The sequence below is a fragment of the Ranitomeya imitator genome, chromosome 4 (genome assembly GCF_032444005.1).
Source record: "Ranitomeya imitator isolate aRanImi1 chromosome 4, aRanImi1.pri, whole genome shotgun sequence".
In the NCBI taxonomy this organism is placed as follows: Eukaryota; Metazoa; Chordata; class Amphibia; order Anura; family Dendrobatidae; genus Ranitomeya; species Ranitomeya imitator.
The window spans coordinates 563,489,287-563,561,375 of record NC_091285.1 but is presented as its reverse complement, the minus strand read 5'-3'; positions in this window follow the sequence as shown (position 1 = coordinate 563,561,375).

Below are 72,089 nucleotides of genomic sequence, written 5' to 3'. Positions count from 1 at the left end.
GAGGCACTGCACATTTTATTTGTCTTTTTTGTTTCTTTTGTGGCTCAATTGTCTCTTTTTTCTCACTTTGCTCTTCCTTTCCTTCTCAGTAGATGCCAATAGGCAGCAATAATCGAAGCCATCAATGGTCCATAAGTGTGAAAAAGCTTATTTCTCCGATAAAGATATATTAAGTTTTTATTTCTCCTTTTACTGTTGATATTTACAAAGTTTATTGAATCAACTTGTGAAAAGATGCCATGTTTTTTGTTTGTGATTTTATCATCGTTTCTTAGGTTGAAAATTATAAAACACATAATAAAAGAACCAACTAGAAAAACATTCTATCATCACAGACCTTGGGACATTCTTTCCTCCATGTGGTATAAAGTCTTACTGCTCAAAATGATCAATGCTGAGTGTAGAGATGAACGTTCCATAATTAGATTTAATTAGTTCTAAATCAAATTAGTTATGAACTTTAATGAATTGAAAAGGTCCATTGACAACAAATGACCTTTATTTCACCTTCTGGTGTACATTCTGCTCCTGTTTTACTTTTTAAGTTCTGACTGCCACATAGTGTTATATGCAGAGAACATAATCTTTGCTGTGTTAATTGAATCCTCATCTTCCCAATTGACAAGTTCCGAGGGAAAATTTGAAGACAATGACATTGTTAATAAAGTTATTGTTCTTTAAGGTTGGGACTAGATATTAGCCCATCTGAAAATTAGATGGTATTTGTCATTAATATTTGAGACCTCTTGGTGGCTGCTCATTAAAAAGAGTGGGATGTGACAGTTGTATTTGCTGTAAGTCCACTATAGTGGCTGACAATAATGCCAAAATTACATTCCAGCCAAAGAATAGACACAGTGTTAAACACCATTATTTGCCTTTCTTTGATGTCTGAGAGTCATTATTGGAGCAATTACAGCAGTTTCTCTATCTGTACGTCTACTGGGTATTTATCTTGCTCTGTCTGATTCCACAGCCATGTGGGGAATATGTGCAGTGCATTAGAGCCATGGGAATTTAGACTCAATTATCAGCCTTGGAACAGAATATGTAAAAGACTGAAAATCCAGTTTTTTCAAGAAAAACAAATGTGTATTTTTTTTTCTTTGTTGCTCTTTAAACAAATGTACATTTTGAACAACTGATTGCAATTGTTCCTGCACTATATCATTAACGTCCTTGTATTGTAATAGACAAGTGCATAATGTGTAAAATCATCAGAATATTATATATAATGAAGAGTTGTGCTGAGACAATGGCAATCAATGTATAAACACCATATTGTAAGGTTTAGTAGGTCATACACCTATGGTATTCCCAATTGCTCAATATAAAGCAGTGTCACATGCTATTTCATGTCCTCATGATTTACCTTTGCTACTAACGAAACAGTAGAAAATAAATAGAAATATATATATATATATCTATATATATATATAGATATATATATATATATATTTGGTTGGTGCGTGGTGCGAGACATGATGTCCCAGATGTGTTCAATTGGATTCAGGTCTGGGGAACGGGTGGGCCAGTCTATAGCTTCAATGCCTTCATCTTGCAGAAACTGCTGACACACTCCAGCCACATGAGGTCTAGTATTGTTCTGCGTTAGGAGAAACCCAAGGCCAACTGCACCAGCAAATGGTCTCAAAAGGGGTCTGAGGATCTCATCTCGGTAACTAATGGCAGTCAGGCTACATCTGGCAAGCACATGGAGGGCTGTGCGGCCCTCCAAAGAAATGCAACCTCATACCATTACTGATCCACTGCCAAACCGGTCATGCTGAAGGATGTTGCAGGCAGCAGATCGCTCTCCACAGCATCCCCAGACTCTGTCATGTCTGTCACATGTGCTCAGTGTGAACCTGCTTTCATCTGTGAAGAGCGCAGGGCACCAGTGAAGAATTTGCCAATCCCAGTGTTCTGTGGCAAATGCCAAGTGTCCTGCACGGTGTTGGGCTGTGAGCATAACCCCCATCTGTGGACGTCAGGCACTCAGACCATCCTCATGGAGTTGGTTTCTAACCGTTTGTGCAGACATATGCACATTTGTGGCCTGCTGGAGGTCATTTTGCAGGGCTCTAGCAGTGCTCCTCCTTGCACAAAGGCTGAGGTAGCAGTTCTGCTGCTGGATTGTTGCCCTCTTATGGTTCCTCCACGTCTCCTGGTGTACTGGCCTGTCTCCTGGTAGCACCTCCAGCCTCTGGACACTACGCTGACAGACAGAGCAAACCTTCTTGCCACAGCTCACATTGATGTGCCATCTTGGATGAGTTGCGCTACCTGAGCCACAAGTGTGGGTTGTAGAGTCCGTCTCATGCTACCATGTGTGAAAGCACAACCGACATTCAAAAGTGATCAAAACATCAACCAGAAAGCATTCATACTGAGATGTGGTCTGTGGTCCCCACCTGCAGAACCACTCCTTTATTGAGTGTATCTGGATAATTGCCAATAATTTCCATCTGTTGTCTATTCCATTTGCACAACAGCATGTGAAATTGATTGTCAAACAGTGTTGCGTCCTAAGTGGACAGTTTGATTTCACAGAAGTTTGATTTACTTGGAGTTTTATTCTGTTGCTTAAGTGTTCCCATTACTTTTTTTAGCTGACCTTGGTGGCCATTCAACTGACCTACGATGACCAATCCACTTTCCAGTGGTGCACCACCACATTATGAAGCTGCTCCTCCTATACATAAAACAACTCGGCACAGACGGCAACAACCGTGGCACACGCTGCAAACATGTTTCCTGCAGCGGTGCTCCAGGTGCGCAGAACTTCTGTGGAGAAAATCTAATCTACCCGAAGATTTCATCCATTATAAGTTCATGCTAAAGACATACAATTCTGCCCTTCACCTCTCCAAACAAACCTACTTCAACACCCTCATCACCTCCCTGTCCAATAACCCTAAACGTCTCTTTGACACGTTCCAGTCCCTACTCAACCCAAGAGAGCAGGCCCCAACCACGGATCTCCATGCTGACGATCTGGCCAATTACTTCAAAGAAAAAATTGACCACATTCGACAGGAAATCATCTCCCAATCTCTTCATACCATGCACTGTCCTCCCTCCCCCACTGCATCTAGTTCACTCTCTGACTTTGAAGCAGTTACAGAAGAAGAAGTAAGCAGGCTCCTTGCATCTTCTCGCCCGACCACTTGCACCAGTGACCCCATTCCGTCACATCTCCTCCAGTCCCTTTCCCCGGCTGTCACCTCTCACCTAACAAAAATATTCAACCTTTCCCTCACTTCCGATATTTTTCCCTCCTCATTTAAGCATGCCATCATACATCCATTACTTAAAAAACCATCCCTCGATCAAAACTGTGCCGCTAATTATAGACCTGTCTCTAATCTTCCCTTCATCTCTAAACTCCTCGAACGCCTGGTCCACTCCCGTCTTACCCGCTATCTCTCAGATAACTCTCTTCTCGACCCTCTTCAATCTGGCTTCCGCTCTTTACACTCTACTGAAACTGCCCTCACTAAAGTCTCTAATGACCTACTAACAGCTAAATCTAATGGTCACTACTACATGCTAATTCTCTTGGATCTCTCTGCAGCATTCGATACTGTGGATCATCAGCTCCTCCTCACTATGCTCCGCTCCATCGGCCTCAAGGACACCGTTCTCTCCTGGTTCTCCTCCTATCTCTCTGACCGATCCTTCACTGTATGTTTTGCTGGTTCCTCCTCCTCTCACCTTCCCCTTACTGTTGGGGTTCCTCAAGGATCAGTCCTAGGCCCCCTCCTCTTCTCGTTGTATACTGCCCCTATTGGACAAACAATCAGTAGATTTGGTTTCCAGTACCATCTATATGCTGACGACACCCAATTATACACCTCTTCTCCTGTTGTCACGCCGACCTTTTTAGAAAACACCAGTGATTGTCTTACCGCTGTCTCTAACATCATGTCCTCCCTCTATCTGAAACTAAACCTGTCAAAAACTGAACTCCTCGTGTTCTCTTCCTCTACTAACCTACCTTTGCCTGACATTGCCATCTCCGTGTGCGGTTCCACCATTACTCCAAAGCAACATGCCCGCTGCCTTGGGGTCATCCTTGATTCTGACCTTTCATTCACCCCCCACATTCGATCACTGGCTCGCTCTTCTTACCTGCATCTCAAAAACATTTCTAGAATTCGCCCTTTTCTTACTTTCGACTCTGCAAAAACTCTTACTGTTTCACTTATTCATTCTCGTCTGGACTATTGTAACTCTCTACTAATCGGCCTCCCTTTTACCAAACTTTCCCCACTCCAATCTGTCCTGAATGCTGCTGCCAGGATCATATTCCTCACCAACCGTTACACCGATGCCTCTACCTTGTGCCAGTCATTACACTGGCTACCCATCCACTCCAGAATCCAGTACAAAACTACTACCCTCATCCACAAAGCACTCCATGGCTCTGCACCACCCTACAGCTCCTCTCTGGTCTCAGTCTACCACCCTACCCGTGCCCTCCGCTCCGCTAATGACCTCAGGTTAGCATCATCAATAATCAGAACCTCCCACTCCCGTCTCCAAGACTTTAGACGTGCTGCGCCGATTCTTTGGAATGCACTACCTAGGTTAATACGATTAATGCCCACAGTTTTAAGCATACCCTAAAAACTCACTTGTTCAGACTGGCCTACCGCCTCAATGCATTAACCTAACGATCCCTTTGTGGCCTATTTATATATATATATATATATAAAAAAAAAAAAAACAGGTTCCTCGCATCATGTTCTCATTCACTTTATGCAGTTAATAGCCCTCTGTGTCTGTACTGCTACATACTTAGGCAGTTAACTGGTTCATGCAGCTTTACATGAACACCCGAGCCTTACACTATGGCCGGTCCGAATAACTAAAGCAATTGTTACCATCCACCTCTCGTGTCTCCCCTTTTCCTCATAGTTTGTAAGCTTGCGAGCAGGACCCTTATTCCTCCTGGTATCTGTTTTGAACTGTATTTCTGTTATGCTGTAATGTCTATTGTCTGTACAAGTCCCCTCTACAATTTGTAAAGCGCTGCGGAATATGTTGGCGCTATATAAATAAAAATTATTATTATTATTATTATTATTATGGGTGCCAGGTCCCATCATTCCTACTTGAACAGTTTCCTGGAAAATGGATTGGTCTTCGTGGGCCAGTTGAATAGCCACAATGGTCTCCCAATCTAAGCCCCTTAGACTTTTATCTTTGTCATCTGAAGGCAATTGTCTATGCTGTGAAGATACAAGATGTGCAGCATCTGAAACAACGGACACTGTAAGCCTGAGCTAGCAGTTCTTCTGCGGTGTTGCTATCAGTGTGTAAAGAGTGGGAGAAGAGGGTTGCATTGACAATCCAACACAATGGGCAGCACTTTGAACACATTTTATAAGTGGTCATAAACTTGTAAATAACTCATGAAACAATAAAGAAATGTTAAAACCAAGCACACCATTGTTTTTCTTGTAAAATTCTCAATAAGTTTGATGTGTCACATGACCCTTTTCCCATTGGAAATGAATAGTTGGGTCTAAAATGCCCAACTTCAAAATGGCCACCATGGCCACCACCTCCCGTATAGTAATGTTCCACAAACAGGAAGTTGATAAGTTGATATCACCAACCATTCCCATTTTATTTAGGTGTATCAATAAAAATGGCCCACCCTGTATGTACAGTGTGTATGTGTGTGTGTGTGTGTGTGTGTGTGTGTGTGTATATATATATATATATATATATATGTATATATATATATATACATATATATATATATATATATATACACAATACAGACCAAAAGTTTGGACACACGATCTCATTTAAAGATTTTTCTGCATTTTCATGACTATGAGAATTGTACATTCGCTCCGAAGGCATCAAATCTATGAATTAACACATGAGGAATTATCTACTAAACAAAAAAGTGTGAAGCACCTGAAATTATGTCTTATATTCTAGGTTCTTCAAAGTAGCCACCTTTTGCTTTGATGACTGCTTTGCACACTCTTGGCATTCTCTTGAATGAAGAAAAGGTGAACGGATGGACTCTACATGCCTGGTTCCCACCGTGAAGCATGGAGGAGGAGGTGTGATGGTGTGGGGGTGCTTTGCTGGTTATACTGTTGGGGATTTATTCAAAATTGAAGGCATACTGAACCAGCATGGCTACCACAGCATCTTGCAGCGGCATGCTATTCCATCCGGTTTGCATTTAGTTGGACCATCATTTATTTTTCAACAGGACAATGACCCCAAACACACCTCCAGGCTGTGTAAGGGCTATTTGACCAAGAAGGAGAGTGATGGGGTGCTACGCCAGATGACCTGGCCTCCACAGTCACCAGACCTGAACCCAATTGAGATGGTTTGGGGTGAGCTGGACCGCAGAGTGAAGGCAAAAGAGCAAACAAGTGCTAAGCATCTCTGGGAACACCTTCAAGATTGTTGGAAGACCATTCCCGGTGACTACCTCTTGAAGCTCAGCAAGAGAATGCCAAGAGTGTGCAAAGTAATCATCAAAGCAAAAGGAGGCTATTTTGAAGAACCTAGAATATAATACATATTTTCAGTTGTTTCACACTTTTTTGTTAAGTATATAATTCCAAATGTGTTAATTCATAGTTTTGATGCCTTTAGTGTGAATGTACAATTTTCATAGTCATGAAAATACAGAAAAATCTTTAAATGAGAAGGTGTGTTCAAACTTTTGGTCTGTACTGTGTACATGTGTATATATATATATATATATATATATATATATATATATACTAGATTGTGGCCCGATTCTAACGCATCGGGTATTCTAGAATGTGCATGTCCCCGTAGTATATGGACAATGATGATTCCAGAATTCTCGGCAGATTGTGCCCGTCGCTGATTGGTCGAGGCAACCTTTATCACATCATCGTCGCCATGGCAACCATTATGAAATCTACGTCGATACTGTGCCCGTCGCTGAATCAAAAACGTGGGATTTCTACGTCCTTTGTGACATCATCGTCGCGTTGCCCGTTGCTGATTGGTCGAGGCAACCTTTATGACATCATCGTCGCCATGGCAACCATTATGAAATCTACGTCGATACTGTGCCCGTCGCTGAATCAGAAACGTGGGATTTCTACGTCCTTTGTGACATCATCGTCGCGTTGCCCGTTGCTGATTGGTCGAGGCCGCCAGGCCTCGACCAATCAGAGACGCGGGATTTCTACGTCGATACTGTGCCCGTCGCTGATTGGTCGACGCCGGATTTCCAGGACAGACAGACAGACAGACAGAAAGACAGACAGATGGAAAAACCCTTAGACAATTATATATATACACAGCTCTGGCAAAACTTAAGAGACTACCACACCAAAACCCTGTCATGGGCAACCCAATCTTCAGACCCGAACCCCATTGAAAACCTCTGGATTGTAATCAAGTGGATGATGGATAGTCACAAGCCATCAAACAGGAGCAGTGTGAAATACTAGTGGAAAGCATGCCAAGATGCATGAAAGCTGTGATTAAAAATCATGGTTATTCCACAAAATATTGATTTCTGAACTCTTCCTGAGTTCAAACATTAGCATTGTTCTTTCTAAATGCTTATGAACTTGTTTTCTTTGCATTATTTGAGGTCTGAAAGTACTGTTTTTTTAATTTTGACCATTTTTTTGTTTCAGAAAAAAAATTGAAAAATTATTGCTTGGAACTTCGGAGACGTGTTGTCAGAAGTTTATAGAATACTAGATGGCAGCCCGATTCTAAAGAATCGGGAGTCTAGAATCCATATATACTTTATTTATTCAAATGTAAAAATAATACAATTAATAAATAATAGTAAGAAAGAACAAAAAATGGCTGCACTCACCAGCTCTTGACAATTCTTGTTATTTAAGGTACAGTTACACAGGATCCATGAACATGCTTATGAGGGGAGGGATGAAAGACATCAGACGACAACTTTGCGTGTTGTGGCAAATGCCACAACAACGGTTCTTTGCTTAAGAACAATGTCAGGTAGTAGGAAAATACCCAGTTAATAATAGGCAATAGTTCTTTGCAGGAATGCAGATATTAATAAATAGGCAGTTTATATTGCAGAGAAATTGCTGGGCAATAATGGACAATGTCCTTATGTGGCAAATAATAGAGCAATATACCCAATGTGGCAAAGAAGAGGTTAATAAACGGCAGTCTCTCAGTATTACAGTCAGTGAATAATAGGCAGTATATGGAGAAAACACCAAACAAAAGTTCAAAATTGGTGTGAAAATGTCACTGAACCACTTCACAACTAAATATATATAGTTTTGATAAAAAATGGTATTATCATTTTTTTGACGAAATTCGGCAGGAGCTTGAAGAGCAACGTCACTGGGCCCGCCTCCACGCAGTAGAAACTTGCTGTGAGGTAAAAATTCAAAAATCACACCAAAATGGCGGGCGGAGTGTGTCACAGTACGGCATGTTTCTGATTGGTCGCTCGCAGCAGGCGGCAACCAATCAGACACTGGACACTGTTGACGTCACTTATCTCCGGACATTAGCTCCGGACATTATCTCCGGACATTAGCTCCGGACAGGAAGTTGGCACAAATTGCAGGAAGTAGTATTCTAGGCAATTATATATTAGAAAAGAACAATTTACATTTTACTCAAAAATATACCTATATGAAGAGACAAACTGAACATTTTGCAGTGGTCTCTTAATTTTTGCCAGAGCTGTATTTATATATATATATATACACACACAGTCACACAGTACAGAGCAAAAGTTTGGACACACCTTCTCATTTAAAGATTTTTCTGTATTTTCATGACTATGAAAATTGTAAATTCACACTGAAGGCATCAAAACTATGAATTCACACATGTGGAATTATATACTTAACAGAAAATTGTGAAACAACTGAAAATATGTCTTATATTCTAGGTTCTTCAAAGTATCCACCTTTTGCTTTGATAACTGCTTTGCACACTCTTGGCATTCTCTTGAAACACGTGTCGGGGTGACGTGGGTGGTACAGACAGGCTCCCCTTTACCTCTTTGGTGGTCCTTGGTTATCCTTTGGCTAAGACATGTGGATACATTCTTTATGATTGCTGCTGCATTTTCTAATATAGGTTTTTTTTACCTTCAGTATTATTGTTGCTCTTTCCATGCGACCTGAAGGCCATATATATTGATGGTATAAATACTACTACGTTGGACTGCCACAATATCGTATAAAGGGGCATTAATAGTAATACTATAATGGTCCATATTTTGGACAAAATGTATATTTAAGTGAATTATTCGTCCTATTTTTTGCCTGTCCTCCCATGTCCCATCTTCCTGTTTGAATTGCACATATGCTTTGTGGGAGTACCCACTGGCACACCTATTATTTATATTTGTATTGAATAAAGCTTTTTCTAATTTTTAATATATTTTTGGCCTCTTTGATCGTTGGTTTCTTTGTGGTTCACTTGGAAAATGTGCAGAGTCATAATGTAATCATATACACTAGTTGTAAATAGGCTAAACACAATTGCCACTAACTGTACTAGCTCGTCAATTGGCCCAAAAGCTCAATACTATATTGACATTCTAACATTCCTTCTTTAAATACATGCACTCTGCTCTATTCTTCTACTGCCCATTTTTCCTCATATAAGGACATTTTACACACAACGTGACAATGGAAAATTGATAGCTACAGCCATCTTGTTGTGAACTCCGAAAGGGCAAGCAAGTCTCCCGAAAAGAGTCATCTGGCACTGATAATTTCTGAGGAGAAGAACTGTGATGTCAAAATCTAATTGTTAGATGCTTGTATGCATTACTAGACAGTGTATCATTAGCCCTAACAAGCAGAGGCAGACACAGTATGCCCCAATGAACGTTAAAAAAACAGAATTTGCTTTCATAAGCTCTGGGAAAACTAGATGTTTGGTGATGGTGCTTCATTATTTGAACATTCAATGCCAATATTTATGAGGGACAATCCGGCTCATAGTTTATGATGGCATTAATAAAAGACTTGACCATATTTTAGCCAAAATTTTAAAATGCCCCAAATAGCTGTGTTCTGCCACCTATGAATCATATGCGTAAACAGTGGATGACTCGGTCTTGAGGACACTGCCATTGTCCACTGTTTACTTAACAGACCCAAAGGCAATAGGGAGCCTTGAAATTAAAAATAAGAATATCCAATGTGTATATTTATGATTGGCTATGTCAATCAGCACACAACAGATTAGGGCAATTTATAAATTTTACAATAGAGAATTATGATCGTCCTGACTGGATACACCTTAACGCTGGTGGAATGGCTGTTATGCTTTTCTTTTTAATCAAAAACAGCTTTTACGAAGTACCTCATGTTATTTATATGCATTTTTACCAACTTACAGCAGGGTAAATGTTCATGTTGTTTCTATCTTAGGTTTTGCTTGTTTAACCTTTTCGAGCCACAGCCTGTTTTCATCTTCCTGAGCAAGCCAATTTTTTAAATTCTGACCATCATCACTTTATGACGTAGCAACACAGGAATGCATCAACTTATCCCCATGATTCCTATTTTTGGTGACATATTGTACTTCATGTTGCTGGCAAATTTAGTTCAATATTTTTTGCATTTATTTGTGAAAATATCAGAATTTTGTCAAAAATTTTGAAAATTTAGCAATTTTCAAATATTTCTTTTTTATGCCCTTAAACCAGAGAGATATATCACACTGTAAATTTAGGAGGCAGCAATCAAGCTAGCCTCAAATTTTGAATTACAAGATGGGGATGACCTGCAACAACACAGATTTTATGGTTGGAATTCAGAAGGGTAGATTTAATGGACTTAGAAGACGGATAACAAAGGTCCAATGGCTGGATGTTCTAAAGAATGATAAGGTCTATGAAAGATGGAAGATTTTGGAAAATTAAATTATCACTGCACAATTAGTAACAATCCCAAAAAGAAGGAAGAATTGGAATTTTGCATCTCTGTTCTCTAAGAAAGCAAATGTAACATCAACTGATATTCACTGTGTTTTTGAAGGAATAATAGAATCCACACTATCTATAAACAGTTAAGGTACCGTCACACTGAACGATATCGTTAACGATATCGTTGCTTTTTGTGACGTAGCAACGATATCGTTAACGAAATCGTTGTGTGTGACAGCGACCAACGATCAGGCCCCTGCTGGGAGATCGTTGGTCGCTGGGGAAAGTCCAGAACTTTATTTCGTCGCTGGATCTCCCGCTGACATCGCTGAATCGGCGTGTGTGACGCCGATCCAGTGATGTCTTCACTGTTAACCAGGGTAAACATCGGGTTACTAAGCGCAGGGCCGCGCTTAGTAACCCGATGTTTACCCTGGTTACCAGCGTAAAAGTAAAAAAAAAAAAACACTACATACATACATTCCGCTGTCTGTCCCCGGCGCTGTGCTTCTCTGCAGTCTGCACTGTGAGCGCAGGCCAGCCGGAAAGCAGAACACAGCGGTGACGTCACCGCTGTGCTTTCCGGCCGCTGTGCTTACACAGTGCAGAGGAGAGCACAGCGCCGGAGGACAGGTAAGGTAAGTATGTAGTGTTTGTTTTTTTTTTACTTTTACGCTGGTAACCAGGGTAAACATCGGGTTACTAAGCGCAGCCCTGCGCTTAGTAACCCGATGTTTACCCTGGTTACCCGGGGACCTCGGGATCGTTGGTCGCTGGAGAGCTGTCTGTGTGACAGCTCTCCAGCGACCAAACAGCGACGCTGCAGCGATCGGCATCGTTGTCGGTATCGCTGCAGCGTCGCTTAGTGCGACCGTACCTTAAGATGGTGAGGGAACACTTAGATGATTAAAATTAATTTAAATCTCCTGATACAGATGATTTTCATCCTAGGGTACTGAAAGAGATAGCAGAAGAAATTGCAAAACCACTAGTCAGAATCTTTGAAAATTTCTGGAGAACAGAAGTCCTAGAAGATTAGATAAAGACAAATGTTGTCCCTATCTTTAAAAAAAGAAAGAAGATGGAGCCAGGAAATTAGAGGCTATAGAGCCTTACTTCTATACGAGGAAAGATCTTTGAATAAATTATTAAACAGCATGTATGTAAGTACTTGGATAAGAATACAGCAATTAACCAGAGCTAGGATGGGTTTGTAGCAAATAAGTCATGTCAAACTAATCTAATTTTCTTCCATGAGGGAATCACTGACTAAGTGGATCAAGGAAATGTCATAGTTATAGTATCTATCAACTGCTGCAAAGCATTTGATAAAATATTTCATACTATCCATATTGAAAAAATGACCCAATATGGATTGACAAGGCTATGGTTAAGTAGATTCATAACTGAACTGGTTCAGAGATTGTACTCAAAGAGTGGCAATAAATGGTTGTATACCAAACTGGAAGAGTGCTTCAAGTGGGATAATACAAGGCTTTGTCTTAGGGTACCGTCACACAGTGGCACTTTGATGGCACGATCCGTGACGTTCCAGTGATATTGTTACGATCTCGCTGTGTCTGACACGCTACTGCGATCATGGACCCCGCTGAGAATCGTACGTCGTAGCAGATTGTCTGAAACTTTATTTCGTCGCTGGATCTCCCGCTGACATCGCTGAATTGGCGTGTGTGACGCCGATTCAGCGATGTCTTCACTGGTAACCAGGGTAAACATCGGGTTACTAAGCGCAGGGCCGCGCTTAGTAACCCGATGTTTACCCTGGTTACCAGCATAAACTTAAAAAAACAAACACTACATACTTACCTTCCGTGTCTGACCTCCGGCACTGTGCTTCTCTGCACTGGCTGTGAGCGCCGGCCAGCCGGAAAGCACAGTGGTGACGTCACCGCTCTGCTTTACGGCTGACCGGCGCTGACAGTGCAGAGGAAAGCACAGCGCCGGAGAACAGACACAGAATGTAAGTATGTAGTGTTTGTTTTTTTACATTTACGCTGGTAACCAGGGTAAACATCGGGTAACTAAGCGCGGCCCTGCGCTTAGTAACCCGATGTTTACCCTGGTTACCAGGGGACTTCGGGATCGTTGGTTGCTGGAGAGCTGTCTGTGTGACAGCTCTCCAGCGACCACACAGCGACGAAACAGCGACGCTGCAGCGATCGGCATCGTTGTCGTATCGCTGCAGCGTCGTTTCAGTGTGACGGTACCCTAGCCCCAGTGTTGTTCAATATTTTTATAAATAATCTAGATAAGGGAATTAAAGGTAAACTAATCAAGTTGGAAGACAATGCAAAACTAATGGATGGCCAACACCATAGAAGACAGAGAAAGCATTCAGGAGGATATAGATAAGCTTGGTCAATCGGCAGCAAGATAGAATGGTATTTAACTTGGAGAAATGCAAGATCCTACATCTGTATAAGAAAAGCAAAAATTACATCTACAGAATAGTAGAAATAAAACTTAGCAACAGCATGTGTGAAAAAGATAAACACAGTTCTGGGATGTATTAAGGGAAGCATAGAGTCTAGATCATGTGAAGTAATTATCCAACTCTATTCCTCCTTGATCAGAACTTATCTGGAATACTGTGTCCATTTCTGGGCACCACATTTTATAAAATACATAAAAAAAACTGAAGCAAGTTCAGAGAAAAGCTAGCAGGATGGTGAGCGTACTGTTAACTACTGTATGCCCTACAAGGAACAGTTAAAGGATCTGGGAATGTTTAGCTTGTAAAAAAGAACAGGAGACTTAATAGCTGGTGGTGGTGGTGAGTTCTCTATCAATGGAAGTCTTCAAATAGAGTCTGGACAGACATCTGTCTGAGATGGTTTAGTGAATCCTGCATTGAGAAGGGGGTTGGACATGACGACTCAAAAGGTCCCATCCAACTCTATCATTCTATGGTTCCATGATAATCAAATATTGGCACTGCATAAAGCCTATCAAGCGCCAGCATTTCTTTACCATCTATGGTCAAGAAGTGAACATGCTCTTATACATTGCACGTTTACGAACTTATACTCAAGTTCGTTTCTTTTAGTTTGCTTTAAGCTTTTGCACTCAGTTCACACAATGGTGTGTCCTCTCTTTCTAGGAGCTGGGAATTATGTGTATATAGCTTCCCGTTGCTGGTGTCCATAGTCGGGTAGCGGTCCTGCTGGGCACTTATTTATACTGAAGTAATTTTCAACACATGGTAAGATTTTATTGTTATTTGTTAGTACACCTTCATGCTTTGGGGATTTCTTTTACTCTTTTTTTTATCAAAAGCAGTGTGCACTAAGTATCTTATGTTATTTACTGTATGTGCAATATTGCTTTTTACTATAGCAGTGAATCTGTTTATTTTGTTTCTATCTTAGGTTTTGGTTGTTTAATGGCCAGTGTGAACATGCTCTTCCACTTTGCATGTATACCAACTTAAACTCCAGCTCATATATTTTTGTTTTGTTTTACTATATAATGATTAAACCTAAAAGTATGATCCATAACTAGCAAAACTAGCAAAATTAGAAATAATTCTCAGTCTTATTCACGTAATGCATACAATAAAAACAGTAGAGAAAATATGCACAAGTGGTTTAAAAAATGCAGGGGTTAGAGGTAGTACTGTGAGATTAAACAGACACAAATGTAAAATGTTGCAATTAAGGCACCAATATAGAATAAATAACAAAAGTTATCAAAAACGTAAATATGACTAGGGATGGACGAAAGTCTCCTTAGATAATTGTAGCTACTGTGAGCATTAATTACATATTTGAATCCTAAAAGTATAAAAACCCATGCTCCTTTACGAGTCTAACACTCTTCAGGTATAAGTCTATTATTACCTTTTAATTCATCGATAAATTCTACTTATGAAACTCTTCCTTTTACCTTCACTCCTTCCTTCCCTACTCAAACCTCTCCCTTCATCAACTATTTCCACCAATGCCTAAGGCCAGGATCACATTGCGTTAAAGCAGCCTGTTCAATGCATAGCGTTGACGGGCTGCATTAACGCTATAGCATACACCCCATCGTGTTATTCTATACCGCTAGCGCAGATCATTCATCTGCAGCCCGCGTCCGAGGCTCCGTCACTGAATGACGACACATAGCTAGCGCATGCCGATTATGGCATGTGTTGGCAAGGCGCCCAATAACAGGGGTTAATGGCAGCGTTCCCTGACGAAGCCGCCCAGGAGCGGCGATACGCGTGGGATTCACCCACACCCTCCTTTTCTTTCCTCTCTCCCTTTCAGTCCTCATACTGGGGTCGGATTATCCAGAGCCTTTCTCTGCACAGCAGCAGATCTTATCTTCCTGCGGGCTCTGGGCTTTACCAGGGCTTTGCACTCAGGACAGGCTGGTTAGTATTGTATGCCTAGTCCAGTTGTATTATGCAGATACCATTGAATTTTAACACTGGTGTATTCCACAGGTCTTGTATTTGCTAGACACAACTCTGCATTGTGCTTTTTCTATGACTCCAGTAGGGAATTTATTTATATCTACCTCCCCCTACACATACATGTGCTGTGACCACTGTCCTTTAGCAAATTTGGGGACGCCCTTATTTTGCTTTCTCATACAAATATTAGGGATTTGGTCATTTATATATTTTGGTATAATTGTTTTGGTATATTTTTCTGGGGGAATTTTGTGTACATGATTGTTATTACAGTACAATTTGGATTATTTCCCTGCATATTGCAACTCTAACATGCATGTACTTAAACAGAAGCATTATATTGTACATCTTTATATGGGGATGGGTGTATTGTTGTGGTTTTAACTGGTTTTATATTCTTGTGTCTTTTTGGTGTTCATATAAATAAATTTATATATTTTCACTACATTATAGTGGTGCACCTGATCTCTTTACGATTGATTGTTCCATGATTTCAAACACTAAATGTCACTGAACTGTCACATCATTGCATGTAAGTAATAGGATTTTTTGAAGAAAACACAGTGACCTGTATATACATGGATATGTTTAGACTTTCTTTCAAGACATCCATTTTTGTAGAATCAGAGAAAAATTGATAGTATGCTTACCATGAAATTCTTATCAGGATCCTAAATCGTCCAATACATTGTGCTCAGTACTACATGGCAGAAATAAAATTGTGTTACAAAACCAATTGGATATGGCTTGATTAGCATTTACTGCATAAATAATAACCACATTCGCCTGAATTTCCTAACAAAAATATTTTTTTTTCAAATGTGTGCATCTGTCTTTATCTGCCTATAAAATATTGTGGTTTTAAAAATTTAAAAGCAAATAACAATGGTCAGGAGTAAAAGACCAAAAAGCTTGTTTATCACTGAGGTCATGGATATCAATTTATTGAGCACATTACAAAGAGTTCTGATAGAAAATATTTATTTACTGTTAGTGATTCGAATAACATGCACTGTAAATAATGTCAGATATTTTTAATGTATTCTCGCAATTTCTGTTTTTGGATTTTATTTATATTTTCTTATCTAATATACTGAGAGCAAAGAAGCAAGCTAAAGTCAGCTTCAGAGGTTACTGAAATCAAAAAAACATTTTATTGTCTGTCTTCACTTGAATTTCACATTATCTAAATACAGTACCTTTGCATTAAAGTATAAAGGTTATCATACACAAAATTACTGTTGGCCGTTAAAAACATTGTAACAAGAGAGGAATGTAACAACTCTGCTGGCATCACGGCATGGCCTCTCATCTCTCACACTATCTTACCCACTGCTCCAGGTCATGTTATGGTTTCTGTTTCTAGCCAGCGCCATATTCTGTGCCTCTGCCCTCTGCATGCTTCCTGGCTGTGTGTATAGGGGGGCGGCGCCTGAACTCTCTGGTTCTTATAGGAATCAGGTGCACCTGTCTAATCTGTTCCTGGCCAATTACCAAAAGGCCTCCAGTATTTAGTGCAGCTCCACCCTGTGGACTGGGCCTGTGCAATGTGTTAGCTCGGTTTGTGTTTAGCTTCTGAGTTTGCCAGGCCTTGCTCTGTGTTATTCCCTCTCTGGAGGCTTTTCTCCTTGCCTTGCCTTGATCTTGTTGTCCGCCCTCCTTTGTCCTTGTGTCTTGTTCCATAGCCTTGTCTGTACTTTGTCTTATCTCGGTCTCTTTGTCTGTGGCTTCCTTCCCTGCTGTGTCTTTCCTTGTGTTCTTAGTCTGCTTTTGCTCCGCACTCTTGCGGCTCTGCCTGCTCTGTAGCTTTGTGGCTTTACCTCTGCTTTGCTTCTGCAGAAATCTCTTGCTGCAACTCCTCTCTGCATTCCTTGTGGATCTACTCTGCTTAACCTTCTGCAGTAATCTCTTGCTCCAGCTCCTCTCCACATTTCTTGTGGCTCTGCTCTGCTTAGCTTCTGCGGCTGCAGTAATCTCTTGCTGCAGCTCCTCTCCACTTTTCTTGTGGCTCTGCTCTGCTTAGCTCTTGCGGCTGCAGTAATCTCTTGCTGCAGCTCCTCTCCACATTTCTTGTGGCTCTGTTCTGCTTAGCTCCTGCAGCTGCAGTAATCTCTTGCTGCAGCTCCTCTCCACATTCCATGTGGTTGTGCTCTGCTTAGCTTCTGCGGCTGCAGTAATCCCTTGCTGCAGCTCCTCTCCGCATTCCTTGCGGTTCTACTCTGCTTTGCCGCTGCAGAAATCTCTTGCTGCAGCTCCTCTCCATATTCCTTGTGGTTCTGCTCTGCTTAGCTTTTATTGCTGTGCTATATCTTGCTTCTATACCGCTCCTGTCTGCAGCCTTGCGGTTCTCTTCCTGTGTGAACAGGTCCCAACCTGTTCCCTCATTCTCCTTTCCTTCTAGCTTGCTTCCTTTCCAGCACCTCCTGTGTGAACAGGTCCCTACCTGTTCCTTCATACACCACACCTTCATACACCGTTCCTGCCAGCCCTGTGTTCTCTGCCGTGTTCCTGCCAGCCTTGCATTCTCTGCCGTGTCTCTGCCAGCTCTGTGTCTCAGCCATGCCAGCCTACTCATCTGAATCTCATTCGTGCTCATCTGCTAGTCCTGCCTGATGCCCGCACCAATCCTAGTGTTCCTGTCTCCCAAGTGGGATCAGCAGCCACAGCCAGACACCACCCAGGAGTAGCACCTGGCAGCTGCCTGCTGCACAAGCCTGACTTCACCATCAGAGGCTCCAGTGAAAACCCAGGCAGCTGTCATAGTCATGCCCCTTCCAGGGTAGTCTGGTTTGTGGCACAGTGGGGCCACAAACCCCCCGAGCTCACACCCACAAGTCAGGGCGTGAGCGTGACAAGGAATTTGAGACATGTCAGTTCCTTATTGTATGAGTAGCTTTGTAGTATGCATATTAGACTGCCACCATGGCCTACAAAATGTAGTAGAACAATCTTAATGCTTAGAGAAGAAAATAATAAAACCAGGTACAATATTAAACATTCAGTAAAAAAGATTTTTTTGGCATTTACATGACAGTTTCAGGCAATGCCGCCAAGATAGATGAACCTATGGGAGGAGTCAGGATGGGACACAGAGTCAAATCCATCAATATGGATGGCGCTTCCTGTGCTTAAAATGTTACTTCAGTCCACGACTGGAGTATATTTCTGGTGAGGCGTATGGAGTCACACACCACTGGTAAGATGTGCCAAAGTTATTAAATTGTGTGTGCCTCTTAATGAATTCAGCGCATTTTAATCCTGTACACACAGCCTACAATAGGTTGCGCTCAGATGAGGTAGCTAAAGCTTGCTGACATATTCACTTTATGGGATTGTGTCTGAAAGAATGTTCTGGATAGAAATTGAGTTTTCCGTCTCTTATGCAACTGAGATCCGATTTTTTCATGTGAGAGGATTGGATCACAGTAAACTGATCAGAACTTGAGCTGAGTGTCATTTACATCATCGATTCGAGTCCTGAGCGTTATTCTCCTGTATAAATTGAGGTGTGTACAGTGGCATGTAAAAGTCTGGTGTCCAAAGTTACATACCCCTGTATTTTGTGTGGTCTACATTTAGCAAAAGCGATTCTAAGTGACTAGCTGCGATATGGAGAGTGATGCAGAAGATTCTTCTTGTCTTAAGTCAACCATATTAGCTTTATTATAATGTGAGTTAATTCATTCCAGTGTAATGTGTAGCATAGATAATGTTTTACATTATTAAATAGGAGAGTGCCTAAAAGGTAATGTTCATAAACCTGGTATAAAGCATCTCCATGAATCACATTAATTCACTCAGCGATTAAAAACTACATTCTCAGTCATTTCATGGTATTTCATTACTTTACATTAATCTGCGGTTTGTATAAAACATTCTACTCATTACGATTTCCAATAGCTTACCCTAATTAACTCATTTTTTTCCCTTTCGGTAGAAATCAATTACAATTAAAATATAGTTTGTTAAATCACAATAAAGTATAGCTTTATGTTAAAACATTTTTACTCAAGAGATCAAGTGTGATTAATTTCAGGGGAAGGTTAAAAGTTCATTACTCTGTTAGCGCAGGGAATCATACCCAGCTCCTGCCTCTCACATTCCTATAGAAATATGTATTCGGAAGAAAATATCCGCCTCCTAAGAGTAAAATAACAAACTTTGCTTCTGACTAAAAATAATTTACGAACAAATTAAAGTTTGTGCGTGAAGTAAAGATGCAAATCTGTAATATCTACATATGCAAAAATACAATAAAATAAAAAATCAACACAACACAGCAGGTTAAAAAAAAGGCAGCCATATTTACCGACACAGGTCAGAAATCTAATGCCGGTACAGGAGGCAGCATCCTCTTTGATAAATTCAGAGGCAACACAAGTGCATAAATACTGATAAAACAATCACACTCCTAGCAATTCATGAAGGGTGAAGTAGCCTAGTATTAGAATTGCACATGGATAAGACTTGTATAGAGCGCCAGTTAGTCCCCTTTCACACATCAGTTTTTGGCCATCAGTCACAATCCGTTGGCTCGGTGGATTGGTGGATCCATCACAGATTGTGAAAAACTGATGCAATGTTTTTTGGATGGATCCGACTAACGGATCTGGTTAATTAGATCGAAGCATGCTCAGTTAAAAAAACAGAATCCGTTGCCGGATTCCATCATTTGACAGATCCGGCACCATAGGCTTCCATTCTAGCAAACAACGGACGGCGACGGATACGTCGCTGTCCATTTTTTCGACGTACACAAAAAATGTTACTTTGTCCATTGTCTCTGGCAGCTGGACAAACAATTTCTGACGGATCCGGCAAACAACCATCGCAATCCATCGCTAATACAAGTCTATGAGAAAAAAAACAGATCCGGCGGCATTTTCTGTATTCACTGTACATAGGCATAAAGCTGTCAATCAGTGGTGGGGGTGAGGTTATACAGAGCTCATGAATATGGAAGACTACATGGCAGCTGGTTTACTCGTCCTCCAGTTATTTCCTACTGTTAAAACAGTGATTTTACCAGAACTGAAGCAAGCAGTCCGTAAGTGATATATTGCTGGAATAAGGGTCTCTGACTTTATATTATGCTGCTCTCTGATTGATTGAGTGACGAAAACCTTTAGACTGTTTCCTTTAACACAATTGTTTTAATCATCTATATATTCTGTATAATACAACAATTTTTAAGAATATTCTGCATTGTACTTTCCTCTGCAACCCCAATTAGAAATTAAATAAGTGGCTATTCTTTATGAATAAAGGACTACTGAAGGTTTGGGTGCATGCCTACATATTTTGGCAATGTCCAATCAAATACCTTGTCATGGAATTATGGTTTAAAAAAAGATTAGTATCTGTTCAGGAGTTTATATGATTTAGTACAAATCTTGCACCTTAAAGTGGTTCACCATTTTATTTTAGGAAATGAGTAAAGGAAATGATTTTCTGACACAAATATATAGGTATTACAGGTTCTTCTCCTGCCTTCTTCACAGACTGCACAGAAATCCATTGACATTAATATGAAGTCGGTCCCTTTGCAGCTATAAAATCTCATAGCTGATATTGGGTGAGAGGTTCTGGCTCATAATCTTCCTATTAGCTCATCTCAAAGAAGTTCAATGGGGTTAAAGTCACAGCTCTATGCTGTGGAATTAGTTGAAGCTCCTGAGCCCCAATACAAAGTCTCTGACAGGTTCCCAACTATCATGGTCTTGAATAAAATTAGTTTCCTATGGGTTAAAGGAACATTTTGGGCCTCTGAAAGCAACCTTTACAAATATTACAGTTACAACCGGGTGTGTCAGTCAAGTTCTTCCACATTAAACTTTCCCAACCATGCCATTATGGACCATATTTTGTACACTAGGCATAGTAATGCTTGAACAGAAAAGAGCCCACCATGCCCAAGAGGTGGGAAGCAAACAATTGTCCAAATGACTTGATAAACTAAAGCAATAAGATTTATTATTCCTGGAACTAAGGATCCTAGGCCTTCCCTTAAAAAAGCCCATAATATTATCACTCCACCACCGAAATATACAGTTAGCAGAATGCAGTCAGGCAGGTTCTCTTGGCAATCATCAAACCCAAACTTGTCCATCAGACTCCCAGATAGAGAAGAGTAATTTATTACACAGACATCTTTAAACCACTCTATCTGATGCTTGGCAATCTGTTTGGTGATGTAAGACTTGCTTGCAGCTGAGCGGTGATTGAAACCCATATCATGAGACTTATGGTACACAATTTTTGCATTGGTGTTAATATCAAATGAGGTTAGGTTGAGAACACTGCAGTTATCGAGTCAGCATAGTATTGGTGACATATGCAGCTCAGAACATGGCAACACTATGATCTTTACATGGCCTGCCACTTCGTGAATGAGTAGTTCTAGACCCAAAACAATTTCACTTTCCATTATCACCACTTTAAAAGGAAATACATTTTAAAAATTGACTGGTTACAAAAGTGGCATCCTACTACAGGACCATACTCAAATTCAGTGAGCTTTTTAGAACGACACATTCGTTCATAAATTATTGTAATGGCAGACTGGATGGTGAGGGGCTAGACTTTTCAACATCTGTGGCAATGGGGCTGAATGAGAAACCTGAATTTGTTACCGTATTTTTTGCACTATAAGACGCACCGGACCATAAGATACACCTAGATTTTAGAGGAGGAAATTAGGAAAGAAAAATTGAAGCAAAAAAATGGTCAATTCTGTACTGTAATATCCCCTATCCTGGTATATATGGGCCCCTCATCCCCATTCTGATACACATGGCCCCTCATCCCTATCCTGGTGTGCATGGTCCCATCTTTATCCTGGTATGATTGGCAACATCCCGGTCCTGGTATGCACGACCCCATCCCAGTCCTGGTATGATTGGCCACATCATGGTCCTGGTTCGATTGGACTCATCCTTATATTGATATAATGGTCCCCATCCCAGTCCTGGTTTGATTGGTCCTATCCTTATTCTGGTATAATTGTCCCCATCCCATTCCTGGTATGATTGGCCCCATCCTTTTTCATTTATAATTGACCCCTTCCTGTTCCAGGTATGATTTGTCCCATCCTTTTTATGGTATAAATGCCCCCATCCTGTTCCTGGTATGATTGGTCCTATCCTTTTTCTTTTATAATTGGCCTCATGCCATTCCTGGAATCCATGGCCCCATCAGGGAAGATTTAAAAAAACAAAAAAAACATTACACTCACCTACATGGTGCTCCCTCGCAGCGTCCTGCTCTGGTGCCAGCAGCTGCTAAATACTTGTAAGCAGAGCACAGCTGCCAGAATACTCACCAGGACCATTCATCGCAGAGAACAGTCAGTATACATTCTTTTTCAGTAGCGAGCAGTGTCAGCCGCCGGCTTCCTGCTGCGGCCGGCGGTCACGTGTCCTGATACTTAAGAGAAATGAATATTTTGAATATTCATTTCTCTAAAAGGGAACCTGTCACCTGAATTTGGTGGGACCGGTTTTTGGCCATATGGGCGGAGTTTTCGGGTGTTTGATTCACCCTTTCCTTACCCGCTGGCTGCATGCTGGCCGCAATATTGGATTAAAGTTCATTCTATGTCCTCCGTAGTACACACCTGTGCAAGGCAAGATTGTACTACTCCGCCCATATGACCGAAAACCGGTCCCACCAAATTCAGGTGACAGGTTCCCTTTAAGTATTGGCACATGTGAAAAAAGTGTGTCTTATAGTCCGAAAAATACGGTAAGTGCATTTTTTAAATATGGACTCAAAGGCAGTTTTTGGAACATTACAGGTGCACAGTTGTAAAAACTTAGATTATACATTCAGTAAAATGTTTAGTCTCCTTTTCTAGTATGGCAGTACATGCGTTGAGTGGTATAAATGCTCATATATAGTAATGTTTTTTTTTCAGAATTATTGGATAAAACTGATGGGAGGCATTTACATTTATTTCTGAAAAGTCTAGCTAATATGATAATAATGTATAGAGTGATAAGTAAGTCTAAAGTGAAGCCAAAATAATCTGAGACAGGTACCGTAAGTGGTTGTCTAAAATGATAAAAGAAAGCATGCTTATTCACAAACAGTGCTACTTTTGCCCATTGACTGTAAAAGATACAACTATTCGTTCGGTAGTGTAACCTTAACAGTCAGCATGTTTAAAAACTGACAGCTGACTCTCAAGGAGAGAATTTACTTTAAAGTAGTCAATCAAATCTGTTCCCATGTTTAGGTGGACTGTTTCCTCTGGTTTGGCTCAGTCAAAATATAAACATCTTGATCTACAGCGACTTAAAGGGACCATGTGATCATATATCAATATGGAAAAATGACAGAGAAACTGATGTGTCAGGTAAAGATCAAAGAATAATTGTTAGTGCCCTTAAAATGTCAGTATAATGGGCCATTTTCCTACGTATAAATAGGTCTAAAATGTGACCAAATTATTGTGTATCAAAAAGACTGCTACACGTATAAAGCAAAGATCCCGCAAACAATTACAATAAACAGCTATGTTGTATATAACCTAAGTAAAGTTGCCAGCTGATAGTATCCCATTAATAGTGACTACTTGACCTCTCTGTAAAATTATCTATATGTGTATAAAACGCTGAATATAAACACAGACATTTTAAGGGTACTGCCACTTATGGTATAGTCATTCTTTGATCTTTACCTGACATTATATTACAATTTGCTGGGTTTCTGATTAATTTCATTTTGTGCATTTTATATCTTCAGTTTCTCTGTCATTTTTTTTTGTGTACTTTTTTATATTATAAATTGTTATTTTCTTTATGTATATTAATTGTTGTGAATTAATTTCAATAAATAGTTTGATACATGATCACATGCTTCCTCTAAGTCGCTGTAGGTCTATATTTAATTATGAGGGGATATATTATATAGTTTGAGGAATCTCTACTTTTAAAATATGAACATCTTGCAGAGAACATCCCATAAGCGCTGATTTGCTGCAGCGGTCACTTGATGTCCCCACTGAATTTTGATCCTTGATGATCAATGAGGACACAGCACTGACGATTTAGGAGCTCTATCATTTCAGGAGGTGAGTATTATTTTATTTTTAATTTTATTTTTTTGGTATTCTTAATTTTCTCAGCTCCGTAAACCAAATAGTAAGCCAAAGTCCAATAGTAGGAAACCCCTTTGGTGGAGACACGAGCGTCAGTGGGTGCTCTCATCCGCAGACCCGGTTGTCGTTAGAAAGACTGCATGGACCAGGGCTCATACCACTGAATGCCCGTTCTATCTCTCGTGGGCAGAACACTACACAGACAACACATTGAGAGGGTAAAACAGTGTGGCAATAAGTTATTGAACCACCACCACACAATAGTATACAGAACAGGCTCAGCAAATACCCAAGATGGTGCAAATTACAGTCTCACCCTTTCACTGACTCTCCGGGAATAGAGCAGCTTCCAATGCCGAATTCTCCCACCAGTGGCTCCCCGCTTTTGGTGGCCCCACTATGAGGAGGTAACGACAAGTTTAGGAAGCTGACACTCCATTGATGTACGAGGCCAGGTGACTTGATTGTCCCATCTTGGATTCTCTAAACGTGTTTGAGGGTTTAGTGATGGTCAAATGTGGCAGCCCTGTATTTCTTCAGCTGAAGTGATGATGCCATGACTTCAGTAATGTAGACTCTCTGTGAACATGTGCATATCCTTCTTAATATAGGTCACAACTCCTCATTCAGTCATTCCATCACAGGCTTGGGGGAAGGAAGTAGGAGGCCATCCCTCATTGCTGGAGTGTTCAAACAACATGCTTATATTGTCCTTCATATTGAAGAGCACGAATGGGTCATTAACTCCTTTCTGCCATTGGATGTACTATTCTGTCCATGTGGGGTAGACCCTACTTCCCATGGCCGGAATAGTACATCATAGGCGGGGGGAGCGCGGCCGATCATCGCCAGGTGTCAGATGATTATTACAGCTGACATCCGGCACTATGTGCCAGGAGCGGTCACGGACCACTCCCAGCACATTAACCTCCATAACACTGTGATCAAACATGATAGCAGCGTTCCGGTGGCATAGGGAAGCATCACGCAGTGAGGGGGCGATGTGATCGCGTTGCTCTGAGGGTCTCCTACCTCCTCCTCCCTGCAGACCCCGGATCCAAAATGCGGCACTGCCTGTCAGATCGCTGATCTGATACAGTGCTGTGCAAAGTGTCAGATCAGCGATCTGACATTGTAACATGATGTCCCCCCTTGAGGCAATGTTATAAAATTAAAAAAATATATATTTACAAATGTAATAAAAAAATTTTTAAAATTCCTAAATAAAGAAAAAAATATATATTTTGTTCCACTAAATACATTTCTTTATCTAAATAAAAAATAAATAAAAGTACACATATTTAGTGTCTCCGCATCCATAATGACCCGACCTATAAAACTTCCCCACTATTTAACCCCTTCAGTGATCACCGTAAAAAAAAGAGGCAAAAAAACAACGCTTTATTATCATACCACCAAACAAAAAGTGGATTAACACACGATCAAAAAGACTGATATAAATAAACATGGTACAGCTGAAAACGTCATCTTGTCCTACAAAAAACGAGCCACCATACTGAATCGTCAGCAACAAAATAAAAATGTTATAGTCCCCAGAATAAAGCGATGCAAAAATAATTATTTTTATATCAAATAGATTTTATTGTATAAAAGCGCTAAAACATAAAATAATTATATAAATGAGGTATCGCTGTAATCGTACTGACCCCAAGATTAAGCCTGATTTATCAATTTTATCAAACGTGGAACAGTATAAATGCCCCCCCAAAATAAATTCACGAATTGCTGTTTTTTGTTCATTCTGCCTCACAAAAATCAGAAAAAAAAGCGATCAAAAAAATAAAAACGTCAACTCGTCCTGCAAAAAACAAGACCTCACATGACTCTGTGGACCAAAATATGGAAAAATTATAGCTCTCAAAATCTGGAGACGCAAAAACTATTTTTTGCAATAAAAAGTGTCCTTTTTTTCCACAAATAAACGCAGGTAATATCAAAGAAATTTTACCACTATCATGAAGTACAATATGTCACGAGTAGTGTTGAGCGATACCTTCCGATATTCAAAGGTATCGGTATGGGATGGTATCGGCCGATATCCAAAAAATATCGGATATCGCCGATACCGATACCCGATACCAATGCAAGTCAATGGGACACAAATATCGGAAGGTATCCTGGATGGTTCCCAGGGTCTGAAGGAGAGGAAACTCTCCTTCAGGCCCTGGGATCCATATTCATGTAAAAAATAAAGAATAAAAATAAAAAATATGGATATACTCACCCCTCTGAAGGACCCTGGCTGTCACCGCTTCGAGCGTCTGCCTCCATCCCTAAGAATGCAGTGAGTGAAGGACCTTCGATGACGCCGCGGTCAGGTGACACGCCGATTCCGATTTCCGATATCGCAAAAATATCGGAACTTGGTATCGGAATTCCGATACAGCAAATATCGGCCGATATCAGAACGCTCAACACTAGTCACAAGAAAACAATGTCAGAATCACTGGGATCCATTGAGGCATTTTAGAGTTTATAACCTCTTGGAGGGACAGTGGTCAGAATTGTAAAAATTGGCCCAGTCATTAACGTGCAAACCACCCTTGGGGTAAAGGAGTTAATAGTGATGAGTGAACGTGCTCGCAACTATTTGGTACTCACCCGAGTATCACTATGCTCGGTGCACTCGGTGAGCACCGAGTATTTCTGCCCTGCAATTTTGGCACTCTTTAGAGTGCCAATGACAATGCAGGGATTGTCTGCCATGCACTGTAATGCCGCAGCCATCTTTGTTGTGGTATTACAGTGATTGGCTGGCCGCACAGCATCATCAGGTCTACAAGAGACCTGGCGCCGCCCTGCTGGCCGCATTCTGCTCCAAACTTAGTGTAGTGTAGGGAGAGCTGCTGCTGAGATAGGGTTAGAATCGCCCTCTTAATAGTTAGTGTTGATCTGCAACTATTCAGTCCACAACTCCTGAGAAACCAACAGTTTTTTTTAGAGCTAATTCAGAGGTCCTAAGATTTCAGCGCTAGATAGGCAGGGGAGTCTATGTGCACATATCCACATCAGTGCAAGGCCTGCAGGCACTGTATGTGCATACATAGCTCTCATTGCATACTTCCCAAAGCTCCATAACTGTCTGCTGCTGCTTATTTACTATATACCTAGCTGCCATTTTCAGTGGAGTTTTCTTTTTCAAAAATTCACCACAAACTAAAAAAAATGTATACAGTCTTTTATGGCAGACTGAGGCCTGGTGTATCTGTGTTTTAAAAATCGTATTTTCGCAGGCATACATAGCATAGTTCTGTGTGCTAGCCTTGTTCAATTTTTTTTTTCTTAAATTCACCAAAAAACAAAAAATACCGTAATTTATACAGTCTATGTCAGGCTGAGTCCTGGTATATCTGTGTTTAAAAAATCATATTTTCGCAGGCATACATAGCATAATTCTGTGTGAAAGCTTTGTTCTACTCTTTTTTTATTTGTCTTTTTTAATTCACTGATAGCCAAATACATATTTAATACAGTCTGTTATGTCAGGCTGAGGCCTGGTGTATCTGTTTTTTTGAAAAATTGAAAAACCGTACTTCCGCAGGCATACGTAGCATAGTTTTGTGTGCTAGCCTTGTTCTACTTTTTTAAAATTCACCAAAAAGTAAAAAAAATGTTTAATACAGTCTATGTCAGGCTGAGTCGTGGTGTTTCTGTGTTTGAAAAATCGTAGCTTTGCAGGTATACTGATCAGATATAATTTAGCTCCAAATATATTCACTTGTGTTGAGCTTTTGAAATACTGCAGTAGTCCATTAAAAATGAGCAAGGCAAGGGGACGTGATGCTGAATGCAGAGGACGTGGCCAAGCTGAAAGTGGGCCACAAAAAAGACCCAAATCTTATCGCTCGACCTTCCTGTCCCAGTTTCTAGGGGACCGCAGCACACTGTTAGGTGTCGACTTCCCGACGCTGCACAGGGGGAACCTCGAACCATGTCTGCTGTGGTCAACCATTCTCCTCCAGCCACGGTGGAACCTGCTCAGCGGAGACATCGGTCCCAGGCAGCATCTGGCTCAAGCTGATACTGTGTGAATGGTTACTGTTTCCTTTCCAGGCTCTGCCTTTGTAGCCAGCACTGATCAGCAGTGAGCAGGCCTTTCTGGGACTAAGTCCTGCTTTTCCCATACTGAGCATGCCCACGGGACAACATCCCATTGGAGGTCTGGGGACACATGCTCAGGTCCTGTTGCGGCTCCTATTGGGCCATCAGGAAGGTCCCGGAGCGCTACTGTTATCAAAGGTTTGCATGACCGCTCGGCCATGCGCTAGTGTAAACTTGCTAATGAGTGTGTGTGAATGTATGCTTGTCGATGAATGAAAGCTCCGAATCATTCCCATCCCTACTGTTGTTGCCTGCTCGCAAATTGTGGAATCTACCTAGCGCCAGACAGTGCTACTCTGCACATCCAGCACACAACTCAGCATCTCTCAGCAACAACCACCAGTGCGGCGCCGTGCTCTTGGTGCGCTTTCCAGGCCCTGGTTAGAGTGGTTAGTGGCATCTGCCAGAGCGGCGCTGTAAGCAATCTTGTGCAATAAATTATTCGCTCAGTTCTATCCCTGACACCACAGTAGCGGTGTTGAGCGTAAGAGGTCTAGAGGAACTCTTTCCTTGTCTTGGAACAGAGTTCTTGACTCTTTACTTGCGCGCTTTGTGCGGTATCGCAGCCCTGTGATGCAACAGGGTTCGCTCCCTTCATATCGGGTGAAGCTAACCCGTATGTGTGTATTTACATTATACCGCCATCTAGTCTGCCATTATCGAGCAACAGGTATCCTTTCTGCACGGTGGACCCCAGACTGCGAACACACCCCATATCCTCTCTAATTATAATTTGGTGCGTTTCGCCAGTCCTAACATTACATTAGCGCCAGGGTCTGGCTAGTACTGGCAGACGAACAGTGACTGCAGCGGTACATACAGCAGCTGGAGGGCAGGTTGGCGGCTCTCGATCACACAACCTCAGCTGTGGATGTTACTGCAGTAGCTGTTCAGGCTGCTAGTGTGGCTGCAGCTGCAGCGCCCCAGAGACCTGGTCATTGCAGTAATGTCGCTCTGCCGCTAAGGAGGGTGATGTTATGTCTGATTGCACTAAAGGAGTTCATCTGACCAGGTATCACAGCACACATTACACTTCACACTCCGGCCACTAGGGGGAGCAAAAGGCACTATTTATTAGGTCACTCCTCACACTGGTAAAACTAGGGGTTGGATAGGAAGTTAGGGAGAACGCAGCCTGGGAGAGCTCCGGGGAGGACCTGTCAGAACTGGGAATCTGGCAGGTACCTAGCCGAAAGGACAGATTGTTATGGAACCGCGCCTGCACTACCTTGTGGCGGTATCTAAAGAAAGGACACAAAGTGAAGGATATTGTGGACAGTGAGAAAAGAGATCTAGTACAAAGGAGAGCCAGTAGGAATCATGCCCCGAGAACGGCAACATCCTACTGAGGCGCGTAGCCGGTGGCCGGAACACCGAGGAAGTAACAGTCTCCACGCATTACTTCAAACAGCGGCAGGACAGTTAACTACAGGTTGGCTGTCTACCATACATCACCTAAGAAGGACATAGGAGGCAATCGTGGGAGAGGGGCGTCTCTAGGGTCCCAGAATAACTCCAGGCCTACCTGTCATAAAGGTGCGTCCTAGCCATAACAAACCTGGGGGACGGTGAGAGAAAGATCTAGAAAGAATGAGAACAGAAGTTGTGAGGACTATCCCGAATGCCCAGCAGGGAAGAACTACAACACACAGGCGCTAGTTGGTAGGCACTGATTTCCACCTGCAAAGGGAACTCTGGATGTGCCTTCGGACCGGCCGGTCTCAGACAGCCCTGTTAACAGTGCTCTGGATTGAGGATCCTGAAACCTTCAGTAAAAGGTAAAGAGACTGCAACCCTGTGTCCTCGTTATTCCTCGCACCACGCACCATCACCTTTCATTGAACGCCCCTTAGCAGGGTCACGGACCGGGTCCAGCCACCGTGATAACCCTGGATCGAGTACCCCGTGGTCCTGTGTCTGGGGGCGCTCCAACTTGGTGTCACTAACAGGATCTGCTTAAGCATGAAGAAGAAGGTCATGTGTGCCTTGGAACTGTGATTGAACTGTGACTTATTGCTAAGACTGTGTATCGCTATTTGCTGCCAAAAATTCGCCATTGCCGCGCCGTGTGGAGCGCGAGGGGAGGAGCCATAGCTTCGTGGGTGGAGCCGGCTAAAAAAGAGCGCGGAGCGGAAGACGCGGTAAGGTGCCGATCCCGGAAGAAGAGCCCCGACCCCGACAGGTTAGCAAGGGGGGAAGAACGGCCATGTCAGATCCCGGAGGAGCGGAGGCGGCGGCCACAGCTGCAGACTCGGGAGCACTTCCAGATTCCGTGGTAGATGCAACCATGGGTCTGATCTCACCGCCGGATGCCGCGGGGCTTGCCGCTCCCATCAACCAGCCGGGTACTGCCGCCGCTACAACAGCCATAATGCCCTTCTCTATGCCGTACCTACCAGGGGCCGTCTGGCTCCCGTGATACTTCGGAGACGCTCATACATTAACTGATTTTAAAGAGGGGATTTGTAGCCTGCTCAAGTTTTACCCCTTGACGGAGCCGCAGAAAGTTCATATGATAATCAGCCAACTCTTTGGAGCGGCAATGAGGGAAGTGAAGTCCTGGCCCGCTGCAGACAGGAGAACTGCGCAACAGGTATTTGCAAAGCTTAAAACCACCTTTGACACCAGCACCGCTACGGAAATTAAATTGACGTTCTATGGGTGCAAGCAGAGGCCGCAGGATAGCTTACGGGACTATGCCCTTAATCTTCAGGAGGCGCTGTGGGCCATCAAGTAAACTGACCCAAACAGCATGCAAGATGAAGATAAACTCCTGAAGGAGCGGTTCGTCGAAGGGCTCCTGTGCAGTAACCAAAGGGCCCAGCTACACTTCCTGGCCATGCAGAACCCAGACCTAACTTTTGCGCAATTCAAAGATAAAGCTATCCAGGCACTACCAGAGCGACAGCCCAGCCACGCCACACTTCCCAGGTGTCAAGCCCTCACGTACCACCAGGAGGTGGCGCCGGACGCACCCGTCTCCGCCGAGGCCGATGCCCAGATCCTGGAAGATTACTCCCCTGCAGGACTGTGCCTCCAGGTACAGGAACTGACCAGGAGCGTTGGTGCCCCAGCCCGGACCATCCAGTCCCTACAGGAGGTCCCCAAGGAGAAGATCAAGCTGGCTTCCAGACCGGAAGATGTCCCCTGGCAGCGACCAAGGAGAGTTCCATCGACCAGAGGCAGAGACGACGATCGTTTTTATCAGGATGGATGACCTATCTGCCACCGCTGCCACCAGGTGGGCCATCTTGCAAGGTACTGTCAGTTAAACGAGCAACCCCTGGGGCCAAGGGCCGACCCCCAGGAGTAGAACGCCCAGGCCTGCAAAATTGGAGAGCCAAATACATCGGGGGGCGTCCAGTTCTCCCTATCGTGATCGACGGTATTCCCATGAACGCTTTGCTGGACACCGGTTCCCAGGTGACAACTATGCCCTACATTCTTTATAGACATTATTGGGAGAAGACCGACATTACCCGTGCCCCCGATGATGATTTCACCATAATAGCTAGTAATGGCCAGCCACTGCCACAAGTGGGGTATAAAGAGGTCACTATTAAGGTGGGGCGGGTAGAATTGGAGGCCCAAGGAATTGTCATTGTTGATATTGACCAACGCGAATGTAACCCCATGATGACCATCGGTACTAATGTCATAGAAAATTGTCTTGCAGAAGTTATTGTCTTGGGGGTGGTTGACGTCCGCAAGGGGAGGGTGCCGGTATGTGTTCTTAACTGCGGGGAGGAGGAAGTCCACCTAACCAAGTATGTCACACTTGCCAAGCTGTTTACTGTTAATAATAGTGTGATACAGGCGGCGGATACCATGTCAGGGAGCACTGAAGCTCCAGGTAACGGACTTTTTTCTCTCCTTTCATTACCCCCAGCTTTTTTTCTATTTTTATAAGCTGCCACTTCCTATTGCCTCCTCAGGAATTCCTATTTGCTCATAGCAGGCTTCCCTACAACAACCACGCTGAACTGATTTTGATATATGTAAGTGGACTAGACTTTCCTATACTATTTGGCACCTATATATGTAGTCCACTCACTTTACCCTTATCTGTATACAGGATCGTACATCGATTATATTTCCCTTCACCGGCTTTTATTTAACAACTTTCTGGTATGTCCCTTTTGACCTACTCAGGCAATTCTTCACTTTTTCTTGATTATAGATCCAACAATAGAGATTGGAATTGGTATTGTGCTTGATTCCTAGCTCTGCCAATATATTGTTATGTGATATTATGACCTTATATTGTTTGCTATGCTCTTTGTATATATTTGTATATACTTATTATTGTTATTATTTTGTTTGTCATTTTTTCCTTATACCGACACAGATGTTTTTGTTTTTTGTAGTAACTGACGAAGGTCACAATTGACCGAAACGTTTTCCTGTATTTACTACAATAAATCTTTCCTGCTGCATCTTACCTAAAGTTGAGTGCAAGGTCTCTTACTAGTATTTCCTCTTTATCAAGACACACTTTGCTGGGGCTCCCATTTTACATTGCCCTGATGTTGATAAACCATTTATCATGGAGGTGGATGCCTCTTACGTCAGTGCTGGAGCAGTCCTCTTCCAGAAGTATACTCAAGGTTGGAAGCCTCCTTACTTCTTCTTCTCCAAGACATTCACACCGACGGAGAGGAATTATTCAATCAGGGAAAGGGAGTTGCTAACCATGAAGTTGTCCTTTTCGGAGAGGAGATACCTCCTGGAGGGGGCACGCTTTCCCTTCCAAGTTTTCACCGACCACAAAAATTTGGTGTATTTGCAAACCGCCCAGAGGCTAAACTCTCACCAGGCCAGATGGTCCCTGTGGAGGAGCCTTGGCTTATTGTCCTTTCAGAGAGCCTGAGAACTGTGGCTCCGGTTTTGCTAGAGTCTGTGCCCCCAGGCAAGACTTTTATTCCATCTAATTTGCGACCGGAGGTTCTCTTTTGGGCTCACTCATCCAGGGTGGGTGGACATTTTGGGACCAAGAGGACATCTGAGCTTCTGGCGAGGATGTACTGTTGGCCGCATATGCCCAGGGACGTTGGGTATTATATTCGGGCGTGTGTCTCCTGCGCCAAGAACCGGTCTCCTCGGCAACGGCCTGCTGGGCTACTTTACCCCCTGTCGGTGGCAGACCGGCCCTGGGAGATGGTCGGATGGATTTCGTGGTGGGCTTACCCAAGTCTCGTAGATGCACCATTATCTGGGTAGTCACCGACCATTTTTCTAAAGTGGTGCACTTGGGGCCGCTTCCAAGGTTACCTTCTAGACGGGCCTTGGAGGCGTTGTTCATTAAACATGTTTTCCATCTTCATGACAAGATTGTCATTGACGGGGGTCCCCAGTATGCATCTCAGTTCTTTAGATTGCTCTATCGTTTACTCAGCATTGAGCTGAATCTCTGTTATGCGTACCATCCTGAGACAAATGGGTTGGCAGAGAAGGCCAACCAGACTCTGGTCACATACTTGAGACATTTTGTCTCCGCCAGGCAGGATGACTGGGCATCTTTGTTATCATGGGCAGAATTTGCTTTGAACAATGCCGCAGCCGACTCCACCAGGCAGACCACATTCCAACTTAATTACGGCCAGCATCTGAGTGTCCCTGTGCCCATGCCCATGTCATCCACCGATTCTAGGGTGGCATACTGGGTGGTGGAGGCACCTGACATTTGGGACCGCACACAGGATGCTATCCGGGCCTCCAAGGAGAGAATGAGGGTTTCTGGCGATGCACACTGGCACCCCGCTTCGACCTTTGCTCCTGGCGACTTAGTGTGGCTCTCCGCCCATAACATCAGGCTGCGAGTTGAGTCCACTAAGTTTGCATCTCGCTACATAGGCCCTTTCAAGGTTCTGGAACAGGTTAATCCTGTGGTCTACCGTTTGTCTCTACCTCCACGCCTTGGTATCACCGACACTTTTCATTTGTCCCTCTTAAAGTCAGTCTATATGTCCCAGTTTTCCAAGTCATCTGCCAGGACATCGGGTTCGTCCACGGACGAGTACGAGGTGAACTCTATCTTGGGGTGCAAGGAGGTACATGGCAAGAAATACTATCTGGTGGACTGGAAGGGTCACAGGCCAGGGGTCAGGACCTGGGAACCTGTAGAGCATATTCGGGCTCCGCTGCTCATTGCAGTCTTTGAACGTAGCGAGGCCAAAGGAGGAGGGGGCCCTAGGAGGGGGGTAATGTTAGGTGTTGAGTTACCGCCGCTGCCCCGGGGGAATCTCGAACCATGACCGCTGCGGTCTCCCATTTTCCTCCAGCCACAGTGGAACCCGCTCAGGGTAGACATCGGTCCCAGCATCTGGCGAAAGCTGATACTGTACGAATGGTTACTGCTGCTTTTCCAGGCTCTGCCTTTGTAGCCAGCACTGATCAGCAGCAAGCAGGCCTTTCTGGGACTAAGTCCTGCTTTTCCCATACTGAGCATGCCCACAGGACGACCTCCCATTGGAGGTCTGGGGTCACATGCTCAGGTCCTGTTGCGACTCCTATTGGACCATCAGGAAGGTCCCGGAGCTATAAAAGGTTTGCATGGCCGCATGGCCATGCGCTAGTGTAAACTTGCTAATGTGTGTGTAAATGTATGCCTGTCGATTAATCAAAGCTCCAAATCATTCTCATTCCTAGTGTTGTTGCCTGCTCATGAATGTTGGAATCTACTATGTTCCAGACAGTGCTACTCTGCACATCCAGCACACAATTCAGCATCTCCCAGCATTCACTGCCAGTGCGGCGCCGTGCGCTTAGTGCACTTTTCAGGCCCTGGTTAGGGTGGTTAATGGCATCCACCAGAGTGGCGTTGTACGCACTCTTGTGCGACAAACTATTTGTTCAGTTCTATCCCTGACATCACAGTAGTGGTGTCTAGCATAAGAGGTCTGGAGGAACTCTTTCCCCGTATCTTGGGACAGAGTTCTGTGACTCTTTACTTGCGCTCTCTTTGTGGTATCGTAACCCTGTGATGCAACAGTAATATTATACCACCAACTAGTCTGCCATTACCGAGGAGCAGGTGACCTTTCTGCACGGTGGACCCCGGACTGAAAACGCACTTCATATCCTCTCTAATTATTATTATGACTGGCGAAACGCACCAAACACTATTGAAACCAGAGCAGTGTGAATCAGTGGTTGGTTGGACAGCGGATAATGCTTTCAGTCACTTAGTCACCACCACCATGTCTTCCACACGGTCAAGTCTGAGTATCCGTGAGTGTAGCCCAGATATTCCTCACCCTGATCCTCCATCCTCCCACCATGCCGAGTGCCCTGAGACAACTGATCCCACACTTGGACACTCTGAAGAGCAGTTCAGTTTTCCCCTTCAAGATTCCGGACTCTCGGCCGGTCAACGTGAAGTGGGGTCAGATGAGATCACATGTAGCGATGTCCAAAGCTTTGAACAGCCACGGTCACACGAAGGTGATGGTTGGAAAGTGTCACAAGAGGTGGATGATGAGGAGACACAACTGCCAGAAAGTCAGGAGGAGGAGCAGGGTGCGGATGTGGAAGACGAGGTGGTGGATGACATAGTGACTGACTCAACCTGGCAGGAGGACATGCAGAGCGAGGACAGCAGCACACAGGGCGAAGGAGGCATATCACTCCAACAGGAAGAAAGAAGCAGTGTGGTGGCCACAGACAAATGGCGTGCATCCGTTTGCCATAACACCAACATGAGGGAAGTTGCCATTCCAACTGTTAGATCTTCCCGAGTCTGGTTATTTTTTTAAAACTCTGCCGATAACCTCAAACAGGCCATTTGCAGCACCTGCCATGCCCGCATCAGCAGGGGTAGCAAAACTACCAGCCTGTCTGCCACCAGCATGATCAGGCACATGGCAGCAAAGCACCCGACTTTGGGGGCCGAACCCCAAGCTCCAGGAACACTGCAGGTGACACCACTGCTTCTTCCACTGTTTTGCGTAGAAGCTAATCTCCTGTCCACTGTGCAGGTGAAGATGCCTCTAGCCCTGCACCTGTTGTTGTCCACAGTCAAGCAGCACCATCATCAAGCCCATCCACGTCCTTATCCCAGCACAGCCTTCAGTTGTCTATACCCCAGTCATTGTAACACAAGCTGAAATACCCAGCCAATGCCCCACAGGCCACAGTCCTTAATTCTAACATTTCTCTTCTGCTTGCACTCGAAATGTTGCCTTTTAGGCTTGTTGAGACAGAAGCTTTCCACAACTTGATGGCGGCGGCCGTCCCAATGTACTCGGTCTCCAGTCACCACTATTTCTCCCGGTGTACCGAACCAACATTAGACCAGCATGTGTCCAACAACATTACCCGTGCCCTCAACAATGCTGTTACTGGGATAGTCCACCTAACCATGAACACGTGGACAAGTGCTTGTGGCCAGGGATGGTACATCTCACTGACGGCATACTGGGTTAACATAGTGGAAGCCGGGACCCAGTCGGACCTTAGGATGGAACACATCCTCCCCACGCCGAGGAGCGCGGGCCCTACGTCAATCAGGGTTGCCCCCACAGTCTACAGCTCCTGCACCTCCTCCTCTTCTTCAGCCTCTATCTCTGAAGTCAGCACATCAGTCAGAAGCTGGAAGCACTGCAGCACTTCCTCAGCCAAACGGCAAAAAGCTGTGCTGATGCTAATCTGCATACGTGACAAACCGCACAATGCAGAAGAGTTGTGGACAGCGCTGAAAGAGCAGTCAGATATTTGGATGACACTACTGAACCTACAGCCAAGCATGGTCATGTTTGACAATGGCCAGAACCTGGTGGCAGCTCTAAGGCAAGGTGAGCTCACACATGTACCTTGCCTGGCCTATGTGCTTAACCTCGTGGTTCAATGTTTTCTGAAAAGCTACCCGGAGCTGCCTGATATGCTAGTAAAAGTACACCATCTGTCTGCCTATTTTGGAAAGTCAGCTTCAGCCGCCCATGCCATGCTTCAGCAGCGTTTGCAGCTTCCGGCTCACAGACTGGTGTGTGATGTCCCCACACGCTAGAACTCTGTGCTGCATATGTTGGAAAGGATTTGTGAGCAGAAGAGGACAGTTGTTGACTACAAACATCAACAAGGCCGTCGATATTCAGTTCAGACTCCACACATAAGACCTCAGGAGTGGACATGGATGTCAGACATATGTACATACAAAACTTGGAGGACTACACCAAGATGGTGAGCCACGACAACGCCATAATTAAAGTCTCCATCCCACTTCTTAGCATTCTGAAAACCTCTCTTCTCACAATTAAAGAGGATGCATTAGATCAAGGAACCATACAGGGGGATTACACTCAGCCCAGCCTCATGTCTTCTCAATGTGGATTGGTAGTAAATGAGGAGGAGGAGGAGGGAGAACAGGAGCTACTTTCATGTGCTGTAGATGGTACTACAAGCACAGTTCAGTGGGGATGGCCTGAGGACAGGGAGGATGAGGATGAGGAGGAGGACAGCATGGTCAGTCGTTCTGTTGGTGATGAAACAGAAGTCTTGCCTGTTAGCAGTCTGGCACGCATAGCTGACTTTATGTTGTGCTGCGTTTCACGTGACCCTCACATTACAAACATTTTTGGTGACACTCACTACTAGTTGGTGATACTTCTAGATCCTCGCTACAAGGAGAACTTTCAATCTCTTCTGTCAGAGGCAGAGAGGTGTACTAAAATGTTGCAGTACCAGAGGGCCCTTGTAGCGGAATTACTTAGAAAATTCCTATGTGAGAACGCTGTCAGCAGACGTCAGAGTTTGTTGTACAACCAAGGAGTCCAAGCAAGACACAGACGTACAATCCAGCTCAGGCAGGAGAACAATGGCAAAGTTCTTGGACAGTTTTCTCAGACTCTTCCATCGTGTCGGCACAGAGGTAAGGGGTGCTGTCACAAGAATTGCAATGTTTGGGAAGATGCTGAGGGAGTGCATTGCAGATTGTACAAACATCCTCCGTGATTCCTCTGTGCCTTTTAATTATTGGGTATCTGTTGTGAGTTCTGTTTTTGGGCTCCCTCTGGTGGTTACTGATGGTACTGGGTGACTTGTCTTTCCTGGGTTTCTGGGTTCCACCTGTTCCATCAGCATATGGGAGTTTCCTATTTAACCTGGCTTTGCTGGCATTTCCTCGCCGGTTATCAATGTATCCAGTGTGTCTTGTTACCTCTGCTCCCTGCTCCTAGAACCTTCTGGACAAGCTAAGTTTGGATTTTCCTGTTTTGTGTTTTGCTTAATTTGGTTTTTAGTCCAGCCTGCAGATATGTGATTCTCTGCTGCTGGTTGCTCTAGTGGGCTGAAATTGCTTTTCATGTACCATGAGTTGGCACATGAGTTCAAGTAATTTCAGGATGGTTTTTTGAAGGGTTTTTCGCTGACCGCGCAGTTCACTTTTGTATCCTCTGCTATCTAGCTTTAACGGGCCTCATTTTGCTGAAACTGTTTTCATACTACGTATGTGCTTTCCTCTCATTTCACCGTCATTATATGTGGGGGGCTGCTATTTGCTGTGGGGTATTTCTCTGGAGGCAAGAGAGGTCTGTGTTTCTTCTGATAGGGGAAGTTAGATCTTCGGCTGGAGCGAGACGTCTAGGATCATCGTAGGCACGTTCCCCGGCTACTTTTATTTGTGTGTTAGGTTCAGGGTCGCGGTCAGCTCAGGTTCCATCGCCCTAGAGCTTGTTTGTATCTGTGCTTGTCCTTTTTGTGATCCCCTGCCATTGGGATCATGACAGGTATCCAAGCTGGACACATGGCATGAACTGGCTCTCTACGCCTTGGAGGTCCCGGCCTGCTGCTCTGCTAGCGTTCTGTCTGAGCGGGTTTTTAGTGCCGCTGGTGGAATTGTAACAGATAAGCGCATCCGCCTGTCAACTAAAAATGCTGACAGGGTGACAAGGGTTGAATTGGGCAAGACTTCTGTACACCACCTAGTAAAAACAGCAAAACATTACCTCTAATACATTCTCTTTTTTGGGGATGTGTATTCTCATGCACCTCTACACAACCACACATGGGTATGCGCTTCCAGATTTGGTCTGTGTGTTGATATTCTCCTCCTTATCCTCATCATCCATAACAAGTAGAACACCAGGGTGAATGGATTCCGTGATGCCAAAGTCACGATTTTTTTTGTGCAAGGGTGTTTTTATGATGCCCGTTAATAATTGGAAACCCCAAAAAATGTTACTCCCACAGGGGGAAATGTCATAAGAAAAAGATGTATGTCTGTTATTCCCATTTATTCTTATATTTCCATTTTCCCTATCTCTGGACAGTCCTCTAATGAGGTAGTGTATACCTTTACAATAGAAAATTATTCAAAGACTTTTATATTATATTTTTATTTATAGCCCTGTCTCTGAGCTGTTGCTAGAGACAAAGATATCTCGTTGGACACATTCTGGCTTCAAATCTATGAACCTGTGTTGCCCCTTTCTTTTGTTATTTACTTTCATCGGTGGATTCACATTTTTTATTTATTTTTTATTTCATTATGATTTATATTTATGTCTCCTCATTCTCCACCACTAAATCACCAGGCTTAACGTCTTCTGTGCCGCTACAGGCAGTCCAAGTTTTTGCAAGGGTGTCTATGATGTCTATAGTATATTTTTAAAAATGTATCCCCTTTGGGAAAATGTTTGTCAGCTCATGCACTGCGTGTATGGGCATTACAAGTCTAGGAGTCACACTCCTTTACATTGGGCCTAGTTTTTAATGAGGCCTTCAGCAATGTCTCCTCATTCTCCACCACTAGATCACCACACTGAATGTGTTCCTTGCTGCTACAGACAGTCAATTTTTTGGCAAGGGTGTCTATGATGCCCATATTATATTTTTTTAAAATTTACCCCCATGGGGAAATATTTGTCAGCCCATACACTTAGTGTATGGGCATTACAAGTCTAGGAGACCCTCTCCTTTAAATTTGGCCTAGTTTTTCATAAGGCCTTCCTCCACCTTTCATCATTTTCCACCACTAGATCACCAGGGTTCACGTGTTCCGTGCTGCTACAGACAGTCAATTTTTTGGCAAGGGTGTCTATGATGCTCATAGTCTATTTTTAAAAAATTTAGCCCCCATGGGGAAATGTTTTTCAGTCCATGCACTTAGTGTATGGGCATTACAAGTCTAGGAGACCCGCTCCTTTAAATTGGGCCTAGTTTTAAATGAGGTCTTGCTCCACGTCTCATCATTCTCCGCCACTAGAACGCCAGGGTGAACGTGTTCTATGCTACTACAGCCAGTCATTTTTTTGGCAAGGGTGTCTATGATCCCTATGAAATATTTTTTAAAAAAGGTGCGGGGTCTGGAAGAAAGAATAGCAACCTTGAAACTCATCAAAGAGAATGAAGACTTTCTAGACAGAACAGAAGCATCTCTACTGGTCACAGAAGGTGAAAAAAGTGTCAGAGAACCTCCAAAAGCAGATGAGTGGAAGCATGTGACCAAAAGAAGCAAGAAGACCATGGAGAAATCACCAACCACTAGTGTTGAGCGATACCTTCCGATATCGGAAAGTATCGGTATCGGTTTGGATCGGCCGATATTCAAAAAATATCGGATATCGCCGATACCGATACCCGATCCCAATGCAAGTCAATGGGACCAAAATATCGGAATTAAAATAAACCCTTTCTTTCCTTGTAGGTTCATTCTACATGAAGGAAAACAACTAAGAATAATGCCGGATGTATTTGGGGAGGTGGCGGAGACATTAAAGTCATAGAGGTTTATCCCAATCAAATAGAATAGCATGTTTTTTGTTTTTTTTTAAGACGTTCGGAGTGACAAAGATATTGACTATGTAAATTTTTTTTTTATTTTGTCAGATATTGATGTTTCACTATTCCACGCCCTTCCCCTTCTTTTTTTTCTTTTTTTTTTTCTTTTCCCACACTTTCATCTTCATCATCATCAGCATCTTTGACATCAACTTCTTCACCTTATTCATCTTCTTCTTCATCTTCTACCTATTTTTTTTTTTTTATTACATTCTTCATATTCATTTTATTCAACTATTATTATTCTTCTTATTCTACATATTCTTTTTATTCCACTGTTATTATTCTTCCTATTCTACTTCTTCATCATATTCTCATTTGTGACAGGCATTCCCGTAGTTGTTATCTATAAAAGTTTGAAGATTACACCTTCCGTTCTGCCAGTCACAAAAGTTACATTTGTCCGCGTTCAGTTTGGCCTGCAGCATCAGGCTTTATCCAGGGGCACCACGAGGAGGAACGGACTCACCCCCATACACTGCTTAGTCTTCTTCTGCATATAATTTAGATAATATCTTTTGCTCTGATATTAAGTCTTATGCTTAATGTTCTTCTGCTCTTTGTTCTGCAGCCTCTTGTTCTTCTGCTTCTCGGTCTTCCATGTTGTCGTCTCCAGGGTCGTCGTCTCCAGTGTCGTCATCTCCGCCGTCGTCGTCTCCGCCGTCGTCGTCGTCGTCATCGGGGTGGTCTTCCGTGTCGTCGTCATCGTGGTGGTCTTCCGGGTCGTCGACGTTAGGGTCTTCAACTTGGAAATGTAGCAGAAGGTACAAGAAGGCTGAGAAAATGCCAAGAACCAGCTGATGGAACTGGAACTCGGATGGCTACCCGAAGGTTCAAGAGCCTATGGAACTACCGAGGACCAGCTGACGTTACTGGAACCCGGTTACTAAGCAGGAGGTACCCGTGCTAAAAAGCACTACCAAGGACCGCCTGACGTTGACGGAACTCGGATACCCAGAAGGAGGCACCTAAGCCAAAGGCTCTGCCCGGAACCAGCTGACGTTACTGGAACCAGGATGGGGAGCAGAAGGTACAAGAGCAAAAGACACTGCCGAGAACCAGCTGACGGTACTGGAACCCGGATGGGTAGCCGAAGGTCCAAGAGCCAATGGAACTACCGAGGACCAGCTGACGTTACTGGAACCCGGTTACTAAGCAGGAGGTACCCGTGCCTGAAAGCACTACCAAGGACCACCTGACGTTGGTGGAACTTGGATACCCAGAAGGAGGCACCTAAGCCAAAGGCTCTGCCCGGAACCAGCTGACGGTACTGGAACCAGGATGGGGAGCAGAAGGTACAAGAGCAAAAGACACTGCCGAGAACCAGCTGACGGTGCTGGAACCAGGTGGTGGACCCGAAGGCCCACAGGAGAGGAGAGAACAGCTAGGCCGCGAGGCAGCCGCAGTTACCGAACCCCAACAGTCCTACAGGGGGAGCTGGGCCTACTGGCACTACATAACCAGCCTTGACTACCAGTTCACGCAGCCCACATAGGAAGCTCCTAAACTGGAGGCACCCTGGAGTTGGCTAACTCGACCGCACCACGACGGGGCAAGCATAGGCGTCTCAGTGAAGTTGACACAACCCGGAAACAGCTGACGGTGCTGAAACCAGGCTTGGCACGAGGGAGTACCTGTGACAAGAACACTGCCGAGAACCAGCTGGCGGTGCTGGAACCCGGATGCGTTGCCCCAGTGTGCAAGAGCCAATGGCACGACCGAGGACCAGCTGACGGTGCTGGAACCCGGTTACTAAGCTGTAGGTGCCCGCGCTTAAAAGCACTACCAAGGACCGCCTGGCGTTGGCGGAACTCGGATACCCAGGAGGAGGCACCTAAGCCAAAGGCTCGGCCCGGAACCAGCTGACGGTGCTGGAACCAGGTGGTGGACCCCAAGGCCCACAGGAGAGGAGAGAACAGCTAGGCCGCGAGGCAGCCGCAGTTACCGAACCCCAACAGTCCTACAGGGGGAGCTGGGCCTACTGGCACTACAGAACCAGCCTTGACTACCAGTTCACGCAGCCCACATAGGAAGCTCCTAAACTGGAGGCACCCTGGAGTTGGCTAACCCGACCGCACCACGACGAGGCAAGCATAGGTGTCTCAGTGAGCTTGACACAACCCGGAAACAGCTGACGGTGCTGAAACCAGGCTTGGCACGAGGGAGTACCTGTGACAAAAACACTGCCGAGAACCAGCTGGCGGTGCTGGAACCCGGATGCGTTGCCCCAGTGTGCAAGAGCCAATGGCACGACCGAGGACCAGCTGACGGTGCTGGAACCCGGTTACTAAGCTGTAGGTGCCCGCGCTTAAAAGCACTACCAAGGACCGCCTGGCGTTGGCGGAACTCGGATACCCAGGAGGAGGCACCTAAGCCAAAGGCTCGGCCCGGAACCAGCTGACGGTGCTGGAACCAGGTGGTGGACCCGAAGGTCCACAGGAGAGGAGAGAACAGCTAGGCCGCGAGGCAGCCGCAGTTACCGAACCCCAACAGTCCTACAGGGGGAGCTGGGCCTACTGGCACTACAGAACCAGCCTTGACTACCAGTTCACGCAGCCCACATAGGAAGCTCCTAAACTGGAGGCACCCTGGAGTTGGCTAACCCGACCGCACCACGACGAGGCAAGCATAGGTGTCTCAGTGAGCTTGACACAACCCGGAAACAGCTGACGGTGCTGAAACCAGGCTTGGCACGAGGGAGTACCTGTGACAAAAACACTGCCGAGAACCAGCTGGCGGTGCTGGAACCCGGATGCGTTGCCCCAGTGTGCAAGAGCCAATGGCACGACCGAGGACCAGCTGACGGTGCTGGAACCCGGTTACTAAGCTGTAGGTGCCCGCGCTTAAAAGCACTACCAAGGACCGCCTGGCGTTGGCGGAACTCGGATACCCAGGAGGAGGCACCTAAGCCAAAGGCTCGGCCCGGAACCAGCTGACGGTGCTGGAACCAGGTGGTGGACCCGAAGGTCCACAGGAGAGGAGAGAACAGCTAGGCCGCGAGGCAGCCGCAGTTACCGAACCCCAACAGTCCTACAGGGGGAGCTGGGCCTACTGGCACTACAGAACCAGCCTTGACTACCAGTTCACGCAGCCCACATAGGAAGCTCCTAAACTGGAGGCACCCTGGAGTTGGCTAACCCGACCGCACCACGACGAGGCAAGCATAGGTGTCTCAGTGAGCTTGACACAACCCGGAAACAGCTGACGGTGCTGAAACCAGGCTTGGCACGAGGGAGTACCTGTGACAAAAACACTGCCGAGAACCAGCTGGCGGTGCTGGAACCCGGATGCGTTGCCCCAGTGTGCAAGAGCCAATGGCACGACCGAGGACCAGCTGACGGTGCTGGAACCCGGTTACTAAGCTGTAGGTGCCCGCGCTTAAAAGCACTACCAAGGACCGCCTGGCGTTGGCGGAACTCGGATACCCAGGAGGAGGCACCTAAGCCAAAGGCTCGGCCCGGAACCAGCTGACGGTGCTGGAACCAGGTGGTGGACCCGAAGGTCCACAGGAGAGGAGAGAACAGCTAGGCCGCGAGGCAGCCGCAGTTACCGAACCCCAACAGTCCTACAGGGGGAGCTGGGCCTACTGGCACTACAGAACCAGCCTTGACTACCAGTTCACGCAGCCCACATAGGAAGCTCCTAAACTGGAGGCACCCTGGAGTTGGCTAACCCGACCGCACCACGACGGGGCAAGCATAGGCGTCTCAGTGAAGTTGACACAACCCGGAAACAGCTGACGGTGCTGAAACCAGGCTTGGCACGAGGGAGTACCTGTGACAAGAACACTGCCGAGAACCAGCTGGCGGTGCTGGAACCCGGATGCGTTGCCTTGCCTATTAAAGATTGTCTTCCTAGAGCCCCAACTAGCGGTGTTGGAGCAAAGGGTAAGCAGGGGGAGATGAGTGTAGGCCGAAGCCTGCACTGGAGGCAGCTTTGTGTCTGCGTTGCGTTTGCAGGACACTTTGCCGGCTACACACTGGGGGAACAGCTGGCGTTGCTGAACCCCACTAACACAATGGCGTGTGTTTTTCTCTGTGCAGCTAGCACTTGCGGGCAAAAACTAGCGATGTTAGAGCCCGTGTTGAAGCAGGAGGAGGAGGAGAGGAGCAGAGTGTAGGCCGAAGCTTAGTTGAACCAATTTCAAAGGAAACCTTTAACCCCCCCCTCAGGTGTTACAAAGTACAAGAGACACACCTTGTGCAGTATTAATGCTGCACAAGTGAAAGGTTGCTCTATTAATTTGTCTACTTGCACACGCTGAATGAAAGACATACACAATTTACCCCATTCTACAGTCAAACTGTAGTGGATGCGTGACTTGGTTTTTTGATGAGACGCAGCACAGGTGTCCAAAATAACGCCTTGGTGCTTGGAGCAGCTTCCTGAGCGTTGTTATTTGCTGTACAGGAGTCTGCGCTCTTGTGTTATCCCTTGGCAATGCCCTGTTAGCGCTGCCCATCTTATGACATCATTTCATGTTGGCCGGTGCGGTTAACGATGGCCATAAATCCCAGACCCACAGTGTCTTTTCATAAAGCCACACTGCGGTGCTGGGATTCGTGGCCTTGAGCAGTAAATATTTTGGCCGCTCACACACGTCCTTACACCTGCTTCAGACTGGGCGGCCTCTGCTGATCCCTTCTCGCATGCCGCGGCCATGAGGCTGCACAGTCTGAAGAAGGCTGAAGGAGATGAGTTAAGACAGGCGAAGATATGCACTGCTCGTGCCCATCAATCACACCCTCGCAGTCAAAATAATTAAGACAACGAGGAGCATTTTATTCAGGCAGGGCGGACGAACAGGCGCAAGTAGCCAACCAATGATGTCAGAAGACGGGAAGCGCTACCAAGGGGGGTGCTGCGTATCATTAGAAAGGAAAGTCACACCTCAGGGACAGTGGAATGGTCTCAAAGAGACACATTTTGTACGTGTTGAGTTCCACGTGGGCAAGGAGAAAACATCAGCCACCTTGTACAAATGCAGCAGTACTGCTGTACAAGGTGGCTGTTATACATAGAAACACCTGGGGGTGGGGGCCAGGCTCCCTTCAATTTCAGTTCATGTGCCTGCGTGGCGTTTGCAGGTCACGTTGCAAGCTGCACAGCAGGGGAACAGCTGGCGGTGCTGAACCCCACTAACACATTGGCTGGTGTTTTTCTCTGTGCAGCTAGCATTTCCGGGCAAAAACTAGCGGTGTTTGAGCCCAGGGTCAGCAGGAGGAGGAGGAGAGGAGCAAAGTGTAGGCCGAAGCCTGCACTGGTGGCAGCTTTTGGTCGGTTGTGCCAGCGTGGCTTGTGCTGGACACGATGCCGGCTACACAGCGGGGGAACAGCTGGCGTTGCTGAACCCCACTAACACATTGGCTGGTGTTTTTCTCTGTGCAGCTAGCATTTCCGGGCAAAAACTAGCGGTGTTTGAGCCCAGGGTCAGCAGGAGGAGGAGGAGAGGAGCAAAGTGTAGGCCGAAGCCTGCACTGGTGGCAGCTTTTGGTCGGTTGTGCCAGCGTGGCTTGTGCTGGACACGATGCCGGCTACACAGCGGGGGAACAGCTGGCGTTGCTGAACCCCACTAACACATTGGCTGGTGTTTTTCTCTGTGCAGCTAGCATTTCCGGGCAAAAACTAGCGTTGTTAGAGCCCAGGGTCAGCAGGAGGAGGAGAGGAGCAGAGTGTAGGCCGAAGCCTAGTTGAACCAATTTCAAAGGTTACCTTTAACCCCCCCTCAGGTGTTACAAAGAACAAGAGCCACTCCTTCTGCAGCATTAATGCTGCACAAGTAAAAGGTTGCTCTATTAATTTGTCTACTTGCACAAGCTGAATGCAACACGTAGACTATTTAGCCCATTATACTGTTTAACAGTAGTGGAGGCGTGACTTGTCTTTTTAAAGAAAAGCAGCACAGGTGTCGAAAACAACACCTTTTTGCATGGGCGCAGCTTCCTGAGCGTTGTTAGTTGCTGTACAGGAGTCTGCGCTCTTGTGATCCTTTGGCCATGCGCTGTGAGCGCTTCCTGTCTTATGACCTCATTTCATGTTGGCCGTTGCGGTTAGCGATGGACATGAATCCCAGACCCACAGTGTGTTTTTAAAAAATCACACTGCGGTGCTGGGATTCGTGCCCTGGTGCAGTAAATATGTTTGCCGCTCACACATGTCCTTACACCTGCTTCAGACTGGACGGCCTCATCTGATCCCTTATCGCCTGCCGAGGCCATGAGGACACCCAGTCTGAAGAAGGCGGAAGGAGATGAGTGAACACAGGCAAACATATGCACTGCACATGCCCATCAATCACACCCTCGCTGTCCAAAAAAATAAGACACCGAGGGGCGTTGTTTCGAGCAGGGGAGATGCACAGGCGCAGCCAGCTAACCAATGATGTCAAAAGACGGGCAGCGCTAACAAGGGTGGTGCTGCGTGTCATTACAAAGGAAAGTCACACCTCAGGGACATTGTAATGGTCTCTAATGAGACACATTTTGTACGTGTTGAGTTCCACGTGGGCAAGGAGAAAAAGTCAGCCACCTCGTACAAATGCAGCAGTACTGCTGTACAAGGTGGCTGTTATACATAGAAACACCTGTGGGTGGGGGGCAGGCTCCCTTCAATTTCAGTTCATGTGCCTGCGTGGCGTTTGCAGGTCACGTTGCAAGCTACACAGCAGGGTAACAGCTGGCGTTGCTGAACCCCACTGACACATTGACTGGTGTTTTTCTCTGTGCAGATTGCATGTCCGGGCAAAAACTAGCGGTGTTAGAGCCCAGGGTCAGCAGGAGGAGGAGGAGAGGAGCAAAGTGTAGGCCGAAGCCTGCACTGGTGGCAGCTTTTGGTCGGTTGTGCCAGCGTGGCTTGTGCTGGACACGATGCCGGCTACACAGCGGGGGAACAGCTGGCGGTGCTGAACCCCACTAACACATTGGCTGGTGTTTTTCTCTGTGCAGCTAGCATTTCCGGGCAAAAACTAGCGGTGTTTGAGCCCAGGGTCAGCAGGAGGAGTAGAGGAGCAGAGTGTAGGCCGAAGCCTAGTTGAACCAATTTCAAAGGTTACCTTTAACCCCCCCCCTCAGGTGTTGCAAGGTACAAGAGCCACACCTTGAACAGCATTAATGATGCACAAGTCAAAGGTTGCTCTATTTAATTTTGCTCCTTGCACACGCTGAATTAAACACGTACACTATTTAGCCCATTATACTGTCAAACAGTAGTGGAGGCGTGACTACTAGTCTTTTTAAGGAGACGCAGCACAGGTGTACAAATTTACACCTAGGTGCTGTGCGCAGATTCCTTACCGTTGTTATTTGCAGTACAGGAAACTGCGCTCTTGTGTTATCCCTTGGCAATACCCTGTTAGTGCAGGCCGTCTCATGACCTCATTTCATGTTGGCCGGTGCGGTTAACGATGGCCATAAATCCCAGACCCATAGTGGCTTTTCCTAAAGTCGCGGTGCTGGGATTCGTGGCCTTGTGCAGTAAATATGTTCGCCGCTCACACATGTCCTTACACCTGCTTCAGACTGGGCGGCCTCAGCTGATCCCTTATCGCATGCCGCGGCCATGAGGCCGCACAGTCAGAAGAAGGCGGAAGGAGGGGAGTGAAAACAGGGGAACATATGCACTGCTCGTGCCCATCAATCACACCCTCGCAGTCAAAATATATGAGACAACGGGGGGCGTTGTGTCGGGCAGGGGGGACGCACAGGCACAGCCAGCCAACCAATGATGTCAGGAGACGGGCAGCGCTAACAATGGGGGTGCTGCGTGTCATTAAAAAGGAAAGTCACACCTCAGGGACATTGTAATGGTCTGTAATGAGACACATTTTGTACTTGTTGAGTTCCACGTGTGCAAGGAGAAAAAGTCAGCCACCTTGTACAAATGCAGCAGTACTGCTGTACAAGGTGGCTGTTATACATAGAAACACCTGGGGGGGTGGGGGGCAGGCTCCCTTCAATTTCAGTTCATGTGCCTGCGTGGCGTTTGCAGGTCACGTTGCAAGCTACACAGCAGGGGAACAGCTGGCGTTGCTGAACCCCACTGACACATTGACTGGTGTTTTTCTCTGTGCAGATTGCATGTCCGGGCAAAAACTAGCGGTGTTAGAGCCCAGGGTCAGCAGGAGGAGGAGGAGAGGAGCAAAGTGTAGGCCGAAGCCTGCACTGGTGGCAGCTTTTGGTCGGTTGTGCCAGCGTGGCTTGTGCTGGACACGATGCCGGCTACACAGCGGGGGAACAGCTGGCGGTGCTGAACCCCACTAACACATTGGCTGGTGTTTTTCTCTGTGCAGCTAGCATTTCCGGGCAAAAACTAGCGGTGTTTGAGCCCAGGGTCAGCAGGAGGAGTAGAGGAGCAGAGTGTAGGCCGAAGCCTAGTTGAACCAATTTCAAAGGTTACCTTTAACCCCCCCCTCAGGTGTTGCAAGGTACAAGAGCCACACCTTGAACAGCATTAATGATGCACAAGTCAAAGGTTGCTCTATTTAATTTTGCTCCTTGCACACGCTGAATTAAACACGTACACTATTTAGCCCATTATACTGTCAAACAGTTGTGGAGGCGTGACTTGTCTTTTTAACGAGACGCAGCACAGGTGTCAAAATTTGCACCTAGGTACTGGGCGCAGATTCCTGAGCGTTGTTATTTGCTGTACAGGAGTCTGCGCTCTTGTGTTATCCCTTGGCAATACCCTGTTAGTGCAGGCCGTCTCATGACCTCATTTCATGTTGGCCGGTGCGGTTAACGATGGCCATAAATCCCAGACCCACAGTGGCTTTTCCTAAAGTCACACTGCGGTGCTGGGATTCGTGGCCTTGTGCAGTAAATATGTTCGCCGCTCACACATGTCCTTACACCTGCTTCAGACTGGGCGGCCTCAGCTGATCCCTTATCGCATGCCGCGGCCATGAGGCCGCACAGTCAGAAGAAGGCGGAAGGAGGGGAGTGAAAACAGGGGAACATATGCACTGCTCGTGCCCATCAATCACACCCTCGCAGTCAAAATATATGAGACAACGGGGGGCGTTGTGTCGGGCAGGGGGGACGCACAGGCACAGCCAGCCAACCAATGATGTCAGGAGACGGGCAGCGCTAACAATGGGGGTGCTGCGTGTCATTACAAAGGAAAGTCACACCTCAGGGACATTGTAATGGTCTCTAATGAGACACATTTTGTACGTGTTGAGTTCCACGTGGGCAAGGAGAAAAAGTCAGCCACCTCGTACAAATGCAGCAGTACTGCTGTACAAGGTGGCTGATATACATAGAAACACCTGTGGGTGGGGGGCAGGCTCCCTTCAATTTCAGTTCATGTGCCTGCGTGGCGTTTGCAGGTCACGTTGCAAGCTACACAGCAGGGGAACAGCTGGCGTTGCTGAACCCCACTAACACATTGGCTGGTGTTTTTCTCTGTGCAGCTAGCATGTCCGGGCAGAAACTGGCGTTGTTTGAGCCCAGGGTCAGCAGGAGGAGGAGAGGAGCAAAGTGTAGGCCGAAGCCTGCACTGGTGGCAGCTTTTGGTCGGTTGTGCCAGCGTGGCTTGTGCTGGACACGTTGCCGACTACACAGCAGGGGAACAGCTGGCGGTGCTGAACCCCACTAACACATTGGCTGGTGTTTTTCTCTGTGCAGCTAGCATTTCCGGGCAAAAACTAGCGGTGTTTGAGCCCAGGGTCAGCAGGAGGAGTAGAGGAGCAGAGTGTAGGCCGAAGCCTAGTTGAACCAATTTCAAAGGTTACCTTTAACCCCCCCCTCAGGTGTTGCAAGGTACAAGAGCCACACCTTGTGCAGCATTAATGCTGCACAAGTAAAAGGTTGCTCTATTTGTTTTGCTCCTTGCACACGCTGACTAAAACACGTACACTATTTAGCCCATTATACTGTCAAACAGTTGTGGAGGCGTGACTTGTCTTTTTAACGAGACGCAGCACAGGTGTCAAAATTTGCACCTAGGTACTGGGCGCAGATTCCTGAGCGTTGTTATTTGCTGTACAGGAGTCTGCGCTCTTGTGTTATCCCTTGGCAATACCCTGTTAGTGCAGGCCGTCTCATGACCTCATTTCATGTTGGCCGGTGCGGTTAACGATGGCCATAAATCCCAGACCCACAGTGGCTTTTCCTAAAGTCACACTGCGGTGCTGGGATTCGTGGCCTTGTGCAGTAAATATGTTCGCCGCTCACACATGTCCTTACACCTGCTTCAGACTGGGCGGCCTCAGCTGATCCCTTATCGCATGCCGCGGCCATGAGGCCGCACAGTCAGAAGAAGGCGGAAGGAGGGGAGTGAAAACAGGGGAACATATGCACTGCTCGTGCCCATCAATCACACCCTCGCAGTCAAAATATATGAGACAACGGGGGGCGTTGTGTCGGGCAGGGGGGACGCACAGGCACAGCCAGCCAACCAATGATGTCAGGAGACGGGCAGCGCTAACAATGGGGGTGCTGCGTGTCATTACAAAGGAAAGTCACACCTCAGGGACATTGTAATGGTCTCTAATGAGACACATTTTGTACGTGTTGAGTTCCACGTGGGCAAGGAGAAAAAGTCAGCCACCTCGTACAAATGCAGCAGTACTGCTGTACAAGGTGGCTGATATACATAGAAACACCTGTGGGTGGGGGGCAGGCTCCCTTCAATTTCAGTTCATGTGCCTGCGTGGCGTTTGCAGGTCACGTTGCAAGCTACACAGCAGGGGAACAGCTGGCGTTGCTGAACCCCACTAACACATTGGCTGGTGTTTTTCTCTGTGCAGCTAGCATGTCCGGGCAGAAACTGGCGTTGTTTGAGCCCAGGGTCAGCAGGAGGAGGAGAGGAGCAAAGTGTAGGCCGAAGCCTGCACTGGTGGCAGCTTTTGGTCGGTTGTGCCAGCGTGGCTTGTGCTGGACACGTTGCCGACTACACAGCAGGGGAACAGCTGGCGGTGCTGAACCCCACTAACACATTGGCTGGTGTTTTTCTCTGTGCAGCTAGCATTTCCGGGCAAAAACTAGCGGTGTTTGAGCCCAGGGTCAGCAGGAGGAGTAGAGGAGCAGAGTGTAGGCCGAAGCCTAGTTGAACCAATTTCAAAGGTTACCTTTAACCCCCCCCTCAGGTGTTGCAAGGTACAAGAGCCACACCTTGTGCAGCATTAATGCTGCACAAGTAAAAGGTTGCTCTATTTGTTTTGCTCCTTGCACACGCTGACTAAAACACGTACACTATTTAGCCCATTATACTGTCAAACAGTTGTGGAGGCGTGACTTGTCTTTTTAACGAGACGCAGCACAGGTGTCAAAATTTGCACCTAGGTACTGGGCGCAGATTCCTGAGCGTTGTTATTTGCTGTACAGGAGTCTGCGCTATTGTGATCCCTTGGCCATGCGCTGTGAGCGCTTCCTGTCTTCTGACCTCATTTCATGTCGGCCGTTGCGGTTAGCGATGGACATGAATCCCAGACCCACAGTGTGTTTTTAAAAAATCACACTGCGGTGCTGGGATTCGTGCCCTGGTGCACTAAATATGTTTGCCGCTCACACATGTCCTTACACCTGCTTCAGACTGGGCGGCCTCATCTGATCCCTTATCGCCTGCCGCGGCCATGAGGACACCCAGTCTGAAGAAGGCGGAAGGAGATGAGTGAACACAGGCAAACATATGCACTGCACATGCCCATCAATCACACCCTCGCTGTCCAAAAAAATAAGACACCGAGGGCCGTTGTTTCGAGCAGGGGAGATGCACAGGCGCAGCCAGCTAACCAATGATGTCAAAAGACGGGCAGCGCTAACAAGGGTGGTGCTGCGTGTCATTACAAAGGAAAGTCACACCTCAGGGACATTGTAATGGTCTCTAATGAGACACATTTTGTACGTGTTGAGTTCCACGTGGGCAAGGAGAAAAAGTCAGCCACCTCGTACAAATGCAGCAGTACTGCTGTACAAGGTGGCTGATATACATAGAAACACCTGTGGGTGGGGGGCAGGCTCCCTTCAATTTCAGTTCATGTGCCTGCGTGGCGTTTGCAGGTCACGTTGCAAGCTACACAGCAGGGGAACAGCTGGCGTTGCTGAACCCCACTGACACATTGACTGGTGTTTTTCTCTGTGCAGATTGCATGTCCGGGCAAAAACTAGCGGTGTTAGAGCCCAGGGTCAGCAGGAGGAGGAGGAGAGGAGCAAAGTGTAGGCCGAAGCCTGCACTGGTGGCAGCTTTTGGTCGGTTGTGCCAGCGTGGCTTGTGCTGGACACGATGCCGGCTACACAGCGGGGGAACAGCAGGCGGTGCTGAACCCCACTAACACATTGGCTGGTGTTTTTCTCTGTGCAGCTAGCATGTCCGGGCAGAAACTGGCGTTGTTTGAGCCCAGGGTCAGCAGGAGGAGGAGAGGAGCAAAGTGTAGGCCGAAGCCTGCACTGGTGGCAGCTTTTGGTCGGTTGTGCCAGCGTGGCTTGTGCTGGACACGTTGCCGACTACACAGCAGGGGAACAGCTGGCGGTGCTGAACCCCACTAACACATTGGCTGGTGTTTTTCTCTGTGCAGCTAGCATTTCCGGGCAAAAACTAGCGGTGTTTGAGCCCAGGGTCAGCAGGAGGAGTAGAGGAGCAGAGTGTAGGCCGAAGCCTAGTTGAACCAATTTCAAAGGTTACCTTTAACCCCCCCCTCAGGTGTTGCAAGGTACAAGAGCCACACCTTGTGCAGCATTAATGCTGCACAAGTAAAAGGTTGCTCTATTTGTTTTGCTCCTTGCACACGCTGACTAAAACACGTACACTATTTAGCCCATTATACTGTCAAACAGTTGTGGAGGCGTGACTTGTCTTTTTAACGAGACGCAGCACAGGTGTCAAAATTTGCACCTAGGTACTGGGCGCAGATTCCTGAGCGTTGTTATTTGCTGTACAGGAGTCTGCGCTATTGTGATCCCTTGGCCATGCGCTGTGAGCGCTTCCTGTCTTCTGACCTCATTTCATGTCGGCCGTTGCGGTTAGCGATGGACATGAATCCCAGACCCTCAGTGTGTTTTCAAAAAATCACACTGCGTGGCTGGGATTCGTGGCCTTGTGCAGTAAATAGGTTTGCCGCTTACACATGTCCTTACACCTGCTCCAGACTGGGCGGCCTCAGCTGATCCCTTATCGCCTACCACGGCCAGGAGGCCGCACAGTCTGAAGAAGGCGGAAGGAGATGAGTTAAGACAGGCGAACATATGCACTGCTCGTGCCCATAAACCACACCCTCGCTGACAAAATAAATATGACAACGAGGGGCGTTGTTTCTAGCAGGGCGGATGCACAGGCGCAGCCAGCTAACCATGATGACAAAAGACGGGAAACGCTACCAAGGGGGGTGCTGCGTATCATTACAAAGGAAAGTCACACCTCAGGGACAGTGGAATGGTCTCAATGAGACACATTTTGTACGTGTTGAGTTCCACGTGGGCAAGGAGAAAAAGTCAGCCACCTTGTACAAATGCAGCAGTACTGCTGTACTAGGTGGCTGTTATACATAGAAACACCTGGGGGGGTGGGGCCAGGTTCCCTTTTAATTTCAGTTCCTGTGCCTGCATGGCGTTTGCAGGTCACGTTGCCGGCTACACAGCAGGGGAACAGCTGGCGTTGCTGAACCCCACTAACACATTGGCTGGTGTTTTTCTCTGTGCAGCTAGCACTTCCGGGCAAAAACTAGCGGTGTTTGAGCCCAGGGTCAGCAGGAGGAGGAGAGGAGCAGAGTGTAGGCCGAAGCCTGCACTGGTGGCAGCTTTTGTTCTGTTGTGCCAGCGTGGCTTGTGCTGGACACGTTGCCGACTACACAGCAGGGGAACAGCTGGCGGTGCTGAACCCCACTGACACATCACCTAGTGTTTTTTTCTGTGTAGACAACACTTCCAGGTGGCAACTGACAGTGTTGAAACCCAGGGAATCAAAGAGGAGCAGAGTGTAGGCCGAAGCCTGCAGTGGAGCAAGTTGAAAGGGAACCTTTAACCCCCCCCCCCAGGCATTTGTTGCTGAAAGAGCCATCTTGTACAGCAGTAATACTGCACATGGAAAATGGTGGCTCCGAAAATTATGCTCCTTGCAAACGCTGAAGTACACACTCATATAATGTGTCCCCTCACACCGTCAAACCATCCCGGAAGTGGGACTTTCCTTTGTAATGTGACACAGCACAGCCGTCATTCCAACCCCCTTGGTGCCGGGCACCACCTCCTCAACGTTGTTTGGTTCTGTCACGGAGCCCGCACTGTAATGTTATCCCTTGGCCATGCACAGTTAGCGGTGCCCGTCTTCTGACATCATGTAGGAGTCAGGCTGGCAGTGCCTGTGCGTCCAAGCTGCCCGAGATCCAACCTTGCAGTGTCATCTAATGTAGTCCCACTGCGGGCCAGGGATCCATGGGCATGCGCAGTGCATATCATCGCCTCTCACTCACCTCCTTCCTGCTTCTTCAGACTGTGCGGCGTCACGGCCGTGGCATGCTATTAGGGATCAGCTGACGCCGCCTAGTCTGAAGAAGCGTGAAGAAGGGGAGTGAGAGGCTAGTATATGCACTGCGCATGGCCATGGATACCAGGCCCACTGTGGGATCACATTAGACGACACTGCGAGGTGTGATTTCGGGCAGCGTGGACGCACAGGCGCAGCCAGGACGACAACAAATGATGTCAGAGGACGGGCAGCGCAAACTGTGCATGGCCAAGGGATAACATAACAGCGCAGGGTCCATGACGGAATCAAACAACGCTAAGGAGGCAGCGCACGGTGCCAAGGGGGTAGCAATGACGGCTGTGCTGTGTCACATTACAAAGGAAAGTCCCACCTCCGGGACGGTTGGACGGTGTGAGGGGACACATTACATGAGTGTGTAGTTCAGCGTTTGCAAGGAGCATAATTTCAAGAGCGACCTTTCCCTTGTGCAGTATTAGTGCTGCACATGGTGGCTCTTTCAGTAACAAACGCCTAGGGGGGGGGGGGGACAGGTCCCCTTACATTTTAGTTGTGCCAGCGTGGCGGTCGCATGACACGTTGCCGCACACACAGCTGGGGATCAGCTGACGTTACTGAACCCCAATAACAGAGGAGCGACTGTTGACTGTGCACACAGCACTTCCAGGCACCAACTGGCGGTGTTAGAGCCCAGGGACAGCAGGAGGAGCAGATTGGAGGTATTGCCGCACACACAGCTGGGGATCAGCTGACGTTACTGAACCCCAATAACAGAGGAGCGACTGTTGACTGTGCACACAGCACTTCCAGGCACCAACTGGCGGTGTTAGAGCCCAGGGACAGCAGGAGGAGCAGAGGAACAGAGTGTAGGCCGAAGCCTGATTGGAGCAAGTTGAAAGGAAACCTTTAACCCCCCCCCCCCAAGACGTTTGTAGCTGAAAGAGCCATGTTGTGCAGCACTAAGGATGCAAAAGGAAAAGGTTGCTCTTTTAATTATGCTCCTTGCAAACACCGAAGTAAACACTAAAAATGTGTCCCTTTATACCGTTAAACCGTTCCGGAGGTGCGAATTTCCTTCGTAATGGGACACAGCACAGCTGTCATTCCTATCCCCTTGATGCCGTGCGCTGCCTCCTCAGCGTTGTTTTAAGCTGCCACGGAGCCTGCGCTGTTCTGTTAGCCCTTGGCCATGCCCAATTAGCGCTGCCTGTCTTCTGACATAATTTGGTGTCAGGCTGTCAGTGCCTGTGCGTCCACGCTGCTCCAGATCCCACCTCGCAGTCTCATCTAACGTAATCCCACTGCGGGCCTTGGAACCATGGGCATGCACAGTGCATAACCTCGACTCTCACTCCCCTCCTTCCCTCTTCTTCAGACTGTGCGGTGTCACGGCCGTGGCATGCTAGGGATCAGCTGACGGCGCACAGTCTAAAGAAGGCGGAGGGAAATGAGCGAGAGCCCGAGGGGAAGATATGCACTGCGCATGCCCATGGATCCCAGGCCCGCAGTGTGACTCAATCAGAAGACACTGCGAGGCGGGATCTCGGGCACCGCGGCCGCACAGGCGCAGCCAGCCTGACACCAAATTATGTCAGAAGACAGGCAGCGCAAATAGGGCATGCCCAAGGGATAACAGAACAGCGCAGGCTCCGTGACAGCTTAAAACAACGCTGAGGAGGCAGCGCATGGCACCAAGGGGGTAGGAATGACGGCTGTGCTGCGTCACATTACGAAGGAAAGTCCCAGCTCCGGGACGGTATAACGGTATCAGTGAACACATTTTATAAGTGTTAAGTTCTGCGTGTGCAAAGAGCTAAAAAAAAAGAGCTACCTTTTCCTTGTGCAGCATTACTGCTGCACAAGATGGCTCTTTCAGTAACAAACGACGGGGGGGGGGGGACAGGTTCCCTTACATTTAGGTTGTTGTGCCAGCGTGGCGGTCGCAGGACACATTGCCGGCTACACAGCTGGGGATCAGCTGACGTTACTGAAACCCAATAACACTGGGTCGTATGTTTTTACTGTGCAGCCTGCACTTCTGAGCCGCAACTGGCGGTGTTGGAGCCCAGGAATAGCAGTTCAGGTGGTAGAAAGATGAACACAGCAGGAGACCTGGATGACACCCAATTACTTAATCAGGCAGAGGAGTGGCAAATTCCTGCGAGATCCAGGCCTGGTTCATTTTCAGGAAAGTAAGCCGGTCAACGTTATCGGAGGATAGTCGCATGCGACGGTCTGTTAGTACACCACCTGCGGCACTAAAGACACGTTCCGATAAGACACTAGCCGCAGGGCAAGCCAGCACCTCCAATGCATACTGGCTTAGCTCTGGCCATGTATCCAGCTTAGAGACCCAAAACTTGAACGGGGAAGAGCCGTCTGGGAGTACAGTAAGAGGGCAAGCCATGTAGTCTGTCACCATCTGACGGAACCGTTGCCTCCTGCTGACTGGAGCCGCCGGTGATGGTGTAGACATTTGGGGCGGGCACACAAAAGTGTGCCAGAGTTGTGCCATACTGGGCTTGCCTTGGGCAGAGGCACTGCTTCTGCTCCCTCTTTGGGCAGAGCCTCCCCCACTGCCTCGACGCACTGAGCTGCTTTGTAAAGCACTAGCAGCACTCCTCTCAGTTGGACAGGAGAAGATGATGGAATTCACCAGTGTGTCGTGGTACTCCCGCAATTTACGCTCCCGGGTCAACGCAGGGATGAGGTTTTGGACGTTGTCCCGGTAGCGAGGATCGAGGAGGGTGAACACCCAATAATCAGGCATGTTGAGAATGTGGTCGATGCGGCGGTCGTTTCTCAGGCACTGCAGCATGAAATCCACCATGTGCTGCAGAGTGCCAACCGGCCCAGAAACGCTGTCCCCTGCTTGAGACATGATCTCTGCCCGCTCGTCATCACCCCACCCTCGCTGTACACACTGACCACTGGACAATTGTGTCGCTCCCTCCTCTGGACGGAGCTCTTCCTCCTCCATTGACTCCTCCTCATCCTCCTCACAAATTGGCCCCTGCGTACCCCTTTGTGAGGAACCACGTGGCGCTGACTCTCCAGAAGCTGATGGAAAAGGTGACTCCTCATCCTCCACCTCTTCCACCACATCATCCCTTAACCCTTGCAAAGTTTGCTGAAGCAGGCAGATAAGGGGGACAGTCATGCTGACTAGTGCATCATCTGCACTTGCCATCCGCGTGGAATAATCAAAAGGACGCAAAACCTGGCAGACGTCCTTCATAGTGGCCCACTCTGTGGTTGTGAAGTCTGATCGGCGCTGACTGCGACTTCTTTGCGCCTGATGCAGCTGGTACTCCATAACTGCTTGCTGCTGCTCACACAACCGCTCCAACATATGTAACGTGGAATTCCACCGGGTAGGTAGGTCACATATGATGCGGTGTTCCGGAAGGCGGAATCGGCGCTGCAGAGCAGCAATGCGGGATCTGGCCAAGCTGGAACGCCGCAAGTGAGCACACTCTAGGCGGACCTTGTGCAGCAGGGCATCAAGATCCGGATAGTCCCTCAGAAAACTCTGCACAACCAAATTGAGCACATGTGCCAGACATGGGATGTGAGTGAGGTTGCCAAGGGCCAAAGCTGCCACCAGATTTCGGCCATTGTCACACACTACCATGCCTGGCTGGAGATTCGCTGGCAGTAACCACACATCGCTCTCCTGCTTTATGGCATTCCAGAGCTCCTGCGCTGTGTGGCTTCGATGCCCCAATGAAACTAGTTTCAAGACGGCCTGCTGACGTTTGGCCACGGCTGTGCTCATGTCGGTCATAGGTAAACGTTCACGGGTCCATGTGGGGGTGGACTGTGACGGATCCTGCAGAGAGGAATCAGAGGAACTGGTGTAAGAGGAGGAGTCGATGCGTACAGACTGGATTCCTGCAATCCTTGGAGTGGGCAGGACACGTCCTGCGCCACTCGCACGATCTGTACCTGGCTCAACAACATTAACCCAATGGGCAGTGAGGGAAACATATCGCCCCTGTCCATGCTGACTGGTCCACGCATCGGTGGTGAGGTGGACCTTGCTACTGACGGCGTTCAGTAGCGCATGTTTTATGTTTGCCTCAACATGCCTGTGCAGGGCAGGGACAGCCTGCCTGCTGAAGTAAAAGCGGCTGGGCACCTTGTACTGTGGGACTGCCAATGCCATCAAGTCACGGAAGCTGTCAGTCTCCACCAGCCTGAACGAGAGCATTTCCAGGGACAACAGTTTGGCAATGCCTGCATTCAGAGCCTGTGCTCGGGGGTGGTTGGCCGAGAATGCCCGCCTTTTCTCCCATGCCTGTACTACCGATGGCTGTAGAGTAGACTGGGAGTGTGAGGATGACTGGGAAGGTGGTGCTGTGGGTGGAATTACACAAGGTCTCTGGGAGGAAGCCAAACCAGCTGTGCGTGAGCTGGAGGAAGAGGCAACACGAGCTGAAGAGGTGGTAGCTGCCGCTGTTGGTTGGCCTACATCTTCAGTGTGTTTCTGTAACTCCACCGCGTGCCTGGTCCGCACATGTTTCCACATATTTGTGGTATTGAGGTTGCTGACATTTTTCCCTCTTTTTACTTTATGATGACACAGCTTGCATTTGACAAAACAAATGTCATCTGCAACTGTGTCAAAAAAGGACCAGGCACTGCAAGTCTTGGGAGCGCCCTTTTTGGCTTTGGAAAGAGACAGGCTCCTAACGGGTGCCAAAGTGGAGGCTACAGGCTCCGCAGTCTTCCCCCTCCCTCTCCCTCTTTGGCCCGTAAGAGGAAGCTCTTCCTCTGAGCTGCTCCCACCACCTTCCTGTTCCTCACGCCACGATGGGTCAAGGACCTCATCATCTCCACTACCCTCTGCCACCAACTGCTCCTCCTGGGTAGTCTCAGCAGCACAGTACGCACGAGAAAGCGGCACCTGAGTTTCATCATCAGATGCGTACTGCGCTGTGGTCACCGGAGGCACTGGCCCACCTGCCTCTTCAGAGTCAGAGAGAAAAAGGTGTTGGGCATCACTGCACACTGCCTCTTCTTCCATTTCTCCAATGCTGCTTGGCTGGCCCCCTGTTTCCAAGCCAAGAGATTCAGAGAACAGAAGTAGAGACGGCTCCTGTCCTGGGCTCTCTGACTGCCTGGCCAATTTGGCAGGTGGTGAAGAGACAGATGGCTGCTCTCCAGTGCTCTGTGCCTGAGAGGATGTGGCACTAACTGAAGTCGATGCCGAGGCGTTAGCTGCCATCCACCCGACAACGGCTTCAATTTGGTCTTCACGCAGCAGCGGTGCACGGCGCTCTCCGACAAAGCTGCGCATGAAGGACTGTTCCCTGCTGAAACTGAGTGACGACGAGTCACCGGCGCCCGCAGCAGGCACAGAATCACCACGTCCTCTCCCTGCTCCTCTCCCTGCTCCGCGCCCACGCCCACGTGCCTTACTCCCTGCCCTCTTCATCTTGGTTGACAGATAAAGATAAGCAGAAAAGTACTAAGGCCTTAGTGTGCTTATTCCTGTAATGCTCCTCCTAACAGGTGTAAGAAACACTAATGTTGTAAATTGTGGACTAAACTTTATTATTTTTCAAATGTGGCCTACACAAGTGTAAGTTGTGTTTGGTGAACTTAACCTTTTTTTTGGTGCAGATCGGGCTACAGAGCTAGTTTAAATCACACGGAGACCGTGCAGACAGCCGTAAACGGCGCTGCAAGGCCAAGAAACCCTCCTCTAGGTTATCCTATATAGTGTTTTTCCACTATTTAGCTGGATACAAGTGGAAAGACACTAATAGGAATTTTTTTTTTCAAATTTTAAACTGGCTGCACTATTTGAAAAAAAGGAAATTGTTTTTCAAGGTATGAGGCAGTAACGCACCCTGAGCTGAATCCAACCGGCTATGGCTGCACACAGACTACAGGGCGAGCTGGGCTCACACGGAGACCGTGCAGACAGCCGTAAACGGCGCTGCAAGGCCAAAAAACCCTCCTCTAGGTTATCCTATATAGTGTTTTTCCACTATTTAGCTGGATACGAGTGGAAAGACACTAATAGGAATTTTTTTTTTCAAATTTTAAACAGGCTGCACTATTTGAAAAAAAGGAAAATTTTTCTCAAGGTATGAGCCAGTAACGAACCCTGAGCTGAATCCAACCGGCTATGGCTGCACACAGACTACAGGGCGAGCTGGGCTCACACGGAGACCGTGCAGACAGCCGTAAACGGCGCTGCAAGGCCAAAAAACCCTCCTCTAGGTTATCCTATATAGTGTTTTTCCACTATTTAGCTGGATACGAGTGGAAAGACACTAATAGGAATTTTTTTTTTCAAATTTTAAACAGGCTGCACTATTTGAAAAAAAGGAAAATTTTTCTCAAGGTATGAGCCAGTAACGAACCCTGAGCTGAATCCAACCGGCTATGGCTGCACACAGACTACAGGGCGAGCTGGGCTCACACGGAGACCGTGCAGACAGCCGTAAACGGCGCTGCAAGGCCAAAAAACCCTCCTCTAGGTTATCCTATATAGTGTTTTTCCACTATTTAGCTGGATACGAGTGGAAAGACACTAATAGGAATTTTTTTTTTCAAATTTTAAACAGGCTGCACTATTTGAAAAAAAGGAAAATTTTTCTCAAGGTATGAGCCAGTAACGAACCCTGAGCTGAATCCAACCGGCTATGGCTGCACACAGACTACAGGGCGAGCTGGGCTCACACGGAGACCGTGCAGACAGCCGTAAACGGCGCTGCAAGGCCCAAAAACCCCCCTCTAGGTTATCCTATGTAGTGTTTTTCCACAATAGAGCTGGAGACTGGTGGAAAAACACTAATAGGAAATTTGAGAAAAAATGTGCAGCAGGCTGCACTAAGAGCAAAAAAGAACAACTGTGTGAGGCAGTGTGAACCCCCCCTGAGCTGAATACAACCGGGTATATGGCTGCACACAGACTACAGAGTGAGCTGCACACACACACACACAGAGACCTTGCAGAACGCTGTTAAAACAGCGCTGCAAGGCAAGAGCAAGGTGAACAGTGAAGAACACACAGCGTTTTGCTAAATTAGCCTTTGGAGAGGAAAATAAAGCAATTAGCTAGCTCAACTGGCCCTCAGTTAGAACACAGCGTCCTGTCCCTAACTGAAATCACAGCAGAGTGAGCGCAAAATGGCGGCAGCGCTTTTTTATAGTGCAGAGTGACATCATTTCAGCAGCCAATCCAAGCCTTGCCAGTACTTACATGCCCACCATGCTAAACAGGATGTGCCCACACTTTCATTCATTCCTCATTGGCTGCTGCGTTCAATTTGAATTCTGGGAACTTCCGATTCCGGTATCCGATACGCGGGAAGTATCGGAATTCAGTATCGGAATTCCGATACCGCAAATATCGGCCGATACCCGATACTTGCGGTATCGGAATGCTCAACACTACCAACCACACAACTGAAGAACCGATATCAAATCTTTGTAGAGGATGAAGATGGCACACCTAAGGATGAAGCAATACCAGCAAGCAAAAAAGAAAAGGGCACACAGCAACAAGTGACAGCAAAAAGTACAGCCAAGAAGCAACGAAGAGTGGTGGTGGTGGGAGACTCACTACTGAGAGGCACAGAAGCAGCCATCTGCAGACCGGACATAACTGCAAGAGAAGTATGCTGCCTTCCAGGTGCGATGATCAAGGATGTGACCGATAGGATACCAAAGCTCTTCAACTCCAAGGACGTCCACCCATTTCTTCTGATACATGTTGGCACCAATGACACGGCAAGGAAGGACCTACCGACAATCTGCAAAGACTTTGAAGAGTTGGGGAAGAAAGTAAAGGAACTGGATGCACAGGTAGTTTTTTCTTCTATCCTTCCAGTAGACGGGCATGGCACCAGGAGATGGAACAGGATCCTTGATGCAAACAACTGGCTAAGACGATGGTGCAGACAACAAGGATTCGGATTCCTGGACCACGGTGTGAATTACTTGTACGATGGACTCCTCGCCAGAGACGGACTACACCTCAACAAACCTGGGAAACACACATTCGCCAGAAGACTCGCTATACTCATCAGGAGGGCGTTAAACTAGAAGAAGAGGGGACGGGAAGAAAAACATTAGACTTGAACAAAGAAGATCCAGGAAAACATACTCAGAAGGGAGGTAAGAACATTTCTAAAACAATCCACAGCGAGGAGATTGGAACAAAACAAAATCCTCTAAACTGCATGCTTGCAAACGCCAGAAGCCTGACAAACAAGATGGAAGAACTAGAAGCAGAAATATCTACAGGTAACTTTGACATAGTGGGAATAACCGAGACATGGTTAGATGAAAGCTATGACTGGGCAGTTAACTTACAGGGTTACAGTCTGTTTAGAAAGGATCGTAAAAATCGGAGAGGAGGAGGGGTTTGTCTCTATGTAAAGTCTTGTCTAAAGTCCACTTTAAGGGAGGATATTAGCGAAGGAAATGAGGACGTCGAGTCCATATGGGTCGAAATTCATGGAGGGAAAAATGGTAACAAAATTCTCATTGGGGTCTGTTACAAACCCCCAAATATAACAGAAACCATGGAAAGTCTACTTCTAAAGCAGATAGATGAAGCTGCAACCCATAATGAGGTCCTGGTTATGGGGGACTTTAACTACCCGGATATTAACTGGGAAACAGAAACCTGTGAAACCCATAAAGGCAACAGGTTTCTGCTAATAACCAAGAAAAATTATCTTTCACAATTGGTGCAGAATCCAACCAGAGGAGCAGCACTTTTAGACCTAATACTATCTAATAGACCTGACAGAATAACAAATCTGCAGGTGGTCGGGCATCTAGGAAATAGCGACCACAATATTGTACAGTTTCACCTGTCTTTCACTAGGGGGACTTGTCAGGGAGTCACAAAAACACTGAACTTTAGGAAGGCAAAGTTTGACCAGCTTAGAGATGCCCTTAATCTGGTAGACTGGGACAATATCCTCAGAACTAATAATACAGATAATAAATGGGAAATGTTTAAGAACATCCTAAATAGGCAGTGTAAGCGGTTTATACCTTGTGGGAATAAAAGGACTAGAAATAGGAAAAACCCAATGTGGCTAAACAAAGAAGTAAGACAGGCAATTAACAGTAAAAAGAAAGCATTTGCACTACTACAGCAGGATGGCACCATTGAAGCTCTAAAAAACTATAGGGAGAAAAATACTTTATCTAAAAAACTAATTAAAGCTGCCAAAAAGGAAACAGAGAAGCACATTGCTAAGGAGAGTAAAACTAATCCCAAACTGTTCTTCAACTATATCAATAGTAAAAGAATAAAAACTGAAAATGTAGGCCCCTTAAAAAATAGTGAGGAAAGAATGGTTGTAGATGACGAGGAAAAAGCTAACATATTAAACACCTTCTTCTCCACGGTATTCACGGTGGAAAATGAAATGCTAGGTGAAATCCCAAGAAACAATGAAAACCCTATATTAAGGGTCACCAATCTAACCCAAGAAGAGGTGCGAAACCGGCTAAATAAGATTAAAATAGATAAATCTCCGGGTCCGGATGGCATACACCCACGAGTACTAAGAGAACTAAGTAATGTAATAGATAAACCATTATTTCTTATTTTTAGGGACTCTATAGCGACAGGGTCTGTTCCGCAGGATTGGCGCATAGCAAATGTGGTGCCAATATTCAAAAAGGGCTCTAAAAGTGAACCTGGAAATTATAGGCCAGTAAGTCTAACCTCTATTGTTGGTAAAATATTTGAAGGGTTTCTGAGGGATGTTATTCTGGATTATCTCAATGAGAATAACTGTTTAACTCCATATCAGCATGGGTTTATGAGAAATCGCTCCTGTCAAACCAATCTAATCAGTTTTTATGAAGAGGTAAGCTATAGGCTGGACCACGGTGAGTCATTGGACGTGGTATATCTCGATTTTTCCAAAGCGTTTGATACCGTGCCGCACAAGAGGTTGGTACACAAAATGAGAATGCTTGGTCTGGGGGAAATTGTGTGTAAATGGGTTAGTAACTGGCTTAGTGATAGAAAGCAGAGGGTGGTTATAAATGGTATAGTCTCTAACTGGGTCGCTGTGACCAGTGGGGTACCGCAGGGGTCAGTATTGGGACCTGTTCTCTTCAACATATTCATTAATGATCTGGTAGAAGGTTTACACAGTAAAATATCAATATTTGCAGATGATACAAAACTATGTAAAGCAGTTAATACAAGAGAAGATAGTATTCTGCTACAGATGGATCTGGATAAGTTGGAAACTTGGGCTGAAAGGTGGCAGATGAGGTTTAACAATGATAAATGTAAGGTTATACACATGGGAAGAAGGAATCAATGTCACCATTACACACTGAATGGGAAACCACTGGGTAAATCTGACAGGGAGAAGGACTTGGGGATCCTAGTTAATGATAAACTTACCTGGAGCAGCCAGTGCCAGGCAGCAGCTGCCAAGGCAAACAGGATCATGGGGTGCATTAAAAGAGGTCTGGATACACATGATGAGAGCATTATACTGCCTCTGTACAAATCCCTAGTTAGACCGCACATGGAGTACTGTGTCCAGTTTTGGGCACCGGTGCTCAGGAAGGATATAATGGAACTAGAGAGAGTACAAAGGAGGGCAACAAAATTAATAAAGGGGATGGGAGAACTACAATACCCAGATAGATTAGCGAAATTAGGATTATTTAGTCTAGAAAAAAGACGACTGAGGGGCGATCTAATAACCATGTATAAGTATATAAGGGGACAATACAAATATCTCGCTGAGGATCTGTTTATACCAAGGAAGGTGACGGGCACAAGGGGGCATTCTTTGCGTCTGGAGGAGAGAAGGTTTTTCCACCAACATAGAAGAGGATTCTTTACTGTTAGGGCAGTGAGAATCTGGAATTGCTTGCCTGAGGAGGTGGTGATGGCGAACTCAGTCGAGGGGTTCAAGAGAGGCCTGGATGTCTTCCTGGAGCAGAACAATATTGTATCATACAATTAGGTTCTGTAGAAGGACGTAGATCTGGGGATTTATTATGATGGAATATAGGCTGAACTGGATGGACAAATGTCTTTTTTCGGCCTTACTAACTATGTTACTATGTTACCCCCTATGGGGAAATGTTTGTCAGTCCATGCACTTAGTGTATGGGCATTACGAGTCTAGGAGACCCGCTCCTTTGTAATGGGGCAGTTATTTTATTAGGCCCTCCTCCATGCTTATTCCAAGGGGGAATTGGGGTGCGTGCAAATTTGGGTCAAGGTGGCCCTTCCATTCAATGCATAAGGAAACAGTGTGGCAGGACCAACTGAAGAATGTGAAGTGGACTTTCCTGTCGCCATCCAGTACCTGGTTCAAAGGCTTATTGGGGTGCATATGACTTGGTAGCAGGGCAGGCCTTGCATTCAATGAAACATTTTTTCAGGAGACCCTCCTCTACCTCTCATGAAAGGGGTATTGGGGTGCATTGTAACTCTTGGCAGCCCAGCCACTCACTGCCTAGGCAATAACAGCATAGGAGACGCACTGTTTAATAATGGCCCTATAAGAATATTAATGCCGCCTGATGCCCCTCTAAAAATAGGCTTTGTCACTTTAAGAGTCCCTCCTTCAGAAATGAAACAAGATGGGTCTGCTTATGTGTCACCCACCACATGGCCAGCTAGGGTTGTTAAATGTTAAAATGATTTTTCAAAGTGAATGCATTTGTATTGGTTGAAAGCAATGTTAAAGTTGAAAAACGCATCAAAAACACTGCGTGCGAACAAAGCCCAAGTGGTGGAGGAGCATTTTGGTCTGGGGTAAATTATTTTGCATTATATACAAGTCATTAGCCTGAAAAGGATGTACCTTAACATATTTCCCAGCAAAATCCATTTTGATTTTGTTTTTGTATGTTTTCGGGTGCACCTGTAAAAAAAACTCTGACAACATGGCTTACAGCTGTGACCTAGGATTCTGAAATGCTTCCAGGGGCGATCCCATGATGTTCCTGTATCATATGAGTAGAGTTTCCATCATTTTCTGATGTTTTTAGACCTTAAAAGGACCCCTGGGGGGATCGCGGTAAAAATACTTGGGTTTCCCATAGACTAACATTGGGCTCATTGCTTGGGTGGATTCCCCGTGTATTCCAATTTGCTCGACCCTAGCAATGAGCACCCAAGTATTTTAGTACTCACTCATCACTAGTCATTAACATATTAACAAACATTCAAGCATTGTGCCTTTGTTTCCCATAGATGGTAGAACAATACCGGGACTGCAATACAATAGCTAATCAGCAGCCAGTCAACAAATGCAGCCAGTGAACAATAATTTAGTGACTATAAGGGTACCATCACACTATACGATTTACCAACGATCACGACCAGCGATACGACCTGGCCGTGATCGTTGGTAAGTCGTAGTGTGGTCGTTGGAGAGCTGTCACACAGACAGCTCTCCAGCGACCAACGATGCCGAGGTCCCCGGGTAACCAGGGTAAACATCGGGTTACTAAGCGCAGGGCCGCGCTTAGTAACCCGATGTTTACCCTGGTTACCAGCGTAAAAAGAAACAAACAGTACATACTTACATTCCGGTGTCTGTCCCTTGCCGTCTGCTTCCCGCACTCACTGACTGCCGGCCGTAAAGTGAAAGCACAGCACAGCGGTGACGTCACCGCTGTGCTCTGCTTTCACTTTACGGCTGGCAGTCAGTGAGTGCGGGATGCAGACGGCAAGGGACCTGACGGACACCGGAATATAAGTATGTACTGTTTTTTTTTTTATACATTTACGCTGGTAACCAGGGTAAACATCGGGTTACTAAGCGCGGCCCTGTGCTTAGTAACCCGATGTTTACCCTGGTTACAAGCAAACGCATCGCTAGATCGGTGTCACACACACCGATCTAGCGATGACAGCGGGAGATCCAGCGACAAAAGAATGTTCCAAACGATCTGCTACGACGTACGATTCTCAGCAGGATCCCTGATCGCTGCTGCGTGTCAGACACAGCGATATCGTATGGATATCGCTGGAACGTCACGAATCGTACCGTTGTAGCGATCAAAATGGCACTGTGTGATGGTACCCTAAGGGCCAACAGTCATTCTCACATGAACTCTAGCTCATATCCGTGGGTCTACTGAAATATTCTGTCTGGATAAGTCAGATTAAATGTGATGTCGCCACACCTTTACTTACATTTCTTTTACATATGCTTTCTTATTATAGGGCAATGACAATTTAGAGTACAATTAGTGTTGAGCATTCCGATACTGCAAATATCGGGTATCGGACGATATTTGCTGTATCGGAATTCCGATACTGAGTTCCGATATTTTTACGATATCGGAATCGGAAGTGTTCCCAGTCATCTTCGGCATGTGCGGTGCGTATGGTTCCCAGGGTCTGAAGGAGAGGAAACTCTCCTTCAGGCCCTGGGATCCATATTCATGTAAAAAATAAAGAATACAAATAAAAAATATAGATATACTCACCCCTCCGACGAACCCTGGCTCTCAGCGGTGCAACCGGCAGCCTCCTTTCCTAAGAATGCAGTGAGTGAAGGACCTTCGATGACGTCGTGGTCACGTGAGCGGTCAGGTGACCGGTTACCTGACCGCGACGTCATCGAAGGTCCTTGACTCACTGCATTCTTAGTAACGGAGGCAGATGCTTGCAGCGCTGAGAGCCAGGGTCCCTCAGAGGGGTGAGTATATCCATATTTTTTATTTTTATTCTTTATTTTTTACATGAATATGGATCCCAGGGCCTGAAGGAGAGTTTTCTCTCCTTCAGACCCTGGGAACCATCCAGGATAGCTTCCGATACTTGTGTCCCATTGACTTGCATTGGTATTGGGTATCGGTATCGGCGATATCCGATATTTTTGGGATATTGGCCGATCCCATCCGATACCGATACCTTTGAGTATCGGAAGGTATCGCTCAACACTAGGTACAATACATTTCTGCGACCGCCCATTCATCTGAATGATACCTTTTAAAATATAAGTGCTTGTCATCAAAACAGCCCTCACTCAAGTAAATTAAATGGATTTTCAGTCAGAGAAATGCAATAACATCTGTGCTGTACAAATCTACCAGTACATTTCTATTTAGTATTTATGGTAGGCTTTTGGACATTTGTTTTAAGAAGTTTTTCACTTCTTTTAACTCAATGACCTAACTTTAGGATAAGTTATCAATGTCAGATCGATTGGGGGGCAACACTCGGTGCTCACCACTGACCAGTTATTCCCAGTGTCATTGGCTGCCAGAACTGCTCAGTTACAGAGCTGCACAACGCAGCTCTGTTAAATTTATAGTAGTAGTCATCTGGTACTGCACATCTGCCCCTTATTCAAATCCATTATTCTGTTGATGGAGCCACGCAGCTCTGTAACTGAGCTGTTCCGCCCACCGCCGACACCGGGTACAGCTGAATGGCGGGGCGTCGGGTGTTGTATCCCCACCAATCAGACATTCATGACCTATCCAAAAAATAGGCCATCAATGTAAAAGTAGTGGACAACCTCTTTAAATGGCACCTGTTATGAGATTTAAGCCTTAACCATGAGCAGCATGAAAAACTGACAGGCTGTCTCATTGCTGCTATATGTTTTACTCTAAAATGCTGTTTAAACAGAAGATGGAAATGGGAAGATCAGTAATCTGGGTGGACCCTCTCCTCCCAACAGCCCTGTCTCCCCACCCAGCTAGCCTAGATTGACAGACCTCTACTTGTATACTAATACACAGAGACCTGTCATATCCCACAGTGTTTCAGACTAAGGCTACGTTCACATTAGCGTCGCGTCGCTGTTGCGTCGGCGACGCAGCGGCGACGCGCCCCTATGTTTAACATAGGGGACGCGTGCGTCTTTTTGCACGCGTTTTCCGACACGTGCGTCGTTTTAGACGCTAGCGTCGGACGCAAGAAAACGCTACAAGTTGCATTTTTCTTGCGTCCGATTTCGTCCAAAAACGACGCACGCGTCGCAAAACGCGCGCGTTTTTGCGCGCGTTTGCGCGCGTTTTTCCGTGCGTCGCGCGTTGCGTCGCCGACGCAGGGCGGCGCAACGCTAGTGTGAACGTAGACTAAAACTTACTTATAATGAGGAAAGCTGTTCCTGATTCATGCTGCATGGCTCAGCTGACAAGATCCTTTTAATCTATGACAACAAATGTATCCTCCAATTTGTTTTCTGCTTCAAGACATCAACGGAAATATCCACATTTTTGCTTTATTACTAAGAAACATACAAACAGCAGTTCTTTAATCATCTGTCTGATCATTTAAGCCCAACAAAAGAGGACGTGAAAACTGAAAAGAAGGCATGATTACTACAAAACCTAACTTTCCCCACAATGCACACTTTCCTGTTGGGATAAAAACCTAGAGATGTGGGAAGATAATAATGAGAAGATGGCTGTACTGAGGCTTTCTTGCTACTTACTGTGAGTGGTAAACAAAGCTTCCCAAGTGTCAGCATTACTATTAATTTCAGGGCTAGCAAGCATCAGATGATTGTATATTGTGCCCCTGAGCTTCCACTTTTCTCTTTTTTTAACTGCAGAAGTATTTCTCTTGCTTTCCTACAGTTTTTAAGTAGATAATAAGTTCCAAAATTTGCCAGCCTTCAGCTGAAAGAAGCTTGTCACGGTGGTTGGTAGCTAATGAAGATCCTTTTAGTTTTATCTTCATCAATTGTCAAATATTTGAGTCCGTGAAGTGGTGTGATGAGGTACAAAGACAGATATTTGAAGGGATTTTAACTCATTTGAGCAATTACATGCTTAACTGCCTTGCGATAATCTGTCAGTCTGAGCCTTTTTTTAGCAGAGCAGCACAAGTGGGGAGTTTTAGAAGAGCCGGATTTAAAGCATAAAGACCCTTCTTTGAATGGAAGAAAGGCACCACTGAATTTAATTGCCAGTAACAAACAGCAGGGCCGCTTGCAAGTTATAGATCACAGCTACCTACCAGCCGTGCTATAAACCAGCTGTAGCATAAGACTCTCCAATGTCAGGGAACAGTCAACACATTCATATTGGTGTAGATGGACTATGGAACCATTAGAAACAACAAGGAACTGAAAACACATTAGTAATATAGCAAACTAAGGCTATAAATACATTATACATCATTATTTACAACACATATTAGCTTTATTTACAGTTCCAAAAAAGTTGGGATGCTATATAAAATTTAAAGAAAATAAAAGGTTAAAAGGCTGGAAAAGTGATACTAATGAAAAACAGATGGAGGGTGAATAAAAAGAGCATGTTAGAGAGGCAGAGTCTCTCTGAAGCAAAGATAGCGAGAAGTTCAACAATCTGTGAAAAACTGAATAAACAAATTGTGG